The 60,948-nt window shown below is 36.6% G+C and overlaps 3 protein-coding genes across 3 annotated transcripts; 2 read left to right on the top strand and 1 right to left on the bottom strand.

Moving 5' to 3' along the window:
* Positions 1-35,422: 35,422 nt before the first annotated feature.
* LOC113277797 (probable 2-oxoglutarate-dependent dioxygenase ANS) lies at positions 35,423-37,168 on the bottom strand. Its single transcript, XM_026526796.1, has 3 exons — positions 36,739-37,168; positions 36,372-36,643; positions 35,423-36,290 (listed from the first exon to the last, which is right to left on the bottom strand). The coding sequence occupies exons 1-3, from the start codon at positions 37,003-37,005 to the stop codon at positions 35,720-35,722; spliced, it is 1,110 nt and encodes a 369-aa protein (XP_026382581.1). The 5' UTR covers positions 37,006-37,168; the 3' UTR covers positions 35,423-35,719.
* Positions 37,169-39,996: 2,828 nt separating this feature from the next.
* Positions 39,997-40,913, top strand: LOC113355159. The gene is made up of 2 exons (XM_026598225.1): positions 39,997-40,305; positions 40,518-40,913. Exons 1-2 carry the CDS (start codon positions 39,997-39,999, stop codon positions 40,911-40,913), a joined length of 705 nt encoding a protein of 234 aa, XP_026454010.1.
* Positions 40,914-43,331: 2,418 nt separating this feature from the next.
* LOC113277807 (long chain base biosynthesis protein 2a-like) lies at positions 43,332-52,138 on the top strand. The gene is made up of 12 exons (XM_026526803.1): positions 43,332-43,596; positions 43,674-43,739; positions 44,002-44,090; positions 44,201-44,346; positions 44,430-44,554; positions 44,688-44,781; positions 49,939-50,102; positions 50,384-50,545; positions 51,040-51,166; positions 51,271-51,437; positions 51,531-51,638; positions 51,875-52,138. The coding sequence occupies exons 1-12, from the start codon at positions 43,468-43,470 to the stop codon at positions 51,962-51,964; spliced, it is 1,467 nt and encodes a 488-aa protein (XP_026382588.1). The 5' UTR covers positions 43,332-43,467; the 3' UTR covers positions 51,965-52,138.
* Positions 52,139-60,948: the final 8,810 nt, after the last annotated feature.

The raw sequence follows: 60,948 nt of genomic DNA on the forward strand, positions 1-60,948 counted from the left end.
GGAATCTTAATAAATCCTAATTGAATACCATGGATATTTTATAATTCCTTATATATCATAATCGAATGCCTAGGATTTTTTAGGATTGTTAAATATCCATATAAATCCTTTTTTAGGATTGGTTTAGATTGGTTTTAGTATTAGATAGTATTATTATTTGCTTAACTTATCAAAAAAAAAATTCTTTTTTTTTGAAGGAAACAGATTAAGGATTATATTAATCCTCACTGAAAGTGAGACGTTGCATAATACAATTCGGTGGATCATTATGATACCACCATCTGTTAACAAAGTTACAGATTGCGTATTGAACTAAGTCATGCGCAATAGAGTTGGCATCTCTAGGAATATCTACAAATTTAACTTCACTAAACTCCTTGATGCGATCACGAATCGATAGAATCGTTGAGCAAATACTCCAAGGGATCTCGTTCGTATTTCCTGTTACAGCTTTCGTAATATCAGATGCATCTCCTTCCACAATAACTCGATGTAGTAGAAGTCTTTTAGCAAGTTACATCCCAAAGCCATACACCTTCGTTTCTGCCACAGCTGCAGAAAAAGTATCAAAGCATGTTGCACCAGACCCCAGATGATTACCAAACGAATCCACCGCAATAGCTGCCGCAACACCTTTTCCATTATGGTATGCTGCATCTACATTAACCTTCACAAACGTTGGAGGTGGAAGTTCCCAAACTGCCATATCGTTTTGATTTACTGGTACCTCCGAGAAGAAATTCAGAGCATGATGAAGATCAAAATGCTTAAAATCGTCCAGGGCTTTGTGAATACAAGAAAAAACTTTAGACTGAGTATTGTTAAAGAACAAGTCGTTTCTTATCTTCCAAATATTCCAAATTAAACAAGAACCTAAATTCAACATGATTCCTTGATCTGGATAATCCAACCAATAGTTGATAATATCCATCACTGTGTCTCCCTGTATTTCAATCAATATAGGACTAGAGTGAAACACTTCCACAGCAAACTGACAGTTGAAAAGAAGATGAAGAATTGACTCCTCAGCTGCACCGCATAAAGGACATATATTTTGAACATGGGGATTATATTTGCTTAGATTTCCATAGACTGCTATACCCTCGTGAAGAACTTTCCAGATAAAATTCTGAATCTTTGGAAAAACTTTAATCTGCCTCCAAAACTTCTTCCAAGGAAATTTCCTCATCGACGAAGTTGTTGGATATTGATTTGAGAGAAGTTTGTAACAAGACTTTGTAGTGAATTGCCCAGAAGGAGTTTTCAACCAAATTAACTTGTCTTGAATCTCCTCTTCTTGCGGAATATATATTTGATATATAAGTTCATCTTGGTCTTGCGGAAACAACTCCAATAATAACTCCATATTCCACGATTTCTGCCCCTGAACAAAAGTTATGAGACCCACGTTACTTCAACTGACGAATTATTCAGTCTATGAGGTCTGAAACCTGGCAGATTTGGAATCCTCGGATCCTTCCAAACCTGAATCGTATTTCCTCACCCAATGAACCAACAACAATTATTCACGAAAATATTTCGGACGTGTATTATATCTTTCCAAGTATTAGAATCACCCTTCTTTATCTGATAATCCCAAAAAGACTCATTCTGCAGATATTTCGCATTATACAACTGATGAGTGCCAAATAATGTATATTTTTATCCCTTTTTGTTGGCATTTAACTCATCTTTTGTGCATTAATTCTACATTTTATCCCATATTCTGTATTTTCATTATTTTCAAGAATAAATATTTTTCTTACTTAATTGTATATTTTTAGGTAATAAATAAAGATTGGATGAGTTGCGGAGCAAAAAGAGCAGAAAAGTAGTGAAAAGCCAGGAGGAATTACGCAAGGAAGCCGCGAAGAGTGATGTGCGGAAGACCAAAAAAAAGGATAGAAATGGGCTTGAAGAAGAAAGTTGTTCTTAAAGAAGAAGTGGGCTCAAGGTTTTCCAAGACCAAACTCATTTCCCAAACCCATATTCTATACCCAAAATCCTAAAACCCAAATCCATACCCGCTTGCGTCTTCAGCCGTCAGATCAGTTCTCAGAAGCATCCGACGGTCGCTCCCTTGCTGTGCATCGAAGTTTGATATCTCCGCCTTACACTACAGTACCTAACTCCATCAAGTACCGTTCGTTTCGTTGTATCTCTTCATCTGACGGTCGCTCATCGCCTGCCTCCGCATCGCCGTCAGATCCACCTACCATCTTCCCATCCATCGCTCCTTGTCGCAGATCATCAAACCTCGCTGCACCAGCCTAACACCCAAGTATCGAACACCCTATACCCCTGGCCAAACGCCCCCTAACCCAAAATCACTCGACCTCTTCTCCTTTATACCCTGTTGCAGACCACCACCACCTTCTACACCTGCTCTGCCATCGCTACCACCACTCCCTATGCCACCAAATCACTCTACTCTACCTATAACCAAAAACCCATCATCACTATCACGTTTTACCTCTTTTTCATCAACTAATCTCCTCAATTTCTCATCTCTCATCACTGAAACCCTAGGTGAGAAATTGAAGATATAAGTTGATGTTAGAGCAGCAATTGGAGGAGGGGGTGACCCAGGAGAAGCAGAAGAAGAGTGGGTCGACGATATGGAGTGAGTATCTCATCAAAATTAGGTAAACCAAATTTACCTAATTTTCTGTTTTTGGGGAAAAAGGGGCTGTGAACCCTAAACTGATAATTGGGGGGTATAAATTTGTATTATTTGGTGTGTGTGAAACTCTCTGGGATCTCTGGACTAGCCAGTAGAGAATTAAAACAATTTTAATTTTGCAATTCCAATTTCTGATTTTTGCATCACTGTTGACAGTTAATTTTGCATGTTGTTTTTAGAATTTTATCTTGAATGTTTGTGATTATCTCGTGAGCACTGGGGATGCTCTCTGGACTAGCCAGTAGAGAATTAAAACCAAATTATTATGCAATTCCAATTTCAGTCTTCTTATGCAGTTACAGTTGATTGTTGTGTGTATGTTATGTTTGAATTATTTTGCATGATGAATGCTTCTGTTTGTAACATGTTGAGCATGAGCTAAGTAGCAACAAGCTAAGGCTGTGATGAAGCCTTGGTGCACTGTCAAGTGGTAAATTGCTAGGATAGGATGCCATATGCTTGTTTATCTTGTGCATTGGGAAGAAAGCAGTGCTATGATTGCTTGTGATTGATTGTGCTGTCAAAAGACAGTCAATACTAGGAGTATTTCTGTTAGCAAGCTGTTTTTCCTTCCTTTCTATTGTATGCATAGGACTCAACTCTACCTAGGAATATGCTATTTGATTAGGACACAAGGTGGAATCTAAGCCTTGGTTAGCCACAATTTCCTTCTCAGTCACTTACATTCTCAGTTCTGTGTGCTTTCAGTTCAGTTTATTTTCTTGCCTTTTTTCTTGTATTTTGAAGCCTATTGTGCACTGAAGTCAGTGCACAAACTCACCTCTGCCCTTGGCCTCCAAGCCTTGGTTCTTAGCTGCTTTACCTTGCTGTTTTCTTTGCTTCACCTTGCAGCCTTGGTTCATGCCATTTGCCTTCTTTGTTTCACTGCCACTATAACATTGTGAGATTGTATCTTGTTTTACATCATTTGCTAGCTTAGGAAAACTTCTTGTATGCTCCCACTCCCTGTGGAATTTCCCATGCTTTCCTTCTATTCTATTGATGAATGTGAGCTGATTAGAGAATCATTCCCAGATGAACAGCTGATGTCTATCTCAGACCTTCCTTGGTTTGCTGATATTGTTAACTACCTCGCTACAGATGTGATATCTTTCTGTCATGACCAAGCATGTGGAGGCCATTTCAGTGCCAAGAAAACCGCTGCAAAGATCTTGCAGTGTGGATTCTATTGGCCATCATTGTTCAAGGATTGCCATGATTATTGTGTTGCTTGTAAACGCTGTCAAAAGCTAGGAAGCATTTCGAGGAGAAACATGATGCCATTGAACCCCATTTTGATTGTGGAGATTTTTGATGTTTGGGGGATAGACTTCATGGGTCCATTTCCCATGTCTGACAGCAAGTTGTACATCCTAGTCGCAGTTGATTACGTTTCTAAGTGGGTAGAAGCCATAGCAACCAGAACAAATGACCACAAGGTGGTACTTTCATTTCTAAAGGAGAACATATTTTCACGTTTTGGTACCACTAGAGCTATCATCAGTGACGGCGGTTCACATTTTCGTAACAAGTACTTTGAGTCTTTAGTACGCAAGTATGGCATAACTCACAAGGTTGCTACTCCGTACCACCCTCAGACGAGTGGACAAGTAGAAGTGTCTAATAGGGACATTAAGCACATTCTGGAGAAGACGGTCAACCCGTCCAGGAAAGATTGGTCATTGATATTGAATGATGCTTTGTGGGCCTATAGAACAGCTTATAAGACACCAATTGGCATGTCCCCCTATCGTCTAGTGTATGGAAAGTCGTGCCATCTACCTGTGGAATTAGAACATCGTTCCTACTGGGCAATCAAAGAGCTGAACTTTTCTCTGGACGAAGCTGGAATTCAAAGGAAACTTCAACTCAACGAGTTGGAAGAATTGAGAAATGAGGCTTATGATAGTGCCAAGTTATATAAGCAGAAGATGAAGATGTTTCATGACAAGCGTATTCTACGCAAATCCTTCACTCCTGGTCAGAAAGTCTTGCTGTATGACTCCCGATTACATCTTTTTCCAGGAAAACTGCGTTCCAGATGGAAGGGTCCGTACCTAGTACGCACAGTTTTTCCTCATGGAGCTGTAGAGCTGGAGGATGTCTCCAACAAGAACGTTTTCAAAGTCAACGGGCAGAGATTAAAGCCATTCCTTGAGCCATTTCCACCCGACATTGAAACAACCAACCTGGAGGACCCAGTCTATGTGGACTAAACTGGTCCACTCTTTCCCTAAATAACCAAAAAAATTTTCCAAATCTTTCCCTAAAAACCAAAAATTTTCGTTTTCCCATCAAAACCAAATGTTTCCCAACAAAACCAAATTTTTTTCCCAAAAAGTCCAATCCCATTAAAAACCAAAATTTTCTTGTAGATAATGTGTTAGTTAAATTTCCTTTTGTATATATTGTGCTCATCCATTGTGACTCCTAATATGATGGATTTTTGCCTTGAATAACGGAGTTTTAATCGAGATGCCGCCGTACAATCGGGTATTCTCTGTCCTTTTACTCTACTCAGCATGTCCCTTTCCATATGTTGCATTTTAATTCTTTCCATATTTTGAAACATTGAGGACAATGTTTAGTTTAGGTTTGGGGGTATAGAGTAGATACCATGATAATTTGCCATAATTGAAAACAAACTCCATCTTTTTGAAAAAATTGAAAAATTCAAAAAAAAAAAAAAAAATGAAAATGAAAAAAATGAAAATAAAAAATTAAAAAATGAAAAAACATAAAAATGGAGCTCATTTACCTTGAAATGTTGACTCTTGTGCAAATATGTAATTATTAGGAGTCTTAGTCTAGATATTCAGGCACCCTGATTCTAGCACAATTCACATAGTGATAAGAAATTTGCACGCGCACGATCTACCAATACATGTATGGCCTCGATCTTCAAGGTGTTTGATAGGAAGTTACGATTGCCAATCACTTTAGAATACTGAACGAAACTTGACTAGCTTGTTCTTTGGTTGGTTGGGATAGAAGGTGGAGGTTACATTAAGAAAGACAACCATCGAATTTAACTGGGTGCATCAAAAAGGGCTACCTCTTGCAAAGTGTCATGTAATTTTTGTTTCCTTTTGTATATGTATCAAAAGTGTTTCCTTCTCAAAAATAAAAAAAAAAAAAAAACGATGTATTTATTCAGAAAAAAAAATAAAAAAAAAAGAAAGAAAAAAATATCAGAAAAATACAAAAAAATCAAGTATTTATCAATTCCATCATCTCTTGTTCCAAAAATAAAAGAGAGTAGGCAATGTAAATAAGAGTCATGTAAAGAGTCATTTTGTTGTTTTATTGTAATAAGCAAGGAGGGTGTATGCCATTGATGTACAACGCGAGTAATTGTGAAATACCTCCAACTCATTCACAATTCTCGTAAAGTCCGGACAGCTAGCTAGATTTCGACCTTGGTTCTTAGCCTGAGAAACTATCTCTTGGTGATTAGTAGTCATAACTTCAGATATTTCTTTACACATGTGTAGATACACTTTACACTCTTATCACATGTCTTTTTTTTTATTATCAGTGCTAGGATTGTGCCTTCGATAGCTAGATTGACATCTCCATTTTGCTGTGAGCTTAACTGTTTTGCACATGTCACATTTGATGGAATATGAGCTTATATTTTGACCTAGAACTTTGTAGGTACGTTCTAAGCAAACCTTCACGAGACTTCAACTCGTCCACTAGGGACACTTGGTGGTTTAAAAGGCTTAGTGCATACGCTAAATGCATTCGAGAGACCAGCGACAGTGGTATAGTTAGGATTTCCTTAGTTTTGTTTTACTTGAGGACAAGTAAAATTCAGGTTTGGGGGTATTTGATGAGTGCCAAATAATATATATTTTTATCCCTTTTTGTTGGCATTTAACTCATCTTTTGTGCATTAATTCTACATTTTATCCCATATTCTGTATTTTCATTATTTTCAAGAATAAATATTTTTCTTACTTAATTGTATATTTTTAGGTAATAAATAAAGATTGGATGAGTTGCGGAGCAAAAAGAGCTGAAAAGTAGTGAAAAGCCAGGAGGAATTACGCAAGGAAGCCGCGAAGAGTGATGTGCGGAAGACCAAAAAAAAAGGATAGAAATGGGCTTGAAGAAGAAAGTTGTTCTTAAAGAAGAAGTGGGCTCAAGGTTTTCCAAGCCCAAACTCATTTCCCAAACCCATATTCTATACCCAAAAGCCTAAAACCCAAATCCATACCCGCTTGCGTCTTCAGCCGTCAGATCAGTTCTCAGAAGCATCCGACGGTCGCTCCCTTGCTGTGCATCGAAGTTTGATATCTCCGCCTTACACTACAGTACCTAACTCCATCAAGTACCGTTCGTTTCGTTGTATCTCTTCATCCGACGGTCGCTCATCGCCTGCCTCCGCATCGCCGTCAGATCCACCTACCATCTTCCCATCCATCGCTCCTTGTCGCAGATCATCAAACCTCGTTGCACCCGCCAAACACCCAAGTATCGAACACCCTATACCCCTGGCCAAACGCCCCCTAACCCAAAATCACTCGACCTCTTCTCCTCCATACCCTGTTGCAGACCACCACCACCTTCTACACCTGCTCTGCCATCGCTACCACCACTCCCTATGCCACCAAATCACTCTACTCTACCTATAACCAAAAACCCATCATCACTATCACGTTTTACCTCTTTTTCATCAACTAATCTCCTCAATTTCTCATCTCTCATCACTGAAACCCTAGGTGAGAAATTGAAGATATAAGTTGATGTTAGAGCAGCAATTGGAGGAGGGGATGACCCAGGAGAAGCAGAAGAAGAGTGGGTCGACGATATGGAGTGAGTATCTCATCAAAATTAGGTAAACCAAATTTACCTAATTTTCTGTTTTTGGGGAAAAAGGGGTTGTGAACCCTAAACTGATAATTGGGGGGTATAAATTTGTATTATGTGGTGTGTGTGAAACTCTCTGGGATCTCTGGACTAGCCAGTAGAGAATTAAAACAATTTTAATTTTGCAATTCCAATTTCTGATTTTTGCATCACTGTTGACAGTTAATTTTGCATGTTGTTTTTAGAATTTTATCTTGAATGTTTGTGATTATCTCGTGAGCACTGGGGATGCTCTCTGGACTAGACAGTAGAGAATTAAAACCAAATTATTATGCAATTCCAATTTCAGTCTTCTTATGCAGTTACAGTTGATTGTTGTGTGTATGTTATGTTTGAATTATTTTGCATGATGAATGCTTGTGTTTGTAACATGTTGAGCATGAGCTAAGTAGCAACAAGCTAAGGCTGTGATGAAGCCTTGGTGCACTGTCAAGTGGTAAATTGCTAGGATAGGATGCCATATGCTTGTTTATCTTGTGCATTGGGAAGAAAGCAGTGCTATGATTGCTTGTGATTGATTGTGCTGTCAAAAGACAGTCAATACTAGGAGTATTTCTGTTAGCAAGCTGTTTTTCCTTCCTTTCTATTGTATGCATAGGACTCAACTCAACCTAGGAATATGCTATTTGATTAGGACACAAGGTGGAATCTAAGCCTTGGCTTAGCCACAATTTCCTTCTCAGTCACTTACATTCTCAGTTCTGTGTGCTTTCAGTTCAGTTTATTTTCTTGCCTTTTTTCTTGCATTTTGAAGCCTATTGTGCACTGAAGTCAGTGCACAAACTCACCTCTGCCCTTGGCCTCCAAGCCTTGGTTCTTAGCTGCTTTACCTTGCTGTTTTCTTAGATGTTTTCTTTGCTTTACCTTGCAGCCTTGGTTCATGCCATTTGCCTTCTTTATTTCACTGCCACTATACATTGTGAGATTGTATCTTGTTTTACATCATTTGCTAGCTTAGGAAAACTTCTTGTATGCTCCCACTCCCTGTGGACTTTCCCCTGCTTTCCTTCTATTCTATAAACTTGACCTTGTATACTTGCAAGCTTCTGTGTGTCTTTGCCTGTCACACCAACAACTGAACCCATATTGCTTGCTGATTCGTCAGGAATCTCCAGACCAGTTTAGTGATAAGAGAGAGATTAACCAATTCCATATTTCTCATACCTAAATCTCCATCTTCTTTGGCTTTCATCGCTTCTCCCATCTGAAAAAATGTTGTTTCTTTGTTCTCACTTCATGACCCCACCAGAAAGCTCTATGAGTTTTAGTCATTTGGTTCGTCATGCCTTTAGGGAGAATGCAGGTACTCATGGAATATACTGGAATTGTAGAAAGAACACTTTTTGATAGTAAAGTTCTCCCTACTTGGTTAACAAAGAATACCCTCCATCTAGCAATTTTTGAATCAAACTTGGAATTTAATGGCTCGAAAGTATCAATGCTTCTATCTGATTTTAAAGGATATGTCCCCAAGTACTTTTCTTATTTGTGCATTTGTTTAACTCCTAACATCTGGATGGTTCTCCCTCTATGAGTATAAGTACAGCCTTTATTGAAGTGAATTGAAGACTTCATAAAATTTATCACCTGTCCTGAGAAGGATGAATAAGTGTCCAGAATTACTTTCAGTTGTTGTACATTTACCTCTGAATTCTTCCTGAAAAAGAACAAATCATCGGCGAACATTAAATGACTAATAATAGGAGCATGACAATTAACCCGATAACCACTGAAAAGACTTTCATCCTCAAACTTTTTCATCAACAGTGATAACCCTTGAGAACATATGATGAACAAAGACGGTGAAAGAGGACAACCTTGGCGTAATCCCCTTCCACTACTAAAATTCCCATATGGAGCACCATATGGGAATTTCATTACTCTTAAGTTATCAAAAATTATTTCCTTAATTATATTATGATTTTCATAACTCTTAAGTCAATTGTCCAGTTGGTGCACTAAGCCTTAATATTCTAAATATAACTCTACATTCACATAAAGATTGATATAATAGATTTTATTTATTAAAATTGAATCCGTATACTATATCTTGTTAAATATTGGCGTTGGTAATTTAATATGATTTAAATTTTAAGTCTGCATAAAATTTTAACATTTCTTAATAGTCTTAGATTTTTCTATTAATTTTCTATAACTATTTAATTATAATTTGTTTATCTTGGAAGTATTATAAAATAAAAGAAACAAGATGTCTTTTAAACGTCGGTGGTGGGAAGCCTAGCGATAAGCTGGGCGCCAACACCTTTCAGAATAGCAATTCCAATTCTATGAAAAAGAGCACCACCTATCTTATGATTCGCATCGTGACTTATAAGGCAGTTTCTTAATCTGTTCATAAATAAAATTGTATCATCCCCTAATTCTCCTAAGGTTGAGAAAGCGAGAACACCAAATTCATAACCATGAGTGGTGCACTTATCGAGGTATTTATTTCGTTTACGAGTGATTGCCATGGAGATTGCATGCCCGGGAGTAAAGTTGCGAGTGCTAGCACTTGTAAAGGGGGAGACACCCGTGACATCAAAACAGACATCCTTCCCACTTTCCCAGTTGAGCATAAGAATGTCTGCAGTCTTAAGATTTTTGGCTGAGGTAGAACGTAAACCCAGGGAAGCTTCTTTTCTGGCTGGTACTCCGGTTTTGTAACATATATCTGAAAAGACATCTCTCACGCCATCATGTCGGTATTTACTCCCCACATCCTTGGCGCAGTGGACGACATGGTCACCATAGATGTTCATAGGATTGTTACAACATGAGCATATGGTGTCTTCATCGAAGAGAGGAATACCAAGACCGTATTGCAATACTGCACGAAATTGCCTGGGACCAATAGATTGACCAAGCCCTGGAATAGGAATCGCCTTGAGAAAGTCCAAAGCATGAGGAATCCGGTTGTTGTGCCATAAGAAAAGATCTCTCTCTGTGGAGTAACAGGTTGATGGGAGGTTTTCTACGACAACACCAATATATTATAATTTCTTCTTATTATTATTATTTATTATTTTCATCTATATATAATTATTATTATTATAATATTTTATTATTAACATTGATGGTCGAACTACTATTCTAACTTCTCCTACAAATATTGTTGAGTCCCAAAGATATTATTAACATTTAAGTAATTATAAATTGTTGATTCTACGTATAAGTCAAGGTACTCAATAAATTTCTACGTGACTTTCAAGATTTATCAATAATACTAATCTCACTATTTTTAGTTTTGAATTGTCTACGTGTTCACACTTTTTAGATTAATTGTTCTCAAATCCTTATTAGCTAAAGTTATTGGTGTACCCTACAACTTTTACTTCGTTACATATATATAAACAATCAAACAAACAAATCAATCAAACAAATAATCTTTTAATTATTGGTAACTTTTAGTGATTAAGATTTATCTCACAACCCAACCCAGTTCTAACTAATCTAGTTCACTAACTGGCACTGGATATTCCTATTGTTTCCCATATAAGATGTAATAGTGAACTCTAATACCAACACTGTAGTGCCCCCAAAGCTAGCAGATGACTAATCCAATTGATTAACTAAATAAAGAGGCACTAAAAATCTAAATCATTTACTTAAACAATCAATTAAGAAATCTGCTACAAAACTTAACCCAAAACTAGCCCCTCTTTGAAACATATATACAAGAACTCCTCTCATATGATACATATACAATAGTCATTTGGTTTACAAATAGAATATACAACATAATAAACATAGCCGAAATTAACCAACTAACAGACTCAACTCCTCGAAGCTTTCACTGTGCAACTCTGTCTTTGAAACTGAAAGTGGGAATGGGTGAGCACATCATCCCTAAAAGGGGTGCCCAGTAGGAATAACATTTAACTTTCAAGTAATCATTGGAATGATATGGAAAACAATTCATGTTTTCCCAAAACACTAATACACAACCAATTCACAGAGTTAAGCAATCATGTATCTGGAACTAATTTCTTCGTCAAACAATGTATAACATTTAATCCCCAATTCCAGCACCTGGTAGGTAATATTGTGGTGTATCTCCCTAGCCATTGCATAAAATCTCGAAAGTAAGTAGCTATATATAAATGAAGGAGCAGTATCCTATATACCACAGATGGAAAATTCTCATTTTCCAAACATACAAATGGAAATTATTATTTCCCAAACAATTCATAAAGATAAATAAACATTAAAATTCCTTTCCAAACAATGGAAAGATTAAAAGAGATAATAGAACTTTCGGAATTTAAACCTAAACAGTGCATGGAATACACAATCAGATAAAGCATGAGTTTGTTAAACATAAACTTGGATAAAAGAAAACAACAATAATCACAAAAGAGATAAACGTATTCCCACATCTTTTGATGACAAGCCACGCCTACCTTGAGATCCACGATCCACTGGTTCATCCTTTGAATCGATCGTTGTTAATAGACTAAATGTTAATCAAGCACTCTAAGAGTTTATCCAAAAGGCTCACACAAGGCTCATACCATAATCTCATACAATCATCTAGTTATAAGCTAAGTGAACTGTCTAATAGTTTTAAGCCCATTTATAGTTCTACACCTTTATATTATCTATCTTTAACATAACTGAGGTTTACTAAATCAATTAGATTGGTTCTATAATTCATTAGCTAAGTCTCATGAACATCTACAACTTTATAGAAAGAATCAAAGCTGAATCAGACCATAAGGGTCCAATACAACAAAATAGGAATACTAGGTCTAAGACCAAGTCCACCAAAGTTAATTGACAGTCTCTGACGGTCGAACTAACGGTCAAGGGTCAACTAACAGTCAACGTTCAAGGTCGGTGTCAAAGTCCAGGGTCAAAAAGTCAAAGTCTAAAGTCTAAATCAGTCACCTGGGTCAAGACAGGGAACTCGGTGAGTCCACCGATTCAACTCAGCCAGATGGTCTGAGTCAGGAAAGTCAGCTAGACTGACTGGAATAACTAACCTGCCTAAATTCAAGAACAGTTACAGAAACACAACTAACCTGATTCTATTCATTTTAACATGATTCTAAAGTTCAATACAATAATAACATATAAAATTTAAATACAACTTCATAATTTAACTACAACTACAAACTTAGCTTTACCTGCAAATGAAGTTGTAAGCTTCTAGTAGACACTCAACTCAGCACATTCATTCAACCCTCATTCTAACATTTCAATTACACAACATCTCCAATAACCTGATCCTCTAGCCTAGGCTTAATCTCAGTTCAATACCACTGACCATAGTTCAACTTCTCAGTTCAAGAACACCCTCATCTACTAATGCATCCACAATAACTTAACTCAAACGACACAACCATTACTTTGTATTGTTCATTACAAACCAATACTACTTGTAGCCATCATCACCACCATCTATTCAATCTTCCTGCGACTTAATTCAACAACAAACTACACTAATTCCCATTTCATACTAACACATACACAGTCTATACATATATCTCCTGCAACTTTAAAAAATTTCTTATTAGTTCAACAACATCACAGACAACACCTACACCACTTACAACAATTCACCAACACCATTCACAGCATCAACACCTTTGGTTTAAACTCCACTAACATCTCAACACAACTGTTTCAAAATCACCTTCCCACTGTACCTTTGAACTCCAACAGTTACAATCTATCCATGATCTGTTTACATTTAAAATCCACTACATATTTGTGACTCAAACACTCCTGGTATAACAATCATCATCCAGAACATAGCAATTCCAAATCTGACACATATAACTTCAATTCAAACAAAATACACAACTTGTATAAAATTAAACTAAATAACAATTACCTGATAATAGTTTCCCAAGTAATTGAAATCATTCCCTTCTTTACTTAATTCAACCCAGCAAAACATCACCATCTCACCCTAATCCAACAGTTCATCACAATCAATCCCCGATCGTCTTACATCAAACCAAAATTAAACCTTAATTCATCGATTCACTACCAAAACATCTCCCCAATATTAATTAAAAATAACCCTTTCGTTCTTCATCTCTTAACAACCTAGTAAACCTTCTATTTCCGTTCGAATTCAAACTCAGTATGAAACCCTAATTTGATCCCCAAACCTTCTTTATAACTGTATCTTCAAATCAACATCACTAACTTATTCTTCACCTCATAATCTTCAAAACCCGTCCTTCAATTCTTCTTAATCATCACCTAAATTGAATTCTAACTTTTATCAGTACAAACCCTAAATTTGTTTCATATTTTCTTCTTCAACAACAACAACCTCAGTTCCTTCATCATGTACACGACCCCATCATTTAATATCCTCAATCAATTCTCACTCTAATCTGAAAAATCAATCACCGGAGAAAACAGGAAGAAAAGAAGAAGAACGGAGAAAGAAAAAGAAAAGAAGAAAGAATAAGAGAAAACTGATTCTCTTCGATCAGTTGAGGAGATAAGGACCAAAGGAAACACTAGGTCATGCACTTGCTTTGATAAGGGAAGCCACAACGTGTTTGTGTAGCATCAATAACGTTTTTCCATGAAATGGTGATTTTACCCTTCATACTAACCCAATGATATCTTCTTCGACACGTTCGAGTAGTCCATTCTGCGTAATTTTTCGAGATTTATCCAGCGGTACTAGTTTCGTATCTAGTTCGCTGTTACATTAATTTCTATTAATTAACATTCGTGTTAAATTAATCGAGTCATTATCGGATAATTTGTCACTTGTCTGGTCTAATAGCGTTGACGAGCTTGATGGTATTTATAACTTTCTTCAACGATGACATGATTCTTAGAATCGTATCTGGCAAGCAACGATCTTAGAATTTTCATCACAATGTTCTTTTCAGGAATAGTCTTACCCAACGCAAAAGATGCTTTAACAATTTCAGACACTTTGTGATTAAACTCATCAAATAAATCTTCATCAGCCATACGAAGGTTTTACCAATCGGAACATAGGTTTCGAAGCCTAACTTCCTTTTTTAGAGGTATTCCCTGATAGGTTGGGAAACCTACAATAAAATACTGCAAGTGCACAGCGTCTAACTAGTAGACAATGACAAGTACAGGTCGTTCCCACGAGGAGTGTGAAATACTCTACCAACTAATACCAAGAATAACTAATTAACAAGATGATGTTTTAAAGAGTTTTCGGAAATTTGGAACAAAATGAAATAATAACAAGTCTAACAATGAATAAAATGGAAATGGGTTGTTAGGATTTTCGGTTTCCACCAATTAATTATGGAAGCTCTACTAATCGTTAAAAATATATTTCATGCTTTTTCAAATACTGTTTCTCCGCTGTAATCTTCTTCACTTCATGGGTAGTGATTCTAAAGCATTACCTATCAATCCTAAAGCATATCACGTCAAGGGATTTAACCAAAGTACGAAATATCAATTGAAAAGCATAAATAATCAACAAAATCACATAAACAATTAGATACCAAGCTTTTATGAAGATAAATTACTAGTCATTCAAATCATTATTTAAGCATATAAATGTAGAGTTTTCATAATAAAATTGGGTTCTACCTAAACCCTAACATGATTCTAGCTAGTCGTGGCTTTCTCAAAAGCCATAAAAAGATTAACAAAAGAGGAAGGATTAAACCGATATCGACTTTGTCGCCTCTGGTTCTTGTACTCTAAAAACTTCCAAGGCGGCCGCACTTCTCCCTCTCGTCTGTCACTAACAGAGAAGTACTCTCCTCCGCGCCCTCTGGCCGTTTTTCTTCTTCCTGCATCGGCCTTTTCACCGCAGCCTCTTCCCCCTCTCTTATTTTGTTTCTTCTCATTCCTTTATAATTAGTGCTGCAAACAAGTCCGACTAAGACCTAGTATAATTACCTAAGCCCAATCCATCATGGTCCATATAGCCTCAGGTCCAACATCTCCACATTAAGAGTCGAAAGTCAGAGACCCCAAATTCCACACGCTGGCGCTGCAATCAATCTTCACCATCATTTAATACCAGCACTGCCATTATTTTCCCAGCAGATTCGATCCACCACCAATAAGATTTGAAGCTCGATTCCATCCCCATACTCCTCTGCAAATCCACTACTGTCATTCATGCCCGAAACACTGCCTATTCAGCCACTGTTCTTCGTTTTTAATCTTCTACAGAACTCCAATCTGTCGTTTACAGTCATGAGTCAATGACAGCAACACCAGATCGACTGCTCCATTCATGCAAACACGATCCCTTCATCTGTTGCCGTAAACACCACTGCTTCTCTACTTCGCAGGCATCTGGTCGTCACCAGCAGAGACTCAACCAATGAATCCCATGCAAACCCATCTTCTCAGCGTACGTATATATACCTTCTCTGTACGTTCACTGCCTGCTGCAAATGAAACACCATTTCCTGTTCCGAAACAGCATCTTCTCGAACCAACCAAACTGAGCCAGCCATCGACCAACGCCAATCATCACCTTGTTTTGCTGCTCCTAAGCCTGACCCAACACAATCATCTCTTCATTCACATATAGCCTCCATCTGCCAAATCCGGGCACAGTATAACCTTCCAGACCCGATGCTGCCAATAAACCCCAGATCACCCAGCGTCATCGCCACCAAGTCAACACCAGTATGAGAATAATAATTTGATCTCCGTTTATACCAAATCCACCAGCAACTGTTCCGCCAAAACCATCATTACTCAGCTGAAACGAAACTCCACTCCATTTCCAGTCAGTTCAAATCATCCCCATTCTATGCCCGAGTCAAGCTACACAATCTAAATCCGTTCAGAGCACCAAAGGCAGCAACGTCCATTTCTTTTCTCATGCTTGGTTTTCTCGACTGAGAACTCCTCCAAATCACCAGCAAGCTATCAACAGCGCACCACTGCCTGAAATTATCCGAGCCTGCAAATACATCTTGCTGAATCCCCTTTCAGGCATCTCTTTTGTGAACTTCTAACCACCATGAGGACAATCTTCTTTTCATGACCGGCAAGCCACCACCAAGCATCGCCAACTGCATCCTCCTTCCACTGCCATCTCCATTCAGATCCAAGATCTCATTGATGTTGTTGTATGCACAGAAAACCAATATGTTCGGCAGCTGCTAGCTTGAGAAATGCAATTTTCTTCTTCTGTTTCGACCAAAAAGAGATGTGGTAGAAAATACCACAGAATAAGCCACGTCCCCCTTTTCATCTTAGCCATTAGTGGGCCGTGCTTGGGTTAAACAAGTGAAGGCTGCTCTCGTCCCCACTACTCTGGACTGTACGTGAACTAAGTGAGTGCAGCAACTTGATAGTTCGCAGGGATGCCAATGCCAGTGTAGTCACAAACTCCATTTTAGCTCCAACTTTATGCGTTTATTCTTCGGATGGTCTAATTTTCCTGTACTTTCTACAAAAGCACTAAAATAGTGTTATTAGCCAAATATCGAGTCATATCTAATATAAATATGGGTATAAAATGTATCACTTACGTACTTATCATTCCCTTCGAATACAGTTTCTAAGATATCTCAGGCTTCTTTAGACTTAGTGCATGTAGTTACATGGTGCTGAAGATCTGGGGTAATGACATGTATGATAGCGTTTAAGCCGTCAGAATTTTTCTTCGCAGTAAGGATTTCTTCTGGACTATATCTACCAATATCCTTGTGTATAGATACATCACATTCTGTATTAACCGGAGGATCGTAGATATTTACAACACGTACCCATGTTTGAAAATCTAGAGCTTGAAAAAAATGCACGCATAACAATTTTCCACCATGAGTAGTTTGAGCCATCGAAGACTGGTGGTACGTTTATGGAGATAGAATTTCTGTCCATATTCAGATCGCTACAAACATAGACTTATAAGATCTTTAACGTGTTTTCCTGCTATGATACCAATTGAAAAAGCGGGGGTCTAACAGCCACACCCAATAATTCATTTGGAAATCTGAATAAACAAACTCCAATATACTTTCAAGAGAGTCAACTAGACAGTCAGACTCAATCTAGAGAAAAGTATATCAAAGAGTTTTATATCTCTATCTCTTAATTCAATCTGCAATCATCAAATAGGAATTTGCGAGCGCGATTGAATATAAGAAAAATAACTTGAACGGTACCAAAAACAAATGTTCAAGGATCAATCAATTTCAATCAACAACTAATGATTGGATTTCCCAAATGATCGATTCAACGCACAACCTGTGATATTTCAATTATATAAAAAAATATAATGTGAAAAAGAAATAACACAGACACCAAAATTTTGTTAACGAGGAAAACCGCAAATGCAGAAAAACCTCGGGACCTAGTCCAGATTTGAACTCCACATTGTATTAAGCCGCTACAGACACTAGGAATAAACTTCGAACTGGACTGTAGTTGAAACCTAATCAAACTCACACTGATTCAATGTACAGTTGCACTCCGTATGTCTCTGATCCCAGCAGGATATTACGAACTTGATTTCCTTAGATGATCCCACCCATAACTAAGAGTTGCTACGATCCAAAGTCGAAGACTTTATAAAAAAATCTGTCTCACACAGAAAAGTCTATCGGAATAGATAAATTTGTATCCCACATAAATACCTACAAGTTTTATTCCGTCTTTTGATAAATCAAGGTGAACAAGAACCAATTGATAAACCGGACTTATATTCCCGAAGTACAACATAGTATTATCAATCACTTCAAAATAATCTTAATCGTATGAAAAGAAACAAGATATTGTGGAATCACAAATAATGAGATGAAGATGTTTGTGTGTTCTTTTTATCTTGTCTATCGGAGATTAAATCTCGATCAAATCGTAGAGAATAGTACTCAATACGATAGAAACGACAAAACCAGAACACGCAACTACAAAGAAAATAGTTGTGTATGGCTTCACAATCTCAATGAAGTATTCAAGTCGTTAACCTACATGGTTTCATGAAAAACCTAAGGTTAAAGGAGAATCGACTCTAGCTTATGCAACTAGTATCACACAGGAGGTGTGGGGTTTAGGTTTTCCAGTTGCTATAGTTCTCCTTTATATAGTTTTCAAATCAGGGTTTGCAATCTTAGTTACCTTGGTAACAAGGCACTCAATAATCACCATTAGATGAAAACCTGATTAAACCCAAACTAATATCTTTCGACCGTTAGATCGAACTTATCTTATTATAAACAAATGAAATGTACCTGTATGATTTATTTTTTGGTCCTTGGCTACAGGTTGGTTTTGGTTTTACTGTCTTGGTTTTGTCAGACTTTAGTGTGGTTTCCGGTAGTTCTTGTATTAGGACGGGAATTACTTCCATCTATATGTAAGAAAGACAGTCTACGTGACTGGGATTGTTTCTTATGTTTTCCTGGCATGGGCCAGGTTCTTTCTTTTTAATCTAACCATTATCATTGGGGAAAAAATGTTTGCTTAATTATATATTCCCATGTCTATCTCATGGTTCTTTTTTTTTTCTTTTATCAAAAGGAGAAGCTGTCTGAATATTCGATTTGATGGATTGACTAATGAATATTCGATTTGATGCATTGACTAATGAATATTCAAAAGACACGGGAGTTGAGTGCTATGTTCCTAGTTTTACATCGGAAACTACTAGTTTTCTACTAGTCTTACTCAATTATGACGAATCTCTGAGATTCCATACTTTCATCATCGCTACACCTTTAAACCCATACATATAGCCTCACAAGATCAAATGATTCATATGATGAAGATTGGAAATAAATTATTAATTAATGTGATAAAGCATGGTTCATAATCTGCTCTTTTTATTTTCACAAAATTGGTTAAAAGGACCAAAATCAATAATTTCTAGATTAAAAAGATATCTAGATTTTGATACTGTTTAAATGGACAAAAATGTAAAAATAACCAGGATGTAAACAGTTTCATCCTACCCATTTTCAAATATTTTTTCTTATTTTTAATTTAAATCAGGATGCATCCAGTTTCATCCTCGCTATTTTTTAAGTTTAAGCCAGGATAAATCCAGTTTCATCCTTGCTATTTATTTTGGTGTCCATTTCACCCATACTAATTTTTACTCGTCCATTAGACTCGAATATTATTTTTCATTAATATAATTTTGAATTTCTTCTCTATTTTCATAATCGGTAATTTGCTAATGTTTATAATCAACCGAGTGAACAATTGATAGTTTCGTGGTGTTTATTATCTACCGGTTATGATAGTAGTTTCTAATATAAATTTTTCAAAAACTAATAAAATTTAAAATTTCTTTACTTTCACAATCTGTAAACACTGGTGGATTTTACCCACCGATTATGCTTAATTTTAATACAAAATAATTGAATTTAATAATCGGTAATAACAATTTATTTTACCTACCGACTATGGTTGATGTTCTTCATTTCTTAAGAACAAAAACCATAATTTGTCGATAAAATCAACTTCATACCTATCGATTATGTTTCTGCAACTATAAATCCGAGAAAAACTTTCGATCAATTTTTTGATTTCAAGTAATCAAATCCTAATTATCATTTATCTGTTTTGGATGTTTAACTCGATTTGTTTTTTATTTTTGATGTATTAAGTTTAAATTTTAAGGTTAATGAATTTTGGATTTTTTTTTTAAATTAATCCTAAAATTTGTTTAATTAACGATCTTTGGTTTCAATCAAAATTAAAACAATGAATTTTTTTTCCATAGGTAGAATTGAGAATGAAAAGAAGAATATTATAATTATGAAAATAAAAGATTTAGGTTTAAATTTAAAAATCCTGCTATCACGCGAGCGCCCGGATAACAACTATTTTGAGTTCACGGGTTCTAGCCGTTTGATCTTATCCTAATTCCTTAGATCTTATTCTGTAGATTCTTTCCTAATAAACTCCTTTTTCATCGTTTAAAGATTTTGGCTTTTGTGCAACAGTTCTTTCAGGTTATCGGGATTCAATGATACCTGGTATTTCAAATGTACTATTGTGTTCTTTGGTAACTTCACTGGTTTAAAACCTTTTGTATTAGTTGGTATGATATTCCTAAATGTAAATGTGTACTATTAAGGAAAAAGAAAAAGAAACTCCTTTACTTTTCTGACAGATGAAACTAATGAGAGTGTACCACAACGGTATACTATTAGTATAAGAACACAATTTAGCTAACAAGATGAGAATTCATAAAAGTTATTATTACTGGATTAAAATTTCAATTTGACAAGATTTCAAAAAAAAAAAAAAGATAATTTGATAAAAATTTGTTTATGCAGTGTTAATGGTTCTACAAATTGTAAGATGAAAACAAAACAAAAGAATAAAAGAAAGGAAATAGAGGATAAATTGTGATATTCTGCGGGCCGTTTTACCATTTTTGAGGCTGGGGCGAACTTACAAAAATGGGCCTTTTATTCCTTAAGTATATGGCATAAATGATAAATGAAAAATCGACGATTAAATATATTGAGCAATCCATATATACTTACACCATCGTAATATTCTTTTTTTTTTCTTAAATAGCGGTTGAAGACCGGCAAAAAATTTTAACATTTTTTTGTTGCTTTTTGTTGAAAAAATATCACAACTACACATGTTGCAAAATGTTTTAAAAATGAAAAAAAAAATAACCTCAGTGATTATAATTACTTTGTAATTCAACAAATATTATGACTATGAAGAATAACTTTTAAGGGTAAACAAAACGGTCCGCTAGTTTTAATCTCAAATGTGTCACTATCCATCCACAAAAAACTCATCAAAACAAAAGTAACACAAAATCCCTCCAAAAAAAAAAGTAACACAAAAATCCCAAAGAATTTGATGAAACCAATTTTGGTTTCATCATAAAATTTGATGAAACTAATTTTCAAATTTGGGGTTTCTGTATCAAGTTTTAATTTTTTTGGGTTTTTGTATCAATTTTGCTTAAGATGGAGTTTTAATGGATCCCAATATTTGAACGAAATTTTTATACCACAAGTTTGGTCACCTTGATCCTTGGGCTTTTATGACTAGTTTTGTTAACAAAATTAAAAAAAATCCCAAAATTTTGGTCACCTTGGTCCTTGGCCCTTACAAAATTTGGGCCTAGGGCAGTCGACCATCTCGCCCTAAGCCTAAGACGGCACTGTTCTGGTGTAGTTCTTCTAAATGGTTTCCCTCTTTTCAAATTTTTTTTTTCTAAAAAGTATAGTTCTTCCAGTCGTGATCTTTTCTGCATCATTCTCTTCTCCCGTAAACAAAGTCTGGTCATTGTGTTCTTATTGTTTTTCTGACTGAGCAGACACTATGGTTTATAGTTTTTTAATTTATAGGGTTTGCAAACTTCTAGGTGCAAGAAGATTCCTGATAACTTATTAGTATGTGGATTTATTTTGAAATACATAAAATCTTAACGGGTGATTTATAAAGAAAATCTTTAAGAATTTATAGAATATATGAAGAAGTAAGATCCAACGCGTTAGGAAAAGATCAAACGGCTAGGACCCATGAACTCAAAACAGCTGTCACGCGCACGCTCGCGTGCCAGCATAACTCTTAGATTTAATATAAAGGTGATGAATAATATAGAAACAGTTTCTATTTTAAGACACCTCGTAGCCCCTTCATTGTATGCATACAATATTAGCAGTCCCAAATTCTTTTTGGGTCTCCTCTGAAAAGCCAGGTTATTTAAGTTTTGGACTTTAATTTTGTAGGTGTGTAAATGGCACAAATGGGTACAGCGTACAGTGGGTAACCCCAGTGTTTTTATGAAATAACACCATACATACAGTAACATAGACGTAGCTCATGATTGTTTTTTTTTTAAGCAAAAATATTTATTGATCAAAGAACAAAAAATTAAAATAGCAAGGGACGGACATAGACCCAAAACTTCTTTAAAAAAGAAGTATAAAAAAAGAAAAGAAGATGATCAAAGAAGCGATAAACTGCAGTTACAAAGCCATGCATAGTCCATGCATGAATAACGCACACATAAATAACAACAAGTAACACCCGAACACTTGAGAGATATTTTACTCGGAAGCACAGATGTGAGCACTTAGGTCTAGAATGTTCTGATGGAAAGTTTTCAGGATGTCAAATGGAGTTGGAGAATCCTCGTTTATTTTCTCATACATTATAGATATGGATACAATGCTTCCATGTCCATCAGGCTTTGGTTTAGCTACAACGATCTCATCAAACTTCTTGTAATCCTTCATAACATCTCCTTCAACGATGCGGTGCGATATGGTCCTTGTTTCATCGTCATATGTTGATTCTTCCACGGCAGTCATTGTCTTTCCCTCTACGTGCACAAAATAACAACATATATAAAGCTGCATTGTTACAAAATGTATTTCAAATGCATTAATACTATTTGAGTTATTTTGTAAAAGGGTCGCATCTTTACTACCTAATTAGGGTCTGGGTTGTAAAAGATGCAGTTGATGTATTAAGGTGGTTGACTGATTTTGATCGTCTTATTTGTTTACCATTATACCCTCATGAAACAGGTAATGACAATATATCTCAATTCTAACTAAATACTAACCAATCTATCTAGAGAAATTTCATCGAACATGTTAACTGCATTTTTATAGTACAGTGAGCACAACTCATCTCAAACTACTTCACTTTCTATAGATGGATTTCTTACCAGAATACTGGTATAGAGGTACAGCTATAACACAGTCTGTACCCAAATCTGCAATTCAAGATACTTACGTTTATCGGTAACAAATATGGGATATGGACATCGTTATTGTGAGGTGTTTGACTTACTCGGAAGAGATTGGAGAACGTATTTCAATCGTGAGTGCACTATGGTACTGAATTGGAGAAGCCAATGTGGTTGATTCCGAGAAACATAATTTTTCAAGGGAGGGTTTCATGGTTTGACTAATCTGGGTAACATATAAGAGAAATGACCAACCATAGAAGTTACACGCGAACTGAAAAACAGTTCCAAGCAAGCAAATCACATTTCAATCTATTGTAATGGAAATCTCGGAGTTCTGATAATACAAAAGAGTGGACGGAATTCGGGTGTTAGAGAATTATTCTCCACCAGAATGGCTAGTTATCATTCATAGAAATGGAAGAAGATAGACTAGGATCTCAGAGATGAATATTTTGACGATATTTAAACCGTAAATGCTAGTCAACTAGGGGTCAGGGGATTTGGTAACATAAGAAAATGTCAATTAACAGTTTCATAACGGTCTTAGTTAGTTTACGACCCTAATACAACAACAACATGTTCTACGACCCAGACCCTAATTAGGCAGTAAAGACACGGCCCTTTTACAAAATAACTCGTACTATGTAAAATGCGATCGATCACAATAATATTGTGTCATACCAAGAATATAGCTCCATTCCTTGATATGAACGGGACTGAGGCCGTCTCCTCCTTCAAGAGCTTTAACACCAGTGAAAAGATGAGAAACTGCCTCATTTGGTACTAGTTGATGGTGCTTATAGACTTTATAGTATGAAAAAATTGGGAAACTGCCCCAATTTGGACTGCAATCTTGGAAAACTGCCCCAACGTTAAAAAAGTTGGAAAACTGCCCCACTGTTAGAAATTTCAGTTAACTCCGCGTGTGCGAGTTCTCACGTGCCAAAAAAGACAAAAATACCCCGAAAGATCTGACGAACTGAGATGAAGAAGTAAGCACGTGACTCGCACGTGATATTCAGTGAAGTTCATCTACGAGACGTGTCACCGTCCAGTCACGACACATGTCACCTACGTGTCGACTTCTTATGGTGAGATGTGTCACCGTCACACGTGATATCTCACACGGTTGTAAGTTCTTCCCTAAAAGATATCGAGAAGATATTTTCTTCTTTGTTTCATTTAGATCTAACCAGAGACGAGAGAGGTGAAAGAATGAGAAGAATATTAGGTAAGGTGACTGGCACTACAATTTCATCTCGATTGAACTCGAAATTTTTTAACTGTTAATGATTAAGATTCTTCTCTTAATGTTACAGCGATGAAAGATCCTGAAGAACATACTTAGAGACGATGAAAGTATAAGTTTGAAAAATTTGCAGTTTAATTGGTCGATAAACAAGTAAGTTATTGAAACCCAATCGTTTTTTATGCTTGAATCAGATGATATTTTGTGCTAATTTGTAAACGAATTGAAATTATAATTTAAGGATTTCATGAATTTTTTTTTCTTTTGTAATTTAGGGTTCAATTTGTGTGAAACTGAAAGTTTTGATTGTTATTTAACATGAGTTGTATGTAATATTTTGACTTGCTGGTGTGGATTTTGACATGCATGTATTGGATTTTGTTTGTATATATATCAGGGTAATATGGATAGGAACATCAGAGTTACTGTGAGCAATGGAAATAATAAGTTTACACCTATGTATTTTCCAAATGTTGTTGCTGGTATTAGTGGTCTTGGGTTTATACAAATGGTGAAGGATAGGATGATCAAAATGGGTATGGAAGAAAAGTTTAACCTTATGTTGTTTGATAAAGAAAATTTTATGTGTGAAAAGGAAAATGACTTTATTAAAATGTGGAACAAAGCTGTCCCAGATGAAGATGGATTTGTTGAGTATAAAGTGTTTATGGTTGATGGTGATGTACCATTTGGTTGTGGCAGTGATAAGGTAAATAGTTCAGTTGGTGGTGCACACAGTGGCAGTGGTAGTGGTTTGTCTAGTCTATATAGTACTCCTCAAAAAAAAAGGGTTAGTAAGAAGCTTAATGTTAGGAAGAGTCCAAGACTAGCTGAACTAGCTAAGAAACAGTCTACAAAGCAGCAACAGAAGACAGAGTTCAGACCAACTAGATTGAACTTTGGTAATGAAGATGTGCCTGAAGTTATGACAACACAAGCTAGTGTGGCAAACAATATACATGATCAGCAAGAAACGGAGTTCTGGGATGATGCTGTTACACAATGTTCAATTATTGAAGATGCTAATATTAGTGAAGACCCAGTGAATCTGTAGAATGAAGAGGAAGATCAGTGTCATCCAGATGACAGGCCAGAATTTCAGTATGATCTTAGTGCAGATGATGAGGACGATGAAGACGAAGACGAAGATGCTGTTGATAGTGCCTATTATGAAGAATTTTTGTCCAAGTTTTTTAATAATGAAGATGTTAGGGATGGAGTTGGTGATGTGGAATGGAATTTGGATGGGTCTGGTGATGAGATTTTGCCTGATAGTGGTGGGGCTGGTGATGAGAATTTAGCTGATGGTACTAGTGGGGCTGGTGAGTATTATACTGTGGACATGTATAGGACCACTTATGTTTGCAGGTACTGTAGTAAGTATTATACTGTGGACATGTATAGGACCACTTACTCTTGGTCAATAACTCCACTAGGAGACATTGATGAGTGGGAAAGTCAGGTGACCTTTATTGCTTGTTTTGAGAATCTTTTTTTAAATAACATTATCTTATTTGTACTTTTTCTTTATAATTTTTTTTGTTTTCTTTATAGATCTAGGTATATAAAGAATACTGAACATAATCCCTTTCTTCATCTTGTGTAGTCTAAGGTGGATCTGGTTGCTCCAATCAGATTAAGAGATCATGGAAGACTTTGTGTAAGAAGGAAGAAATCTTGGATGGAGAAGAATAAACAAAGCAAACCTAGGCATTGTAGTACATGTGGTGGTGATGATCACAACAGCAGAACATGCAAGGGTGGGCCTGTTGGATCTAATCCAAAGAAGAAAAGAGTGAGAACAGAGATTCTTGTTGATGGAGATACTATTGTTGTAGGAACTATAGACACAAAGAAGATCAGGAAGAAATATGAATTAAAATCTGCATCAGCAACTGCATCTTCAAGCAAAAGTGGAACTGCTGCTGCTGCACGTTCAACCTCTGTCCCTAAAGCTACATCTGTTGCTAGATCGAAAAGGAAGGCAAATGGAACTGCTGCACCTTTGACCTCTGCCGCTAAAGCTACATCTTCTACTGGATCGAAAAGGAAGGCAAATGGAACTGCTGCACCATCAACCTCTACAACACCATCTACATCTGTTTCAAAGAAGGTAACTACTGCACCAACCACCTCTTCCACAGGTGGTGCTGGTTCTTCTTTAGCTGCTGGTTTGTTTAGTCAAACTTACCATGGCACAGTTAACATACAGAACCAGACAAATAATATTTGTGAACCATCATCAAAAAGGCAAAGAAAGCCTAACTCAAAGTATGTCTAGTCTAGTTTTTCTTTGTTCTAGTGGTCAGTGGTATTATGGTTGTATTAAGACTTACGGTTATGTTATGCTTCCCAAAAACTTTGAAGACTGGCTATGTTATGCTTCCCAAAAACTTTGAAGACCGGTTATGTTATGTTACCTAAAGATAATATGGTTGTAATATATTATGGTATTATGGTATGGCCTTTATTATGGTATGATGGTATGGTCTTTATTGTTATAAAATTAGTAGTGCAATTCATATGTTATGCTTACATAAAGCATTTTACTTTCAAATTGTTCACGTAGAGCATTTTCAATCAACGGCTGTAAGCATTTACTCCGGCGACGTGTCCCAATTTGAGACAATGGTCACAGAAGTCAAAATGGGAAAAGGTAATATTGTTTTGGTAATTTCACTGAATATCACGTGCGAGTCACGTGCTTACTTCTTCATCTCAGTCCGTCAGATCTTTCGGGGTATTTTTGTCTTTTTTGGCACGTGAGAACTCGCACACGCGGAGTTAACTGAAATTTCTAACAGTGGGGCAGTTTTTCAACTTTTTTTAACGTTGGGGCAGTTTTCCAAGATTGCAGTCCAAATTGGGGCAGTTTCCCAATTTTCCCTTATAGTATTCGTCAGCATCGCAATTGAGCTCCAATTCAGTTACAACTTTCCCGACCAAACCCGAAACACCATGATGAGCCATCAAGTAGTTGAGGATTTTTGCTTAATAGATTGGAGATTTTTGAAGGTTGGAACAGTTGATAATGAATATTGATTCTAGTTGATGGAGTTTATATAGGAAAAACAAGCATTTGTAATTTGTTTTGAGGTGACACAATTAGCTTATGATGAGTAAACAAAATGATCCTAAACGGCCGGTCAAAAGGATCACCAAGGTCATTGGCATGTGAGATATATAGTTATGGTCATTTGTTTTCTTCTTTTTTTATTGGCGGACCTTCTTTTTGTGTCCGTGGAGAATGACAGTTCCTCTATGCGCATTCCGGAGCTACAGAGACTGGCAGCTGAAAATTAAAGAGCATATAGAAAATCCTTAATTGATATATACTAATATATCATAACAAGGCCATTTATGCTCGCGCAATGCGCAGGCTAGGTTATGCATAAACATTTTTTTAAGGCTATTTAAGCGATGGTGCCCGACCTGTAACTAGTACTGTAAGTCTTTGGTATCTAAATAAGTCCTATGAGCTAGATCTGGCTGCTAGATTAACCAAAGAGTTTACAATCCAAACTAAAAGTGTTGTCTATTTGTTAACACTAGTTCTCTCTCCTAATATTTGCTCGCATGTGAACTAGCAGCGAGATAGTTGCACTGAATGGTTCAGCGCCACTAAAATCGCCTTTTCGCGGAATGGTTCAGTGCATCTAGATTTATTTTTTGATCTGACGGATGAGATTGGTTGCACTAAACCATTCAGCTCTGGGCGCTATTTGATTCCGCGACTAGCGTGCTAGATTAGCATTGTCATGGGACTTAAGATGTTGTCCTAGCTGACGTGGAAGACTAATCTAGGTGCTGGATTAGCACACCATAAGATTAATCCTAAGGAATGGTACTTTGACCTGCCATTGAATGCCAAGATAACTCGTTGATTAAACTTAAGAGAATGTTTGCAGTCACTTTATGTTTCCCTAGTATTGATGACAATTACTGACAATGCCAAGATGTCAACCGACCACCAACTCGTGTAACAACAGCCTTAGTTAGCTGACCGTAAATCGACAAATCCATAAATATCGCAGATACTTAGCAGTCTAGAATTAATGAATATTGCAGTTGCTTTGCAGTATAGGAGAAAAAATGGTCAAAGCTTTAACTTTCAAGTTGTAGAGTTTTCTCATCTTTCTCGATAAATTTTAAGTGTTGCAGACACAGGAAGCGACACTGTATAAACATTGTTGAACTAATATAAATGTCGCCTTAATTAGCCGGAAAAATAACTAATTTTGCATCAACTGTCAGATAAACATTACTTACATATTTGGATACGAATTTGTAGAGGACTGGATATGAGTGCGAATTGCCTAAAAATTAGGTATAACTGGTAAATAAAGTCGCTACAATGATTAATAATGAGAAGTCAAAGCATACAAGTCTTGGACATTGATTTTGGCTTTGGTATGAGTTATGGATTCCGGTGATTTGCACTTGATTTTAAATGAAAGGGAACATAATTTGTAGACAATGTAGACCATAAATTAGAAGGATACAATCGGAAACGTTGAAATGAATTACATGACTTATCAGGCCCAAATTAATCAAGAGGGCGCGTACTACTTTTATTAGGATATTTGGATTAACTTTTTTTTTTTTTTTTTTGAAGCATTTGCATTAACTTTATGACGATCGATTGTTCGCATATTTTTCATTCCACTTGAATTCTTCTGCATCTTAATTCCTTCTAGCAAAAAAAAAAAAGATCTTTTTTCCGAAGCTCGAAGCTTAAAATTTTATTGAAAAACAAAAGAACAAAAAAGAAGTAGAATCGCAAACAGTGTACCTAATTAGGGTCTGGGTTGTAGAAGATGCAGTTGATGTATTAAGGTGGTTGACTGATTTTGATCGTCTTATTTGTTTACCATTATACCCTCATGAAACAGGTAATGACAATATATCTCAATTCTAACTAAATACTAACCAATCTATCTAGAGAAATTTCATCGAACATGTTAACTGCATTTTTATAGTACAGTGAGCACAACTCATCTCAAACTACTTCACTTTCTATAGATGGATTTCTTACCAGAATACTGGTATAGAGGTACAGCTATAACACAGTCTGTACCCAAATCTGCAATTCAAGATACTTACGTTTATCGGTAACAATATGGGATATGGACATCGTTATTGTGAGGTGTTTGACTTACTCGGAAGAGATTGGAGAACGTATTTCAATCGTGAGTGCACTATGGTACTGAATTGGAGAAGCCAATGTGGTTGATTCCGAGAAACATAATTTTTCAAGGGAGGGTTTCATGGTTTGACTAATCTGGGTAACATATAAGAGAAATGACCAACCATAGAAGTTACACGCGAACTGAAAAACAGTTCCAAGCAAGCAAATCACATTTCAATCTATTGTAATGGAAATCTCGGAGTTCTGATAATACAAAAGAGTGGACGGAATTCGGGTGTTAGAGAATTATTCTCCACCAGAATGGCTAGTTATCATTCATAGAAATGGAAGAAGATAGACTAGGATCTCAGAGATGAATATTTTGACGATATTTAAACCGTAAATGCTAGTCAACTAGGGGTCAGGGGATTTGGTAACATAAGAAAATGTCAATTAACAGTTTCATAACGGTCTTAGTTAGTTTACGACCCTAATACAACAACAACATGTTCTACGACCCAGACCCTAATTAGGCAGTAAAGACACGGCCCTTTTACAAAATAACTCGTACTATGTAAAATGCGATCGATCACAATAATATTGTGTCATACCAAGAATATAGCTCCATTCCTTGATATGAACGGGACTGAGGCCGTCTCCTCCTTCAAGAGCTTTAACACCAGTGAAAAGATGAGAAACTGCCTCATTTGGTACTAGTTGATGGTGCTTATAGACTTTATAGTATGAAAAAATTGGGAAACTGCCCCAATTTGGACTGCAATCTTGGAAAACTGCCCCAACGTTAAAAAAGTTGGAAAACTGCCCCACTGTTAGAAATTTCAGTTAACTCCGCGTGTGCGAGTTCTCACGTGCCAAAAAAGACAAAAATACCCCGAAAGATCTGACGAACTGAGATGAAGAAGTAAGCACGTGACTCGCACGTGATATTCAGTGAAGTTCATCTACGAGACGTGTCACCGTCCAGTCACGACACATGTCACCTACGTGTCGACTTCTTATGGTGAGATGTGTCACCGTCACACGTGATATCTCACACGGTTGTAAGTTCTTCCCTAAAAGATATCGAGAAGATATTTTCTTCTTTGTTTCATTTAGATCTAACCAGAGACGAGAGAGGTGAAAGAATGAGAAGAATATTAGGTAAGGTGACTGGCACTACAATTTCATCTCGATTGAACTCGAAATTTTTTAACTGTTAATGATTAAGATTCTTCTCTTAATGTTACAGCGATGAAAGATCCTGAAGAACATACTTAGAGACGATGAAAGTATAAGTTTGAAAAATTTGCAGTTTAATTGGTCGATAAACAAGTAAGTTATTGAAACCCAATCGTTTTTTATGCTTGAATCAGATGATATTTTGTGCTAATTTGTAAACGAATTGAAATTATAATTTAAGGATTTCATGAATTTTTTTTTCTTTTGTAATTTAGGGTTCAATTTGTGTGAAACTGAAAGTTTTGATTGTTATTTAACATGAGTTGTATGTAATATTTTGACTTGCTGGTGTGGATTTTGACATGCATGTATTGGATTTTGTTTGTATATATATCAGGGTAATATGGATAGGAACATCAGAGTTACTGTGAGCAATGGAAATAATAAGTTTACACCTATGTATTTTCCAAATGTTGTTGCTGGTATTAGTGGTCTTGGGTTTATACAAATGGTGAAGGATAGGATGATCAAAATGGGTATGGAAGAAAAGTTTAACCTTATGTTGTTTGATAAAGAAAATTTTATGTGTGAAAAGGAAAATGACTTTATTAAAATGTGGAACAAAGCTGTCCCAGATGAAGATGGATTTGTTGAGTATAAAGTGTTTATGGTTGATGGTGATGTACCATTTGGTTGTGGCAGTGATAAGGTAAATAGTTCAGTTGGTGGTGCACACAGTGGCAGTGGTAGTGGTTTGTCTAGTCTATATAGTACTCCTCCAAAAAAAAGGGTTAGTAAGAAGCTTAATGTTAGGAAGAGTCCAAGACTAGCTGAACTAGCTAAGAAACAGTCTACAAAGCAGCAACAGAAGACAGAGTTCAGACCAACTAGATTGAACTTTGGTAATGAAGATGTGCCTGAAGTTATGACAACACAAGCTAGTGTGGCAAACAATATACATGATCAGCAAGAAACGGAGTTCTGGGATGATGCTGTTACACAATGTTCAATTATTGAAGATGCTAATATTAGTGAAGACCCAGTGAATCTGTAGAATGAAGAGGAAGATCAGTGTCATCCAGATGACAGGCCAGAATTTCAGTATGATCTTAGTGCAGATGATGAGGACGATGAAGACGAAGACGAAGATGCTGTTGATAGTGCCTATTATGAAGAATTTTTGTCCAAGTTTTTAATAATGAAGATGTTAGGGATGGAGTTGGTGATGTGGAATGGAATTTGGATGGGTCTGGTGATGAGATTTTGCCTGATAGTGGTGGGGCTGGTGATGAGAATTTAGCTGATGGTACTAGTGGGGCTGGTGAGTATTATACTGTGGACATGTATAGGACCACTTATGTTTGCAGGTACTGTAGTAAGTATTATACTGTGGACATGTATAGGACCACTTACTCTTGGTCAATAACTCCACTAGGAGACATTGATGAGTGGGAAAGTCAGGTGACCTTTATTGCTTGTTTTGAGAATCTTTTTTTAAATAACATTATCTTATTTGTACTTTTTCTTTATAATTTTTTTTTTTTTCTTTATAGATCTAGGTATATAAAGAATACTGAACATAATCCCTTCTTCATCTTGTGTAGTCTAAGGTGGATCTGGTTGCTCCAATCAGATTAAGAGATCATGGAAGACTTTGTGTAAGAAGGAAGAAATCTTGGATGGAGAAGAATAAACAAAGCAAACCTAGGCATTGTAGTACATGTGGTGGTGATGATCACAACAGCAGAACATGCAAGGGTGGGCCTGTTGGATCTAATCCAAAGAAGAAAAGAGTGAGAACAGAGATTCTTGTTGATGGAGATACTATTGTTGTAGGAACTATAGACACAAAGAAGATCAGGAAGAAATATGAATTAAAATCTGCATCAGCAACTGCATCTTCAAGCAAAAGTGGAACTGCTGCTGCTGCCACGTTCAACCCTGTCCCTAAAGCTACATCTGTTGCTAGATCGAAAAGGAAGGCAAATGGAACTGCTGCACCTTTGACCTCTGCCGCTAAAGCTACATCTTCTACTGGATCGAAAAGGAAGGCAAATGGAACTGCTGCACCATCAACCTCTACAACACCATCTACATCTGTTTCAAAGAAGGTAACTACTGCACCAACCACCTCTTCCACAGGTGGTGCTGGTTCTTCTTTAGCTGCTGGTTTGTTTAGTCAAACTTACCATGGCACAGTTAACATACAGAACCAGACAAATATATTTGTGAACCATCAAAAAAGGCAAAGAAAGCCTAACTCAAAGTATGTCTAGTCTAGTTTTCTTTGTTCTAGTGGTCAGTGGTATTATGGTTGTATTAAGACTTACGGTTATGTTATGCTTCCCAAAAACTTTGAAGACTGGCTATGTTATGCTTCCCAAAAACTTTGAAGACCGGTTATGTTATGTTACCTAAAGATAATATGGTTGTAATATATTATGGTATTATGGTATGGCCTTTATTATGGTATGATGGTATGGTCTTTATTGTTATAAAATTAGTAGTGCAATTCATATGTTATGCTTACATAAAGCATTTTACTTTCAAATTGTTCACGTAGAGCATTTTCAATCAACGGCTGTAAGCATTTACTCCGGCGACGTGTCCCAATTTGAGACAATGGTCACAGAAGTCAAAATGGGAAAAGGTAATATTGTTTTGGTAATTTCACTGAATATCACGTGCGAGTCACGTGCTTACTTCTTCATCTCAGTCCGTCAGATCTTTCGGGGTTTTTGTCTTTTTTGGCACGTGAGAACTCGCACACGCGGAGTTAACTGAAATTTCTAACAGTGGGGCAGTTTTTCAACTTTTTTTAACGTTGGGGCAGTTTTCCAAGATTGCAGTCCAAATTGGGGCAGTTTCCCAATTTTCCCTTATAGTATTCGTCAGCATCGCAATTGAGCTCCAATTCAGTTACAACTTTCCCGACCAAACCCGAAACACCATGATGAGCCATCAAGTAGTTGAGGATTTTTGCTAATAGATTGGAGATTTTGAAGGTTGGAACAGTTGATAATGAATATTGATTCTAGTTGATGGAGTTTATATAGGAAAACAAGCATTTGTAATTTGTTTTGAGGTGACACAATTAGCTATGATGAGTAAACAAAATGATCCTAAACGGCCGGTCAAAAGGATCACCAAGGTCATTGGCGTGAGATATATAGTTATGGTCATTTGTTTCTTCTTTTTTTATTGGCGGACCTTCTTTTTGTGTCCGTGGAGAATGACAGTTCCTCTATGCGCATTCCGGAGCTACAGAGACTGGCAGCTGAAAATTAAAGAGCATATAGAAAATCCTTAATTGATATATACTAATATATCATAACAAGGCCATTTATGCTCGCGCAATGCGCAGGCTAGGTTATGCATAAACATTTTTTTAAGGCTATTTAAGCGATGGTGCCCGACCTGTAACTAGTACTGTAAGTCTTTGGTATCTAAATAAGTCCTATGAGCTAGATCTGGCTGCTAGATTACCAAAGAGTTTACAATCCAAATAAAAGTGTTGTCTATTTGTTAACACTAGTTCTCTCTCCTAATATTTGCTCGCATGTGAACTAGCAGCGAGATAGTTGCACTGAATGGTTCAGCGCCACTAAAATCGCCTTTTCGCGGAATGGTTCAGTGCATCTAGATTTATTTTTTGATCTGAGAGATGAGATTGGTTGCACTAAACCATTCAGCTCTGGGCGCTATTTGATTCCGCGACTAGCGTGCTAGATTAGCATTGTCATGGGACTTAAGATGTTGTCCTAGCTGACGTGGAAGACTAATCTAGTGCTGATTAGCACACCATAAGATTAATCCTAAGGAATGGTACTTTGACCTGCCATTGAATGCCAAGATAACTCGTTGATTAAACTTAAGAGAATGTTTGCAGTCACTTTGTTCCCTAGTATTGATGACAATTACTGACAATGCCAAGATGTCAACCGACCACCAACTCGTGTAACAACAGCCTTGGTTAGCTGACCGTAAATCGACAAATCCATAAATATCGCAGATACTTAGCAGTCTAGAATTAATGAATATTGCAGTTGCTTTGCAGTATAGGAGAAAAAATGGTTAAAGCTTTAACTTTCAAGTTGTAGAGTTTTCTCATCTTTCTCGATAAATTTTAAGTGTTGCAGACACAGGAAGCGACACTGTATAAACATTGCTGAACTAATATAAATGTCGCCTTAATTAGCCAAAAAATAACTAATTTTGCATCAACTGTCAGATAAACATTACTTACATATTTGGATACGAATTTTAGAGGACTGGATATGAGTGCGAATTGCCTAAAAATTAGGTATAACTGGTAAATAAAGTCGCTACAATGATTAATAATGAGAAGTCAAAGCATACAAGTCTTGGACATTGATTTTGGCTTTGGTATGAGTTATGGATTCCGGTGATTTGCACTTGATTTTAAATGAAAGGGAACATAATTTGTAGACAATGTAGACCATAAATTAGAAGGATACAATCGGAAACGTTGAAATGAATTACATGACTTATCAAGCCCAAATTAATCAAGAGGGCGCGTACTACTTTTATTAGGATATTTGGATTAACTTTTTTTTTTTTTTTGAAGCATTTGCATTAACTTTATGACGATCGATTGTTCGCATATTTTTCATTCCACTTGAATTCTTCTGCATCTTAATTCCTTCTAGCAAAAAAAAAAAAAGATCTTTTTTTCCGAAGCTCGAAGCTTAAAATTTTATTGAAAAACAAAAGAACAAAAAAGAAGTAGAATCGCAAACAGTGTACGGGAAAAACCAACAAACTAGCTAAAGAAACACACAACAAAACAAGACTGCAAAACATAAAACATTACAAAGCAAAAATGCAAACACAAAAACTTGAACCCTTGAGATTTTTTCCTAGCAGATGTACGTTTCCCGCAACCAAATTCCTTGTTACCACTCATATCCAATTGCAGAACTTTAGTACCGTCCTCATTGAACATAAAAAGTGGTAGAAGAATTAGAGGCTGTTCCAGTCATACCCAGGCTTTCCTTCCGAATAATTTTTGTAGTAAACTGCAAGAAAATCTTTCATCTTTACCTTGTCATACTTTCTAGGATTACTGTAGTCAATTAACGAAGCGACAGGTTCGATTTCTCTATCGTGATGTGGGAAATAAAAATTACCCAAAGAAATTCGGGTCCGTTCTGAATTTGTTACTGCCCTGTGCCATGGGCTCTTGAATATTCCATTACTCATTACCTGCAATGAATCCCCAATGTTGACAAGAAGAGCTCCAGGCACACATGGAACACTAACCCATTGATCATTTTTCTGAACTTGAAGACCTCGTACTTCAGGGTCTGGCAGAAGAATAGTTATTGCTCCACCGTCTGTATGAGCTTTTAAGCCGTAAACAAGATCTGGTCTAGGACAAGGAGGATAGAAGTTAAACGTTGTATACACTATTTGTGGATCACCCAGCTGGTCGAAGAAGGCATTCTCCTCTAATCCTAGTGATTTGGCCATGGACTTTATAATGATTTCAAACAGTGATCTCGTTTGAACGCTGTATTCATCCAATGTGCTCCTGCAGGTCAGCACACGCAATTACTAATGCTTATTTTTGGATAGTACTAAATATGGATTTTATTTTGTTTGTTATTAGTACCTGAAATTCAATAGAGAAGCATCACCAGGCCAGTACTGGAGGTTACGGTCTGCTATTGGTTCGTTTACGAGGTTTAGATAGTCGGACCAGTCAAGAATCTGATCAGCATTAGTTTCTTTAATGGAATCGCTCCCAAATCCCTGCAAGTCAAATACCTCGTCCACTTTGGATGACGCGTACTTTTGTTTCTCTTCTAAAGGAAGATCAAAGAACTGCTTGGAAATATTATAGATATCATCGAGTAGACTTTTCGGAATAGCATGCCCTACTGCCTGAAAAACAGTTAAGACTAACACATTAAACATATCCTTAAATTATATCGCATGCAGATTTTAAATTATATCGAATGAGCACAATTTCTTTTTACCTGAAACATTCCCCATGAAATCGAAGCAGATTTTAGCTTCTCCATCTCTTCTTCTTTCTCTTCGATGGATGCACTATCTGTTAAACGACTAACATCAATTGTCGGAACTGATAAAGAATCATCTGCAGTTACTTGCTTTCCATTAACATTAACATCTTTCTGGATATATCTTTGTGGTAGTTCTTCATTGATTGCTAGGTCTTGGACGTACTTCAACGGTGCTGTCTGTTCTTGCGGTGCAGCTGATAGAACCCCCTTGGCATCCATGATGACAATTTTAAAGTCTTTTGATCGGGTTCACAAAAGGGAAGAAGAGAGGCTATAGTTTGCTTTTCTTTCTTGGTGTTGTGTTTTTTGAGAAGTTTGTGGTATGACTATCCTGTAGATGTATAACATATATATAGGCTGGGTGCAAGTGGGAGGATAAGTACCAAACTGCTAGTGATTGTTAGTGTTAATCAAAATTAGCAAAAACAACGCCCACTGACATCAATGGGGAAATTCAAAACATATTGCAGTTGACATTCATTGAATGATGGTTACATGATACTGTAAGAATATTGTTGGTGATTGTTAGTCAAAGTTATAGGTGCTGACGTCATGTGTGAAGGACTAACAGGTGTACCATTTGATTACCGGAGATGATAGAGCCACCAATTTTTTATCCCGCACAGCGTCCCGACTCTCACAGTTCCTGGGACCCACCAGAGATAAAAGAGGTGGGTTTGGGCCCCACTAATAAATCTGTTTCAGGCGGGATCTAACGTCGGGACAAAAGCTCGGTTGCTTTATCATTTTCCCTTAATTACACGTTAGTTTTTTGGTATATCATGTCCCTACTTTTGACATCCAATAAATATATCCTTATACAACAATAAATATGTCCCTATTTTTGAATAACCTTATCCATTTAAAATTAGTTTCCCTTAATACCCTCACCCGGCCATATAATATTTTTCTTTATTTTAAAATGCAACAAATTTTTTCCTCTACCACTTCACCACCATCGTTGAACAGCCACCACCTACCAACCGCCACCACCACTAATATTCTACCACAACTCCTTCACCACCACCATTACACCACCAGTCCTCCATCACCACTAGTTCATCGTCACCACCACCACTAGTCCGCCTCCACCGTCACTGGTTCAGATATTTTCATATCAACAACAGTAGTTGATCCAAATAAAAATAGAACCAACAGTAGAATTTGATCCAATTTAGGGGATCAAAAATGGTAGTTGATCCAAAAAAAATGATCAACAGTAGAAGTTGATCCAATTTAGGGGATCAATAATGGTAGTTGATCCCCTAAATTGGATCAAAAATGAAAGTTGATCCATGTAAATGGAGTGAACTTGGCGTGAATCGAACACGCATCATCTGACATGGAGTCAGTCATGCTACCATTGCACCACAGGTTCACCATTGGAAGAAATTTACATGATTTAAACTACAAGTATGATTTAAAATGCAAGCATGATTATACTTATCCAAGGAAATATTATCAACAAGAATAGTTGAAAGGATCAACAACATTAGTTGATCCAATAAAAAATTGAGTCAACAACAAGAGTTGATCCAATAAATGGATCAACAACCGTAGTTGATCCCATAAAAAATTGGGTTAACAACAAGAATTGATCCCATAAATGGATCAACAACCGTAGTTGATCCCATAAAAAATTGGGTCAACAACAACAATTGATCCCATAAAAACATATAAACAACACCAATTGATTATCACCTGTAGCTTTATAAAAAACAACAGCTTCATCTCCTTCATTGCAGTAACCACCAACAGAACCATCAACCACCATTTATAATCCATAGCAGCAACCGCCACTGTCTTCTATGAAGCTTCAATACCAATTCGAACCATCTGAACCAAATTGAAAAAACCCGTTGCTACAACATCCACCAACAATAACACTAATTGTTGTAGTTTATAAAATATAATTGAGATTGTTATTGTCTATTGAGAAGAAGAACTTTTAGTTAAGAAACTAAACCCATTGAATCAATATCTTTCATACCTTGTAATAAAAACATAGATTTAATATCCTCCACCACCGCCGCCACCACCGCCACCACCACCATTACCATCATCACCGACAAGGAGGAGAGTTGATATTTTACTCAATCACAACCACCACCGCGACCACCATCATCAATTAATGGAACAAAAGATTACGAATCTAGCAAGAAAAATCATTTGGATGAATTGGCTAACATAGATCTGATATGCTCCCCCACCACCCCCATCGTCATCAATAACAGCAGCAAAAATGGTAGAGAAACGAATACATAAAGCGCAATAGATCTATTGATATGGCGGCGGAGGTAACATAGGTTGTAGTTTCGGTTGTGATGGAGGCGATCGAGTGTGGTGGTGGTGGTGGGAGCGATGGAGATGGTGGGAGCGATTTCTGTTTTTGATAGAAACAAAGAAGAAGAGTATATAAACGATTTATTATGTGGGGAGGGTGAATATGGAAATAAACTTCCGTTGTGGTCGAATTCAGTAGTTTAGTTATTGTTTTAAACTTCCGTTGTGGTCGAATTCTTCATTTCACAAGAACATTGGTCATATTTGGGTGGTAAATATTTAGGTTTCCTATCGATTGTAGAACGTTTTTCATTACTGAGACCTAAATCGACCATAATCGGAAGTTAAATGTGTTTATTCCTTCCGAATATACTACGAAAGAACAAGTATTAGAGACGCAGTAATTGGTTGATATGTTATGTAATTTTCTTCCGATTATTTAGGCTCAACCACTTTAGTAATTTCTGGACACAAAGTGATGCATATTCGGTAGAAGTTAGTTTTGTAAGGCTTCCGATTGTGATGTATTCGGTAGGGTAGACTGTTTCTGACTTTCGATTATACGTATTCGAAAGATTATGTTGAAATGTAGCGTCTGATTATAATGTATATGATAAATATATTCGAACACCAAAAATTTTCTTCTGTTTTCGATCATCCGTATTCGGCAGCTTATGGTTAGCTTAAATATCCGATTATGTACAATCGGAGGCTAATGGTTAATTCAACCAACCGAATATTTATATTCGGAACTTTGGATTTAGATTAACTTCCGATTATATAGTTTGGAAACATATGTTCACTAACCTGTTGTACTTTCTTTTGTTGTATAGGGATATGCGAGGTAAAAAAGCCGAAGTTGAAATTCTCTGAGACAGTGCAAGGAAGGAAAGGCATAGGAACTTGACAACTAGTGCAAGGAGAGATATGACTGCAAAAGACACTTCAAGTTATCAAGATGGAACTCAACAAGAAAGTCAACAAGGTATTCAACCATCTGCCCCTCAATCAGAACCAGTTCAACAAGGTGTTCAACCAACTGCCCCTCAATCAAAACCAGTTCAAGAAGGTGTTCAACCAAGTGCTCCACAATCAGAAACTGAAATTCAACTAGAATCACCGGAAGATAGAGTACTAAAAGTAAGACAACCTAGCCGTGCGCAAGAAGAAGGAGAAGCCGAAAAGAAAAATCATCCTCGAAAGAAAGCGAAACACCTTGTCCCACAAGAACTGAAGGTGAGGGATATTCCAGAAGGCCTAATCCTTAGGCTTCCGTAGGATGGAGGATAATTGTTATTTGGATACAAAGACTCCTGGGCTAAAGAAATATACGAAACCGAGGTAGTAATCGTATCCATTTTATTTACGTATCATCTTTTTCTTCGTAATAGTAAGGGTTATAGTTTTAGGTTATTTTAATTTTTTTTAACTTGTCATGTGTTTAATAGTATTATTCTGATCCGATTCGTATACTCAAACCCACCGCCGCACCAACTAAAATGCTGGATTCGCATTTTAAGGATGAATGTGAAAGGTTCAAGACAATTATTGCAAATTCGGGGTTGGATGATGCTGCCGAGAACTCTATGTTGGAACATGACCGGGTGGCTATATCGGCGTTTGTGGAGAGACTTTATCCTGATACCGACACCTTCCATATGCCATTTGGGGAGATGATGATTACCCCAGATGATATATTGGAGATTCTTAGGCTCCCTGTTCATGGCAAAGGTGTCAGGGATGAGTACACAAAGCAGTTGGAACCGGACAAACTTTATTCTCTAACTAAGGATTGTTTTAGTTGGGATGAAGAAACATCAAAACTGAGTTCAATAGATGCATGAAGTATAGAACTAGACAGTTCAACATTGGTTCTTTGATGTATATGTTCAAGGGGACCAAGGAGAAAGAAGAGAAAGGAACTTTAACTGACGAGCAAGTGAACCACGCGGCCACCGCATATCTCCTATATGTATTGGGATGTGTCATTTTCTCCAATACCAGTGGCAATCAGGTCGACGCTAAACTTTTACAACTTCTGCATCCTCTCGATAAAGTGCATGAGTACTCTTGGGGCACGGCATGCCATGCGTGGTTGATGGAAGAGTTGAGAAAGGCGTCGAGGCTTGGAATCATCCAAGTGGTTGGGAACGTGAGTCTACTACAGGTATTTTTATTAACTCTACATACTTGGTTATTTTTTTATTTTTCCACCATTGAAGAATCAATTTCCTAATACTTGCAAAAATGACAAAATAGACATGGATCTACGACTACTTACCTATCTTGGAATTGGTCATTGAAAACCCAGCGTGGGAGAAAGGTGACCCTAGAGGAAAAAAGTACGTCTTCGATGACAACCATAATGAAGGATTATAGAAAAAAAAGTACCGATTATGGCAGATTTTAAAATTCACCAAATGAAGGATTATAGAAAAAAATTCATTTTGGGGCAACCTATAACCGGGAGGTTGTGTAACCTATGTGACTTCCGATTATGACTACATCCAAAACACGAACCAAATGGTTATGGTTGGCTATGTACTCTCAAAACCTATGGAATTTGGCCAAGGTTGAATCTGGGGATACTTATAATCGGTAAGTTTATAAGTTAAATTATCTACCGATTATAAAAGGGAATATGAGACGAAATATCCGCACATTAATCGGGAACAACTTAGTACATATCTACCTACCGATTATTATGTAACTACCGATTTTTGTGATTGCTACCGATTGTATAAAGGCATATTGGCCATTTCAAAAAATCGAAGATAAGGGGTATCTTAGATTTACGTTTGGGTGACCTTTTTTATCTTTTTATATCGCCCCTAATTTATTTGGGGTCTCCACTAAAAATGCCAGGTAATTAAGGGCATACTCAAATTTGTCGAATGTCATGCTCCCGGGTTAGACCGACAACTAGTGTCACTTACTCATTACTTTGAGATTATACATACTTTGCTAAAATGACTAATTAATGTGATAAATCATGATTCAGGTTCCACTTATTTTACAAATAAATTTGTCATGTTTCATTATATAATCTGTCATGTTTCATTATATAATCCCTTGATATCTGTCTATCTGATAGTTCGTTGTGATGCATTGACTAATGGATATTGCAAAGATTATGACGAATCTCTGAGATTCCGCACTTTGCTCATTACTACACATTTGAACTCAGACGTATAATAATCTTAACAAGAGGGATATATGATGAAGACTGGCCTAAAATGACTGATTTATCCGATGAAGCGTGCTTCATAATCTACTTTATCTTCTATTTAATATACAAATTTATTTATGTCATGTTTGATTCTATAATAATAATATCTGATTGTTCGTTGGTCCTGTCTCTTTCTGAGTATACGATGTCCTTCTTTTTTTTGACCAGCAAAGCGAGAATTCCATTGATTAAAAAACGGGGCGCAAAAGGTTGTGCCGCCTACAGGGAAACAACAGAAGGGAGGGAAAGTAAAGAGTTGAGGTAAAAAAAGAAGGGAAAAAAAAAAAAAGCGTAAAGAGACTAAGGAGGATTAAAGTGCATTCTTAAAAAATTCACATTAAGATTCTATTTACAGAAAAAAGAGAAGTACAAGGGAGAACCAACACAACTAGCCCATGGAAGTGCCACCAAAGTACAAAAGGGAGAGCAAGACTACCCAAGATAGCAACTAGCCAGCGGATTTTTACTAGTCTTACTTAATTATGACGAATCTCTGAGATTCCATACTTACATCATTGCTACACCTTTAAACCCATGCATATAATTATATATCCTCACTAGAGGGATCAAATAATTGATATTCGATATGATGAAGATTGGCCAAAAATGATTAATTAATGTGATAAAGCATGGTTCAAAATATACTCCTTTCATATACAAATTTATGTCTATAGTCCCTAGATATCTGATAGTTCGTTGTGATGCATTGACTACCTGTTGGTCCTCTCTCTTTCTATATACGATGATGTCCTTTCATCATTGATTTTGTTTGAATCTTTCTTAGGAAATCTCACATTGAAAGACACATCAATCATTAGTATCATTAGTTAGAAAAAGATTAAGATTTCATTCAAAAAGAAAAAGAGTAGTACAAGGGAAAAGAAGAAGCGCACATGCGGTTTATTCTTTCATTAAACTTTCTCCTCTGATGGCACTTAGACCAGACAGATTATTATTATTATAGAGAGCCGCCCATATCAGTTAATTTAGACACCAACTACAAGTACTGGCAGTTGGTTTAGTCTTTTCTCCCTAAAAACATCAAAAATGCACACTCAAATCAATCTTAGAATTTTCTGTTCGAATGATATCAAACATCAATCAGTTGAGAATATTTCTTGAACTTGAATAACAGAGAGATTGAGGGTGAGAATTGAAAGAAGGAGAAGATGATGAAAATTCCATATACAACTTCTTTAACAACGTTATTTAGTTATGGATTATTGTTTGCTTTTGGAAAACTTAGAGATCTATTCAGAAAATTCTTTGAATGGTGGAAAGACACTAATAATCTTCATGTAATTTTCTTTTTCTTTGTCTTCTGCATTCATGTGCATGCACAAGATTAATTAATTAATCTTACATGCATGTGTAGGGATATGCACCTATTTGTTTAGGTATTGAAGATTTCTATGTTAGACGTGTGTATCTTCGTGCTCAGGTAAGGTTTCCTATTTTCTGAATTGGTATCTTTTTTATTTTTTATTTTTATTTTTTTGTTGTAGGTGAAACTGTTATCTATAGTTGCTTTTGGTTATATAGAAATTGTTTAGTGATTAGTTGTTGGAAACTTAGGTTTCGAATTGAGAAAGATTTATGATTTTATTGGAAAATACTAAGTAACAAGCTAGTAGTGTTTGTATTAGATGAAAGATGTTTAGTTTTTTGTGAAATTTTCTTGTGAAATTTTCATGTATCAAAAGGATTGTTTTAATCGACCAATTGCAAGCGCTCCTGATTCTTGGATTGATGTGGTCGACCGTTACTATGATGATACCATCAAGACACTCAAGTGAGTTTCCTACTTTTGTTTACGAATTCTTGTTTACGTCCAAGGGTTTACAAGAAACTATTTTGATGAAAATCCCAGTAATGCAATCCAATTACTTGCATTTTGTGCAGACGAACCACGAATACAAGTAAATGTCTCAACTTGGGATCATACAATTACCTTGGGTTTGCAGCATCAGATGAATACTGCACTCCCCGTGCTGTCGAGTCATTGAAGAAATTTTCACCAAGTACATGCAGCACTCGCGTAGATGGTGGTATGTATAATAAATTGCAAGTTAGTTTGTATATATACATTTCCATTTACAATCGTGATGCTGTGGTGTTGTGGTGCTATCAGGAACGACAACATTACATGTGGAATTAGAAGATTGTGTTGCTAAATTTGTTGGAAAGCCAGCTGCTATGGTAACTGGTATGGGATATGTCACAAATTCTGCTATCCTTCCAGTTCTGATTCGTAAGGTTTGTTTACATGCTATTGATTTATCTTCACTGTACTTCACATATACTTGGCCCATCTGATACTAAGTCCCAACTATTACGAACCCAATATTTCCCTTAACCGCGTTATTATTCCCATTAATGTCTTCCGCAGGGTGGGTTGATTATTAGTGATTCCTTGAACCACAACTCCATTGTTAATGGTGCTCGAGGATCAGGCGCCGTAGTACGAGTTTTCGAGCATAACAGTAAGTTTCTGCCATATACTTGGGTTATAATGCTGCTAAAGTACTCTTTGTTGGAAATGATTTTGGAGTAGAAGGCTAAATGGGTATTGAATTTGAGAAAGCAGACTCACAAACACTCGACTATGGTTTATGAAATGATAATTTTATTTCACTTTCAAAACTGTGGTCGTACAGACCTTACAAGGCTCACTTCAATTTCTCACTCTTAATCACCTATACCTCACTTCGGGTATTCACTCACTTACAGATCTTATACCTCACTTTGTGATATCACTCAATTACACTTTCACTTGGTTGCACTACCTCCCTATTTATAGGTGATATAGCCAACCTAAGAATTCTCTAGATTTCCCTAGAGAAATATCTATCCCAACTAATTATAACATGTCCTAGATATTTCTAGATAGTTTAGACTCTAAGCTTTTGTACATTCATGAATATTCTAGTAAGCTTGGGCCCTAATAGCCATGAAGTCTCTAGATGGGCTAGAGTATTGTGGACTAATCTACAATAGACTAGTTGGGCCTAGTTTAACAGCCGCCCTTAAGCTTGATTTGAAATAACTCCAAGAATTTCTGGTAATTTGACAAAGACCTCGTGCTTTAGTGGTTTCGTGAATATATCCGCAACTTGGTCTTGAGACTTTGTGTATTTTAGTTGTACCTTATTCTCCGATATGCACTCTCGAATAAAATGGTATCGTGTGTCGATGTGCTTGCTGCGGTCGTGGAACACTGGATTCTTTGCTAAAGCTATTGCTGACTTGTTGTCCACAAATATTGTAGTCGGTTCTTCCTGCTCCATTTTAAGTTCCTTCATTAAACTCTTTAGCCATATCGCATGACAAACACACGATGCTGCTGCGACGTACTCAGCTTCACAAGTGGAAAGTGTGACGATCGGTTGCTTCTTCGAACTCCAAGTGAAGCCCGTATCTCCGAGGAAAAATACAAAACCAGTAGTACTTTTCCTTTCATCTATGTCTCCGGCCCAATCACTATCACTATATCCAACGAGTTTGTACTTGTCTGATGACGAGTAAAATAAACCGAAATCAAGCGTACCTTTTAAGTAGCGCAGAATTCTCTTGGCAGTCTTCATATGGGTAACTCTAGGTGCTTCCATGTAGCGGCTAATCAGTCCTACTCCGTAGAGAATATCTGGCCTTGTACAAGTTAAGTATCTCAAGCTTCCAACAAGGCTCTTGTAAAGAGTCGGATTGACCTTCTCTCCTTCATCGATATTTGATAGCTTGATTCCGCATTCCACGGGAGTAATTGCCGGATTACACTCCTCCATTTTAAATCTCTTAAGGATTTCCTTCGCATATCCTTCTTGAGATATAAATATTCCATTTTCTTGTTTTTTTACTTCAAGTCCGAGATAGTATGACATAAGACCAATGTCCGTCATCTCAAATTCTCTCGTCATCGTTTTCTTGAACTCCTCGAACATTGTCGGATTATTGCCGGTAAAGATCAAATCATCCACATATAGGCAGACGAGCAACATATCTCCCTTTTCATCCACCTTCACATAGAGAGCATGTTCATGCAGGCATTTCTTAAAATTATTTTCTTGGAAGTACTTGTCGATTCTGCTATACCATGCTCTCGGCGCTTGTTTTAGGCCGTATAAATCCTTTTTCAACTTCAGGACTTTATTTTCTTGTCCTTTTACTTCGTATCCAGGTGGTTGCTCGATATATACCACTTCTTCAAGATGCCCATTTAGAAAGGCAGACTTGACGTCCATTTGATGGACTTTCCAATTATTTTGAGCTGCTAGAGAGATAATTAATCTTATAGTTTCAAGACGAGCAACAGGAGCAAATACCTCATCATAGTCGATGCCCTCTCTTTGTTTGTAGCCTTTTACTACCAATCTTGCCTTGTATCTTTCAACCTCCCCTTTAGCGTTTTTCTTGGCTTTGTACACCCATTTCACTCCAATTGCTCTTTCTCTTTTCGGAAGTGTTACAAGCTCCCAGGTGTTATTTCTCCCAATAGCCTGGATTTCTTCATCCATCGCCTTTCTCCATTTCTCGCTTTTGACTGCTTCTTCGAAATTTATTGGTTCACTTTCTGCAAAGAGACAAAAAAGAGATATATTGTCTCCATAGATGTCATTTAAACTCCTCGTCCGTAAAGGCCTCTCGCTTGAGCTTTCATCTGCTGATGATGGATCATTCTGGTGCACCGCTGGAGGAGATGGAGGTGGTGTATTAGATGGAGATTCTGGTACTGGTGGTTGTTGTTCTTCTTCTTCTACGATAGGGAGAAAATTGTAATCCTTTTCTTGAACACCGAAATCCCAGACGCCTTCTTCATCGAACTCCACATCTCTGCTTGTGATGACCTTTCTATTGATTGGATTGTACAACTTGTATCCCTTGGATCGAGAGTCATAACCGATAAATATGTACTTGGCACTCCTGTCATCCAGCTTCGTTCTCAGCTGACTCGGCACATGAGCATATGCGATACTTCCGAATATTCGTAAGTGTGAGACGCCGGGTTTCACTCCGCTCCATGCTTCTAAAGGAGTCATGTTCCACACGCTTTTTGTGGGACATAGGTTTATCAGAGTAAACCGCACAGTCAACCGCTTCAGCCCAAAATTCCCTGGGCACTCTCTTTGTCTTCAACATACTCCGGGCCATATTGAGAATTGTCCTGTTTCTCCTTTCGGCAACTCCATTTTGTTGAGGTGTATATGGAACCGTAAGAGGCCGACGGATTCCATTGTCTTCACAGTAAGACTCGAACTCCTTCGAGGTAAATTCACCTCCTCTGTCTGATCTCATAGCCACAATTTCGAAGCCGCTTTCTTTCTCCACAATGGATTTAAATTTCTTGAAATTGGAGAAAACCTCCGATTTTTGTTTCAAGAAATAAACCCATATTTTTCGACTAAAATCGTCGACAAATATGAGGAAATAGTTATTTCCACCGTACGAGCTTGGCTTTATTGGTCCACAAACGTCCGTGTGAACTAACTCCAGTGGCTTTGTGGCTCTCGTCAGTGTTTCCTAGGAAAACTTTTTCTGAAATGTTTTCCAAGTAAACATCCTTCGCACAATTGATCCGGGTGGTCTATTCTTGGCAAACCTCTAACCATATTTTGTTTGGACAGTAACTTTAATCCTCCAAAATTTAGATGTCCATATCTAAGATGCCAGAGCCATGACGAGTCTTTCACACAAGCAGTCAGACATCTCGCGACGTCATTTTGAATGTTCAGATAGAACATCCTATTTCCCGTCATTGGCACTTTGGCAATTAGTTTTCCTCTCCTATCTCTTATGAAAAGACTAAGGTTTTCCATGTTCATCCTATAGCCCTTTTCTAAGAGTTGTTCCAAACTTAATATATTCATTTTTACGTTAGGGACATAATAAACATTAGAAATAAATTGATGGCTTCCATTTTTTAATCGAATCAAAATTTTGCCAAGACCACTCACCGGAGTTTTCGCTCCATTTCCGAACGTCTCATTGCCAGAAACTGATTCATCAAGCTCCACGAATTTCTCCTTCGTGCCGCACATATGGTTGCTTGCTCCCGTATCAAGCACCCATGTACAGTTTTCATCATAGTCACCACCTTTGCATGCCACCAACAAGGTCTGGTCTTCTTGATTTTCTTTACTAGCGTAGTTTGCTCTCTCCTCGACATTATTTGAAGAAGATCGACAATCCGAAGCATAATGACCAAGCTTATGACAGTTATAGCATTCGACTTGAGATTTGTCATACCTTGGCCTATTATTGTTGCGCCATGAATTATTTCCTCTGCCACGACCTCTTGTGGAGCTCGACCTCTGGACCCTCTGATCATCGTTATTTTGCTTGCCTCTTCCTCTTCCACCGTAGTAGCCGCGTCCTCTTCCTCTAGCATTACTACTAGAGCTCTCTCCTTTGTCTTTTAAAGTAAGCTTAGCTTGTAAAACTTGTTCTACCACTCCCTCTTTACTTCTCTTTATCATTCTTTCTTCATGGGCTTGAAGAGATCCCATGAGCTCATCCACGGTCATGGATTCGACGTCTTTCAACTCCTCAATTGCAACGACGATATAATCGAATTTTGGAACAAGTGACCGTAGTATTTTTTCGATCACACGACTATCACCCATGACCTCGCCATTTCTTCTTAGTTGATTAACAACAACTAAAACTCTTGAAAAATAATCCGATATTAATTCGGACTCTTTCATGGAAAGAGATTCGAAATCACCTCTTAGAGTTTGCAACCGCACCTTCTTTACTTTGTCCACGCCTTTGAATGAATTTTGCAAAATCTCCCATGCTTGCTTTGCATTAATAGCTCTCGATATCTTCTCGAACGACGACTCATCCATTCCTTGATAGATGAGGTAGAGAGCCTTCTTGTCTCTCTTTCTTGAAATGCGCAGCGCATCTTTTTCATTTTGCGGAAGCGCCGCTTCATCATCCGGTTCAACATAACCTTTCTCTACAATCTCCCATGCATCTTGCGAGCCTAATAACGCCTTCATTTGGATACTCCAATTTTCATAGTTATCTTTGGTGAGTTTAGGTACATGAAACGGAAACATTTCACTAGCCATTAGGATCTATGGCTCTGATACCACTTTGTTGGAAATGATTTTGGAGTAGAAGGCTAAATGGGTATTGAATTTGAGAAAGCAGACTCACAAACACTCGACTATGGTTTATGAAATGATAATTTTATTTCACTTTCAAAACTGTGGTCGTACAGACCTTACAAACTCACTTCAATTTCTCACTCTTAATCACCTATACCTCACTTCGGGTATTCACTCACTTACAGACCTTATACCTCACTTTGTGATATCACTCAATTACACTTTCACTTGGTTACACTACCTCCCTATTTATAGGTGATATAGCCAACCTAAGAATTCTCTAGATTTCCCTAGAGAAATATCTATCCCAACTAATTATAACATGTCCTAGATATTTCTAGATAGTTTAGACTCTAAGCTTTTGTACATTCATGAATATTCTAGTAAGCTTGGGCCCTAATAACCATGAAGTCTCTAGATGGGCTAGAGTATTGTGGACTAATCTACAATAGACTAGTTGGGCCTAGATAATTCTAGACACTCTTCTAGTTGTTTCATGCATCTAATTATTTATGTTTTTTATCTCCACAGCCCCGTCCCACTTGGAAGAAGTTTTGAGGGAACAAATTGCACTTGGACAGCCTCGGACACGTAGGCCTTGGAAAAAAATAATTGTCGTTGTAGAGGGGATATACAGCATGGAAGGAGAGCTCTGCAAACTTCCTGAGATCATACAAGTGTGCAAGAAATACAGGGTTTGTGGCTCTGTCACACTGTTCAGAATTACTTGTATTTTATTTTGTTTATCTTGACAAATGTATTAGTTTTATCATATAATGAATGAAAAGAGGGCAATAAGGTTCCGCATAACTGTTCCTGAACATGAAATTATAAGTATATATATATAAGCAATTAACAACAAAAGTATAATAAGTTAACATGGTATTAAACATTAAGTTAAATTCGGTAGTTAACTCAATTTCTGCGATATCTAATGACAAGAAATCTTGCTTATTCTTTTTTTTTCCCCAATCAGGCATATACTTATTTGGATGAGGCTCATAGTATTGGCGCAGTTGGGAAGTCCGGCAGAGGAGTTTGTGAGCTTCTAGGAGTGGATACTGCCGATATAGACATAATGATGGGGACTTTTTCAAAATCTTTTGGATCATGTGGTGGTTACATAGCAGCATCCAAGGTTTCAATCATGTTCTTTTGCACCTTAATTTAGTTCTAAGGTTTTGTTCGAATTTTTTTATAAAAAAGTGGCTACAACGAACAACCTGGTCCATTCTTTGTTAATCTGATATAACGTGCATCTTTTTTTTTTATGCCCGCCGATTTCCATGGTCGGACAAAACTTTGCATTCATGAAGAAAGTAATTTGCTTTTATGTCTATAGATCTGGATCAATTAGTAAGAGTTATGATCTTTTGAGGAAGGGTTATGTTAACATGCACACGAGAGATATTAGAGTGAAATTTAAGTACTCTAGTTGTTTATTATTAAAGCAGTGCTGGTGTCAGATCTTGTACCTTGAGGGCATCGTTTAGGATGCTTTCCCTGTGGATATTGAATTTGTTTCACCTTGATACAGTATGGCATAAAGCTTCCTTGTTATCATTTCTGTTTTTCTTTTGTTGCTTTTGTTGAAAGATATCTTAGTCACAAGCTTAGACTCTTCATTTCCAGGAGGTTATTGAATATCTAAAGTTCTCATGCCCTGCTCATCTATATGCGACTGCAATTTCACCACCTGCTGCACAACAGATTATATCTTCCATAAGGGTTATTCTTGGGGAAGATGGTTCTAGTAGAGGTTCGAGGATGACTTGTTCTTAAAAAAAATCATATATTAAATAGAGGTTAATCATCATCTGCTAAATTATGGCTTCAGAGAGTTTTTGATTTTTTGTGCTGCAGGGGCTCAAAAACTTGCAAGTATTCGTGAGAACAGCAACTTTTTCCGATCAGAATTGCAGAAGATGGGATTTGAGGTCCTTGGAGACTTCGACTCTCCAGTAATGCCCATCATGCTTTACAATCCATCAAAAATCCCTGCCTTTTCTCGAGAGTGCCTTAAACGGAATGTGAGTATATCAGGCTCATTTAAATTTGTTATTCTGTCTGCGACAAGTTCGCTGAATGGGATCTTTACTTGTATATATATGGTGCTATTGCAGGTCGCTGTTGTCATAGTTGCTTTCCCAGCAACCCCACTACTGTTGGCCAGGGCACGTATTTGCATATCTGCTTCTCACACCAGGGAAGACCTGTTAAAAGCTCTAGAGGTGAATAGATTGTTCATTACGAAACATTTATAATTCTCCAGTCAATTATGAAAGTTTCTTGAAAGTGGATTTCCGTAACTTGTTAGCCTAACTGGAAATATGGTTAGGACTAGGGTTCATTTCCATTTATCTGAAGATTATACAAGAATATGATGTGATATGAGAGTATGATTGGTTAAAAACTTGTCGGACGCCTTTGCAAGTTGTGTTGACAATTATAAATTGATTCTTGTCAGGTTATCAGCGAAGTTGGCGACCTTGTGGGCGTAAAGTACTTGCTCGCTGAGCCCAAGAAGCGGGAAGACGGCAGGGTAAAGCTCGAGTGAGAAATAAATGTCACTCATGACACAAAGCCTCAGGAAGGGATTTTGGTCCGTCAACTCTAGTTTTGTCTATGAGAGTGAACTTTGTAATTTAGTTTACTAGAAAGTGTCTTTTTAATTCGATTTACTAGCTAGTTGCTTTTTAGTTTTATGGAAAAGTGAAGCTTTTAAGAAATCAACGAATCCAATTATCGTTCGTTTTACTAGCTAACATTTTTTTTTAATCTCATATACTGTGCATCTTTTTATGATGCTCACTGATTTCTATGGTGGGAAAAAGCTTGAAAATATTTGGTTGAATCCATCAAGAAAGTAATCTGCTATTATTATTATGCTTGTTAGAGAACTAATTAATGACTCTAGTAAGCACAATCAGTCAAGATATGAAAATGGATATGAAATATCAACTAAATCAAGCACACAGAAAACACTAGAATTTATAGTAGTTTGATCAAGATGATCTACATCCACCTATGATACATGTGTATCTTTCTCTCTCCGTGAACTAGTGATCCTCAAGTCGTATTGAGGATAGATTTTTACTTTGGGAAGGAATACTTTTTTTTAGCCAGTATTTTTAGATAAGGAAATATTCTTAGACAAGGTAATATTCCTAGATAAGAAATTATATATAGAAAAGAAATATTTCCTAGATAAGGTAATATTCCTAGATAAGGAAATATATCTAGACAAAGAATTCTTTCTAGAAAAAGAATTATTCCTAGATAAAGAAATATACCTATAAAAGGTATTATTCTTAGATTAGGAAATAGATTCCTAAGAGGTTTTGGAAACCTTTAAAACTACAAATAGAGATGTTTAGCTCATAGTTAAGACATATAGAATGTGGTTTGCGTTACAGACTCACCTAGATCAAAGAAAGGTGGTTTGTGATACAGACTCACCTAGATCTAAGAAAGGAAGTTTGTGAGACAAATCACCCAGAGATAAGTTTGTGAGGCAATTAATTATTATAAAATCAAGCTTAGCAAAGCAGTTAAATATTATTTACTGTTTAGAGAGATTGTGAGCGTAACAAAGAGAGAATTATAATAGTTTTCTTGTTCATAATTTAGAGAAGATATATTTATTCGAATCTGGTTTCTAGAGTGTTCTGTTTTCTAGTTTTTGTCTATTATTATTCTGAATTCCGCCTCTATAATAATAGTCACCAAGGTACAGAGATCAATACGTATCAACTTGTGAAGATGACGAAATGATTCCACTATGATGATCAAATAAGTTTACAAGGTCCAAATCCCCTCTCAAGAACTCTAGCCTCCTTTGTGCCTCACACTCTCTCTCAAGAATAACATAATTCTCTCTATTATAACATAACCCTAGTCCCCTTTTATATTTGACCTAGTTAGAAAAGAGACTAATGGACTGGGCTAAGAAAAAGGGAACATGCCCAAACATACTTGTTAAGCCTATTTCAAGGCATACATAAAAAATCTCCATCTTTACTTGAATACTATCATGATTCATCATTTTTCATCATCGTCTTTGTTTAGCCCTTACAAGGGATATCAACACTTGTTGACACCAACCAAGTATTGCTTGGACTTGATACTTGGAACCAGCTTCGTCAACATATATGCAGGGTTGTCCGTTGTAGGAACCTTAAGCATAGCTATCTTCCTTTCTTCAATAGTATCCTTGATGAAATGATACATGACATCGATGTGCTTCGTTCTCTCATGATACATATGGTTCTTTGACAAGTGAATGACACTTTAACTGTCACAATACAGAATTGCACTCTCTTGCTTAAACCCCATATCACCAACCAAATCCATGAACCATATACCTTCTTTCACTGCTTCTGCGGCTGACATGTACTCTGCCTCGGTGTAGATAACGCAACCGTGCTTTTCAAAATCGACCTCCAACATATAGTATTACCACACAATGTAAAATTATATTCTATCAATGAAGTTTTTATATCAAGATCACTTGCATAATCAGAATCAACATATCCCACAACATTTGTTGAATCACCACTGTGTTTTTCAAACACCAAACCAACATATATACTGCCCCTTAGATACCTCCAAATCCACTTTACAGCTTGCCAATGAGCCTTCTCGGGACTTCCCATGTATCTACTTACCAAACTCACATTTTGTGCAATATGCGGCCTTGTAAAAACCATAGCAAACATGATACTACGTACCAACTGCACTTTCATATGGAACCCGATATATGTTCTCTGCCTCCTTTGCATTTTGTAGTGATTGCTTACTAGAGAGTTTAAAATGATCTTCAAAAGGAGTACTTACTGGTTTGGATCTATATTAATTGATTGTGAATCTAGAGTTTGATTATTTCGGTAATCAAAAAAATAGATTGATCTTACCAGACAAAGAATTTTATTAATTTAAACGGAAGATCCTTTGTAAACAACTCACATATCTTCTAGCAAGATTGATTAGAGTGGTCACCAAACAGATTCTTCCTTTGTTTTTTGGAATACGATCCAAAGGACTTTCTATTCACGTGCATGACTCTAGAAGTCGAAATCACGGGGATACTGAGGAAACTAAGTAGGTAGGGGTAGTCTACTTGGTCCTAACTATATGAAGTTGGTATTATATTTTGTATACCGGCTTAATTCTTGGATTATACAAATATGGAAAAGGTCCCGGGGGTTTCCTTCATTTGTGGTTTCCTCGTTAACAAAATGTTGTTGTGTTATTTACTTTTTTTTCCGCATGAGGTATAACCGGCCACGACCTATAATGAGTAGCAAGTTATAATCGATCACTTGAGTGTAATCGATCACATGTTACGTTGGGATGTTAGATGTAATCGGTCACATAAACACTTTTGATCAAAGTGTAACCGATCACACGATGTATTAAAAGGTTAGTGGTAACCGGTCACATAAAAACTTTGGATCAAAGTGTAGCAGGTTACATGATAACCTCGAGAAGTAAATCGTAACATTCACATAGTTACCTTGGGAACCAACTGTAACCGGTCACATGGTGGCTTCGGGAAGCAAGGTGTAACCAGTCACCTAACTGATTAAAACCTATCTTTGGAATCTTATTGGAACCGATAACAACATTCTTTGGAGTGATGGTATGTAGGTTTTATGTCCTAAAACCATGGTTCACATATTTCTTCATGTTGTGTGTGAATTAGGGTTTAAGGGTTTACCAAGATGAGTAGCTTCATGATGTCGACATATTTGAACATTTACATAACTCTTATCATTTATTTTTCAAAGGTATTCCTTGATGTTCAATGTGATCCTGTACCGAAATACATTGAGAATCTTTTAATTAATATTTTTGGTTTTATGTTATTTAATTACCAGCAACATCTCTAGAGAATAACTGAAGATTTTCTATGAGAGATTTTAGAAATATTAGATTACATTTATTTGAATTAGGAAAAACGAATTTGGGCATTCATTGCATATCTTAAGTATAATTTCGGTTTTGGAAATTCATTGGTGTCCAAACAACCTGGGTCTATAAATACCTGCGTTTGCATTTCTAGCAAACTATCCTAAGAGCTAGACATACATCATTTCTTGTAGTTTCTGGTAGAGCCGTCTATTCGGAAAGGAAAGTACACTAATCAGGCGAAATCTCTTACGACCGCTCGTTTAAATACTTCTGCCGAATCAAGAAGCTCTACGAGTACCGTTGGTGGGAAACTAGATAATTTAATTGTTATTGTATTTTTCTATTATTGATTTGATTGACTAGTGGGTGTTGTAACTTTAATTGCTCCTAGTTTATTTATTCTTGAGAATCTTATCTTCTGATATAAGGCTCACTCAAACTATATTAAAGTATCAACGGGATCTTTAGAACTGTTGTTAAATCTAAAGACATCTTGTGATAATCCATTGTTAACAGACTTCATTCTGTGCGCGATTAATCGCATGAGGATTCATGTGTTGTTGTGCAGGATTCTGAAGACAATGGAAGATTTGAAGACGAAGAAGAATTCTTATTATTTTTCGTATCTTGTGGATTTAGTGCACAAACCTTGATCGGCAGGGATACAACTAGAATCAGTTTATCTTTGATATACTTGATTGATTAATTGCATGAGAGTCATTGCTTTATATGTAGTTTCTCTTTGAGATCTATAGTTGTTAGAGCATTGCTCGGTCGAACTCGCATGCGTTGCTATCTCAATCATGTTTTTCAATGTTAGTGATCAAAACTATAAGTCTTGATTTCTAGTCTACTATATCTAAGGTCTCGAACTAGGATAAAAAGTTTATTTTAGCTCAAGAACTCCATGACAATCATCATACAAGACGAAGGACTACTCAAGGAATTGGTGGATCTTCATCTACTAAAAGGTATGTGGAGGCTTGAACTTATCCATCACTCAAAAGTATATTTATCTCCTATCTTGAGACAAAGGTCGTTTTGCTATATAGATTTAGATTATACACATTTGGTATTTCGAGCCGAGTTTATCTCGCCTATCTATTTCTCGAAATATGTGTTGGTAAGCATTCGCTTTAGCCAAGTTCATCTTTACCTAGTGACGAAAGTCATGTTATGTTTCAATCACTTTGAAAATTGCTCTGACGAAAAATGGTTTGTGAATAACAACTATATAACGTCCTCTGAGAATGTTTCAATGATTGAAATGAGAGTTTAGATTATATAACCATTGGAGGATATAAGCATTGTTGTGGAAACACATATATGTATAAGTCCTTACCCCTTGAACCGAAGTTTGCGAACTTTGTTGATCAAGTGAACCGGAGTAGTGCATGAGCTAAGTCCCCGAACTCAGTCCGCGAACCCAGTCCGCGAACTGGCGAAGTTCTCAAACCCGGAAATTTCTGCTGGAGTTTGTGAACTCCATCCGGGAACTTAAGTCCGCGAACCCAGTCCGCGAACTTGAGTAGGTTATATCTAAAAACGATGTTTGTGAACTTATTCATATTAATTAAGGAATGCAATGGAAAACCGTGGCTATATAGTTCATGAACTGATTCAAATGAATCAAATCGTTTTTGCTTCAATTATGTATTGTGTAGTACATGAGATTTCCTTGCAATTGAACAACTCTCTAATTAGTTCATTTGAACTAGTTATGGTGAAGAAGAATATGGTTGATATGAAAGTGATCATATGGTAACCATTTGGTTAACTATTGTTGAACCAACTAATGTACAAGTTTGGGTACGGTTACACAAGCCTAGAAACGTGCATTTCATTTGTGTATAACGAGCTATGTTTTCGATCCAACAGTTGATAAATATTATCTTGAATCTAATCAGGTTTTCATCTAACGGTGAATATTGAATGCTTTGTTACCAAGCTAACGTTGATTGCAAACCCTGATTTGAAAGACTATATAAGGGAGAACTCTATCAACTGGGAAACCTAATCCCCACACATTCTGTATGATAATAGTTGTGCTAAGCTAGAGTCGATTCTCCTTTAACCTTTGGTTTCTTCTTCTAAACCAGGTTAACGACTTAAAGACTTCATTGGGATTGTGAAGCCAGACCGATACTACTATCGTGATTTTATGCAGACTTAAATTAAATCATATTAAATTACCAACGTCGTTATTTAACAAGATATAGCATACGGATTCAATGTGAATAAATAAAATCTATTATATCATTTTTACGTGAATGTAGAATTATATTTACAAGATTAAGGCTAAGTGTACCAATTGGACTAGAAACTTAAGATTAATGAGAATAATGACACAATTGATAATAGTATTCGAGTTAAAATTATAACAGGTAATATTTGGAAAATTTATATGTGGTATTATTGTAAAGTTAAAATTATCAAATTGTTATAAATTGACGTAAAATCGAATTGAAATTACTTATATTGTAAAGTAAATAAATTCAGATTACAAAATTGTTTAAAATGATATAACCTATTTATATATTTTACGAAGTAAATTTATCAGACTTACATCAATTACGATAAAATTTTAGAGACTAATGAAGAACCTAATTAATAAATTAATACTTAGTTAATCCAGCACTGGGAATAGTGAGGTTGGTAATTCTTATGTGTTCATGTGATACTTGTTACGTAGGTAGGCATTGTCAGGCGTCGCGAACCTAGACAGGGAAACTGCATTCTTGTATCACTAAGCATGGAAGGAAAGCTTGCTTCTGATTTTGAACTTATAGATCCGGAATTTTATTTAGAAGCTTAAAGAATATTTTCCTTTGTAATTAGAACCAGTAACTTACTGAAATAGAAGTTAGTGTAGAGAATTTAAATTTAAAAGTCATGGTTCCGTTATAAAGCTTCATGTAAGGAATTTAGACTTCCTTCTTGGATAGAACTTAAATCAGCATAGTTGAACCCAGAGCCACAAATTTTAGTAGTAGAAGCCATATAGGTTTGTGTTTTGTATCTTGTTGTTTGCGCTTAGATGGGAGATAAGATCATCTCTATAAGGTGGGGAGTTTTTGAAGACCATAAAGATGGTTGATTTTCGAGGACGAAAACGAATAAAGTGGGGAGAATGTAAAGACCCGCAAGTTTGTCAATGCTATTAGACCGGTCAAGTATCGATTTAGCCATTAATAACTCGATTTGTTTAACACGGACGATAATTAATAAGAATTAATCTAACAACGATTTAGATACGAAACTAGTACCTTAGAATAGATATCGAAAAGTTACGCAGAACGGACTACTCGAACGTGTCAATCGGATACCGGACGAAGAAGATATCAACGAATAAGTATGAAGGGAAAAATGGTAACTTCGGAGCTTAGCTGTGTGGCTGCCCTTATCTTCAACAAGTGTCGTGGAATTTGGTGTGCTCGTGTCAATACCAAACCGAGAGGATAAACTCGCTCTATTTCTATTTTCTTCTTCTTTATTCTTCTTTGTCTTTCTCTCTTCTTTTCTCTATTTCTTCTGCGAGTGATTATGTGAGTTTGTGTGAGATCGATTGAGAGAAGTTTGTGATGAAGCAATTAGATGATGGAGGTGTTGATATGGTGATGAATTGTGAATGGGGAGAGTTAAGGGATTGATTTATTTCTGCTCGAGGTGATGAAACAAAAAGAAGTGGAGTTAGGGTTTTCTGAGATTTCGAATTGATTGAAGTTTTAGCGAGGATTCGGGGTGGTTGGTGACGAATAACACAAGGGGTTGCTTTCGAATTAAAGTTCTGAATTTGTTTTGGTGAAGAATCATATAAAGGTAATTTTGGGTTTCTGCAGTTTGAATTTATAGGCCACGAATATGATGTGGTCGGGCCACATATTTCAAGTATGTGGCCCTTCTTAGTTTTGTGACACTTATTACAACTAAAAACCTGCCCCCTCCAAATCCCCTTCAACATTTCACTTTTTGAGAAAAAGTAGGTAGTTAAGAAAAAAAGTTAGTTACACTTTTAGGTAGTTAACTGTTTTTGGAATTTATTTTTTTCTTTATAACATGTGTCACAAAACTAAGAGGGGCCACATACTTCAAGTATGTGGCCCAACCACATCGTAGCCGCACCGGAATTTATATCGAGTAAAACTGAATAAGAATTGATGAATCTTATACGGGTTTGTTCTATTGAAGTTGAATCAGTTTTATGGAGAATTAATTTGAATTTAATTATGAGACTGGGAATTAGGGTTCATCATGTTCTTCCCCAATTTTGAAGTTACGGTTCTAGGTTGAATTTCAGGAGGTGGAGATGAGATAGATGGTGGTTGTTAAGATGGATTGAAGCTGTTGACGAAATTAGGGGATTAATTCAGGTAATAAATTCTTAGTTATTCAGTTGATTGTGTGTGCATGATGTTATTATTGAATTGAGATGAGGTTGCAGACTTTGGTGTTATAGAATGAATCCAGGGTCAATTCATCCATTTGAACTCGATTGATATGGATTGTTGTGGATGTATTGCTATAGTTTGTGTTGGTGGGTTGTTTTGTTTGAGGATGAATTGGTTATAGAGTTAAAACTTATAGTAATTAAGGAAGTGCAGTGGTGTTGTTAGTCTGAGCTGGTGTTGCTGAGTTTATGTGGTTGTTTATGAAGTTGATAGTGAGATTGTTTTAGAATTGGGCAATTGAAGTGCAAAGTTATTAGGAGCTGAAATATGTTGTGCAGGGTTGTTTGAGTTGAAATGTCTTGGAGTTAGAACTTTAATTGGTGGTGTAGGCTTGAAATTGTTGGATACAATTGAATGGTTGAGATTTGGAGTTATGTTGTATAATGACAGTGATGGGGAAGAGATGGTGAATGTGTTTACAATGAAGATATGATTGTACAGGGGGTGGTTTTATATGATGAATGAAAATTGTATTGGATTTGTTGTGCTAGTGGTAATTCAGTTGGGAAAATAATCTTGCGGTTTGGGAAGACTAGTGATTAAGTTGGTTTGGTTGTGAACCTGAAGTTGCAGTTCATGAAGAATTGTGATTATATAGTTGTAGATAGTGATTGCTATGAAAAGCTTAAAGCTTCAATTGCTGGTAAGAAGAATTTGTATTTGAGATTAAGTTATAAAATTACTTTTAAATGAATGAATTGATTTTTTATGCTTAGTCAGGTAGAATTGTTGTAAGAGTTAAGAGGATGTAGGCCTGTTAGACATCCCAGACAGTTTAGCTGGCTCGATTTGCTTAGCTGACTCGTTTTTCTAACTGAGTCGAATTAGCCTTATTAACCTGAGTTGAATTGATTTGACTCAGTGACCAGACTTGACTCAGTGTACCTTGACCGATTTGACTAAGTTGATCATTTGACTGACCTTTACCGTTAGTTGACCCTATTGACCATTAGCTTGACTGTTAATTGACCTTGTGGACTAGGCCTTGTGTAATGGGATTATTTAGTGGATTTGTACTTAGGATTAGAATTCCTACTTCTATGTTTTGGACCTCTTGTGGTCTGAATTAGCCTTTGGTTCCTTCGACAAAGTTGTAGATGTTCATAAGATTTAACTAATGGACTATAGAACCAACCTAATTGAATTAGTAAACCTTGGATATGTTAAAGATAAATAATAA

This window comes from Papaver somniferum, chromosome 1 (genome assembly GCF_003573695.1).
Source record: "Papaver somniferum cultivar HN1 chromosome 1, ASM357369v1, whole genome shotgun sequence".
NCBI classification, from domain to species: domain Eukaryota; kingdom Viridiplantae; phylum Streptophyta; class Magnoliopsida; order Ranunculales; family Papaveraceae; genus Papaver; species Papaver somniferum.

Coding starts and splice junctions, on each gene's coding strand:
- LOC113277807 (XM_026526803.1), top strand. CDS start 43,468: ATGATGAAAATTCCATATACAACTTCTTTAACAACGTTATTTAGTTAT. Junction 43,597..43,673: donor AAGACACTAATAATCTTCAT/GTAATTTTCTTT, acceptor ATGCATGTGTAG/GGATATGCACCTATTTGTTT. Junction 50,103..50,383: donor AAGTGTGCAAGAAATACAGG/GTTTGTGGCTCT, acceptor TTCCCCAATCAG/GCATATACTTATTTGGATGA.
- LOC113277797 (XM_026526796.1), bottom strand. CDS start 37,005: ATGGATGCCAAGGGGGTTCTATCAGCTGCACCGCAAGAACAGACAGCA. Junction 36,644..36,738: donor TTTCATGGGGAATGTTTCAG/GTAAAAAGAAAT, acceptor ACTGTTTTTCAG/GCAGTAGGGCATGCTATTCC. Junction 36,291..36,371: donor GCTTCTCTATTGAATTTCAG/GTACTAATAACA, acceptor GCTGACCTGCAG/GAGCACATTGGATGAATACA.
- LOC113355159 (XM_026598225.1), top strand. CDS start 39,997: ATGACTGCAAAAGACACTTCAAGTTATCAAGATGGAACTCAACAAGAA. Junction 40,306..40,517: donor TTGTCCCACAAGAACTGAAG/GTGAGGGATATT, acceptor TGTGTTTAATAG/TATTATTCTGATCCGATTCG.